We start from the raw sequence: 72,089 nt of genomic DNA, 5'->3' as shown, positions 1-72,089 counted from the left end.
CGGCGCCGCTGCTCAGGGTGGCAAAACTCCCAGCAATGCCGCTCTCAAAGCTCCTGATTACGGAAAGGGCGAAGTCACTCTCCACAACCCCGACACTACCACTCCTACCACTAACCTAATGGCTCCCAATGGCTCCTGAAAACCAGAGCAGATCACAAGCCCCAGCCTGAGAAAACCTCCAAGGCCTCATGAAGCCATCCCTCCATTCTTCAGCCATCATGGACACAAACTCCAGCGTGAACGACAATCTGACATGTACCCTGACTCAGGTGCTGGAGATCTCGAGTCAGACGCTGCACATTTGAAAATGCCAGGCACTGAACTGAACTGGCGCCTGTGCGTTCAGAATTCTGCCCTCACTCTCCTGCCCCAAAAGCCCTCTGAATTGTTCATTCAGGAGCCCCAACACAGGCTTCTGCCTGCCCTCCAGAAATAAGTATTGCCCTAGCGATCTGCACAGAATCCCCACATGTGGATCAAACTGAGGGACCTTGACGGCACCCCAATGTCCTAGGCCGCCGTGTACACTAATGCTCTATCTGACACAGCCTGAGCCCCGACCTCCCTTCAGCCTCACAGATAGCGGACCCCATATCCTGCAGGTGGGACGTGCCAAGGCGTGAGACTCTCATCTCTACCCAACCTGGGTATTCAGGCATCTGTGCCCAGACCATAGCTCAAATCCCGGCCTATGGGGGAACCTCAAGCATCAAAGAGCACTCCTCCTTCCCCACAATGGGAAAAGCTTGCTGTGGGGATGGGGGTCTAACCCTCAGAGTGGGAGTCAGCCGCATGACCCATGGGACCATGCTCAATCAGGAGGGCTGCCCTGGCCACAAACAGGCATTGTGACCCTCAGGCTGAGTCCGCTTTCAGAACAGCCCTCTCACTATCTGGACCAGGAGCCCACACAGAGGGCCTAACATAACCCTAGGCCCAAATCTTCACCCTCGTTAGGGTTCTTCATGGGCCCGGACCCAGATACTGAATCTGGAATCCATGCTATGGCAGGACTGCTGACGGTAAACAGCACTCTTCCCTTACCCAGAAATACACCAAACCCTTGGGAGCCGGGCAGAATCCTCACAGAGCTAGAATGTCCCATGGCTCCATGAGGCTACCACTCCATCTGAGGCCAAACGAGACACACAACCCAGACAGAAAAGCCTGTGCTCCCGCCTCCCCGTCTAACTAATTTCAGATCCCATGGCACTGCCTCAAGGTCGACAGATCTGGCCTACAACACATCGCCCAGAACCCTATACCGAGTGTGTGTTTGCAGACATTTGTCCCAAAAGACCTGGACGACAGGCCCTCCAGGATGGGGCCAATGGAGTCAAAGCACAGCCCACCTGAATGAAACTCTGCCTGTCACATTTGCACAAACCCTCCAGATTGAGAGACATCTGAAATACCCCTGAGCCCACCCAAATTCATTGGCCGCCTTGGAGAAAAGGTGCATTCGGACACGTGCAAGACACATAACTCCAGGCAGACACCCAGGTCAAAGGCCCTGAGTCAGAAGATGGAACCTGACATACCCCTAGGACCTCAGCAGAACCCTAGCTTAGGATTGAAACCATCTACCTCCAGAGAAAAACTGGAATACCTACATATCAAGTCCAACACTTGATCCTTGAGCCTCAAAACAGAACACCCCCTGTCCCCAGAAGGCAATCTGGCTCTTGGGAACTGCATCCAACCCTCAGGGGAGGAGAATCCTGCATGGAGTCTGAGCCCCCGCAACATTCTAAGGTCTCCCTGTACACAAGCCGGCATTGTTTCCCATCAGAATGAGGTCACCTCAGCTCCCTGGGCATTTTGCCCCAACCGACCAGATCAAAATGGCCTTGTTCCTGGGCTGGAAGTGTAAGCAGAACTGGGCTTTCCAGGAAGACATGCGGTGACTTCAGCTACAATGTCTTTCCATACGGGGAACCCGGGTGCCATCCAGACTCCCACAGTCCCGCAGAAGGAAAGCTTTCTGTTCGGAGCATCTCACAAGCCCCAACTCGGGACGACCACCATGGCCTGATAAGGCCACCCCTCCATTAGTCAGTCATCATGGACACAAACTCCAGCATGAGAGACCATCTGACACGTACCATGACTCAGGGGCTGTGGCCTCGACTCATATGCTGCACATTGGAAATGCCATGTCCTCGACAGTGAACGGAACTGGCACTTGTGCATTCAGAATTCGTCCATAGCCTCCTGGCCAGCCAGCCCTCCAGATTTTTCATTCGGGAGTCACAATGCAGTCTTCTGTCTGCCCTCCAGAAGGCAGAGGGTCTCTAGGGTTCTGCCCAGGATCCCCACGTGAGGGTCAACCTGCACGGACCTCAACAGCACCCCAATGTCCTAGGCTGCCCTGTGCACTAATGCTCTGTCTCACACAGCCTGAGCCCCAAACTCCCATCAGCCTCCCAGGTAGCAGGCCCCTTATCCTGCAAGTGGGACGCGCCAAGGCAAGAGACTGTCAACTCTACCCAACCTTGGTACTCAGGCATCTGTGCTCAGACCATACCTCAAATTCCAGATAAGGGGGAATCTCAAGCATCAAAGAGCATTCCTCCTTCCCCACGACAGGAAAAAGTTGCTGTAGGAATGGGCGTCTAACCCTCAGAGTGGGAGCCAACTGCATGGCCTATGAGACCATGCCCACAAAGGAGGGCTGCCCTGGCCACAAACAGGCATTATGACCCTTAGCCTAAGCCCTCTTTCAAAACACCCCCTCGCTAGCTGGACCAGGAGCCCGCATAGCGGGCGCGACATGCCCCTAGGCCCAAAACCTCACCCTCAGTAGGATTCTCCAGGCGCCCGGACCCAGAATCCAACTCTGGTATCTCTGTTATGTTGGGACCCCTGAGATGGAAAGCAGCACTCTTACTTTCCCCCGAAAGACATCAATCCCTTGAGAGCCGGGCAGAAAGAATCCTCACAGAGGCAGAATATCCCATGGCCCCATGAAGCTACACTACATTCCATAGCCAGCTGCAACACACAACCTGGATAGAAAAGCCTGTACTCCTGCCTCATCTTCCCACTCATTTCAGATAATGTGACACTCCCCTCACCGTCCACAGATCGGGCCTGCCATTATGTCGCCCCACTCCCTAACACGAGTATGTGTTTGCAGACTTCTGTCCCCAAAGCCCTGGCCAACATGCCCTCCACAATGGGGAGTCTGGAGCCACAGCGCAGGACTCTGCCTGCCTTCCCAAAGGATACTCTGGCTGTCACATTTGCACAAACCCTCCAGATTGGGAGATATCTGCAAGGCCCCTGAGCCCACCCAATTCCTATGGCGGCTCTGGACATTGAAGTACAGTCTGACACATGCCAGACCCCTAACTCCATGCAGACACCCGGGTCAATGGCCCTGAGTCAGAAGAAGGAAACTGACATGCCCCCAGGATATCAACAGAACCCTAGCTGAGGTTTGTAGGCATCCGTCCACAGAGGAAGGTTCTACAATACCTACATATGATCCAATACTTGATCCCTGAGCCACAAAACAGAACACCTCCTGTCCCTAGAAGGCTACCTGACTCTTGGGAGCTGAGACCAACACTCAGGGGAGGAGAATCCTGCATGGCGTCTTAGCCCCCGCCACATTCTAAACTCTCCCTGGACACAAGCCAGCATTTTGACCCTAGAGCATGAAGCTCCCTGTCAAATCTGCCCCCTGGCCAATTGTCCCAGTGTCTCCAGATCCAAAATGCCTTGTTCCTGGGCTAAAATGATAAGTTGAGCTGGGATTTCCAGAATCTATTTGGTGAGCTCTGCTACCATGTCTTTCCATATGTGGGACTCTGCAGCCACCAAAACTTAGCACCCCTGTACCACAGAGGGAAAGCTTGCTGTTTTCGAGCAGCTCACAAGCCCCAGCCTGGGAAACCTCCATGGACTCATGAGGCCACCCCTCCATTAATCAGGCATCATGGACACACACTCCAGTCTGAGCGACCGTCTGACAAGTGCCCTGACTCAGGTCCTGGAGATCTCGAGTCAGATGCTGCACATTGGAAATGCAAGGTGCTCCGCACTGAACGGAACTGGCACTTGTGCATGCAGAATTCCGTCCTCAGCCTCCTGGCCCCGCAGCCATCCAGATTGTTGATTCGGGAGCCCCAACGCAGTCTTCTGCCTGCCTTCCAGAAAGAACAAGGGCCCTAGGACTCTGCCAGAATCCCCACGTGAGGATCAACCTGCACGGACCTCGACAGCCTCCCAATGTCCTAGGCCACCCTGTGCACTAATGCTCTGTCTGACACAGCTTGAGCACCGACCTCCCAACATCCCCCCAGGTAGAGGGCCCCATAACATGCAGGTGGGACGTACCAAGGCCAGAGACTGTCATCTCTACCCAACCTGGGTATTCAGGCATTTGTGTACAGACCATAATTGAAATCCCGGGCTATGGGGGAACTTCAAGCATCAATGAACAGTCCTCCTTCCCCACGAAGGGAAAAGCATGCTGTGGGGATGGGGTTCTAACCATCAATATGGGAGCCAGCTGCATGGCCCATGAGACCACGCCCAACCAGGAGGCCTGCCCTGGGCACAAACAGGCATTGTGTGCCTTAGCCTCAACCTGCTTTCAAAGCAGCCCCCTCGCTAGCTGGACCAGGATCCAGCATAACGGGCCTGACATGCCCCTAGGCCCAAATGTTCACCCTTGGTCAGGTTCTCTGGTAGCCTGGACCCAGAAACTGACTCTGGAATTCCTGCTATGGTGGGACACATGAGACGGAAAACCGCACTCTTCCCTTCCCCCCGAAAGACACCAAACCCTTGGATGCCAGGCAGAAACCTCACAGAGGCAGAATCTCTCATGGCCACAGGACGCCAACCCTCCATTCCGTGGCCAACAGAGACACACAACCCAGAGAGAAAAGCCTGCACTCCTGCCTCCACGTCGCTCTATTTCTGATCCCGTTGCACTGCCCTCACAGTCTGCAGATTCGGCCTGCCATGACCTCGCCCCTCACTCTAACCTGAGATTGTGTTTGCAGAATCTTGTCCTCAAAGCCCTGGCCGACAGGCTCTCCATGATGGGGCCTATGGAGCCTCTGTGCAGGATTCTGTTTGCCCTCCCTTAGGAAACTCTGTCACAGTTACACAAACCCTCCAGATTGGGAGACACCTGGAAGGTCCCTGAGAACACCCAATTTCATTGGCCACTCTAGACAGAAATGCACAGTCTGACACATGCCAGACACCTACCTCTAGTCAGACACCCAGGTCAATGGCCCTGAGTCAGAAGATTTAAACTGACATGCCCCTAGGATCTCAAGGGATACCTACCAGATTTGCAGACATCTGTCCCCAGAGGCAGGTTCTGGAATACCTACATATGCTTCAACGCTCTGTCCCTGAGCCACAAAGCAGAATGCCTCCTGTCCCCAGAAGGCAACCTGGCTCCTGGGAGCTGCGTCCTGCCCTCACAGGAGGAGAATCCGGCATGGCGCCTGAACACCCACCATATTCTAAGGTCTCCCTGGACACAAGCCAGGATTTTGACCCTATAGCATGAGGCTCCCTGTCAACTCAGCCCCCTGGACACTTGCCCCAGAGCCACCAGATTGAAAGTGTCTTGTTTCTGTGTTGAAAGGATAAACTGAGCTTGGCTTTCCAGAAATCTATGTGGTGAGCTGTGCTACCATGTCTTTCTATATGGGGGACCCTGGAGCCATTAAATCAGACTCCCCTGTCCCACAGAAGGAAATCTTGCTGTTCGGAGTAGCTCACAAGTCCCAGCCTGGGAAAACCTCCATGGCTTCATGTGGCCACTGCTCCATTCAACAGGCATCATGGACACAAACTCCAGCGTGAGTGACGATCTGACACTCACCCTGACTCAGGTGCTGGAGATCTCGAGTCAGAGGCTGTACATTGGAACTGCCATGTGCTCGGCACTGAACTGAACCGGCTCTTCTGCGTTCAGGCTTCTGTCCTCACCCGTCGGGCCTGAAAGCCCAACAGATTGGGAATTTTGGAGCCACAATGCATCCACTGCCTGCCCTTCAGAAAGAAGGAGGGCCCTACGGATCTGCTGAGAATCCCCATGTGAGTATCAACCTGCATGGCCCTAGTCGGAAGAACAATATCCAGGCCACATTGTGCACTAATGCTCTGTGTGACACAGCCTGAGCCCCGACCTGCAGTCAGGCCCCAGGTAGCAGGAGCCATCACCTGCAGGTGGGACTGGCCATGGCCCCAGGCTGTCATCTCTACTCATCCTGGGTGTTCAGGCATCTCTGCCTCGACCATAGCTCAAATCACGGCCTTTTGGGGAGCCTCAAGCACAAAAGAGGACTCCTCCTTCCCCATGGCCAGAAATGTTTGCTGTGAAAATGGGGGTCAAATCCTCAGAGTGGCAGCCAGCTTCATGGCCCTTGAGACCACGCCCACCCAGGAGGTCCAACCTGGGCCATAAAACAGGCATTGTGACCATCAGCCTGAGCCTGCTTTCAAAGAATCCTCGGTAGCTGAACCATGAGCCCGCATATCAGTCCTGCCATACCCCTAGTACCAAATCCTCACCCTCTGTCATATTCTCTAGGCACCTGGACCCAGAAGCCGACTCTGGAATCCCTGCTATGGCGGGAGCCCTGAGAAGGAAAACAGCTTTCTTCCCTTATGCAGAAAGACACCAAAACCTTGGGAGCCGTGAAAAATCCCCACTGAGGCAATATCTCCCATGGACCAATGGGGCCACCCATCCATTCCATGCAAACTGAGACACAACCCAGACAGAAAAGTCTGCCCTCCCACTTCCCGTCTACCTATTTCAGACCCCGAGGCACTGCCCTCATGATCTGCAGATCAGGCCTGCCATCATGTTGCACTTCACCCTGATCCGATTGTGTGATTGGAGACTTTTGTCCTCAAAGCCCTGGCCGACAGGCTGTCCAGGATGGGGCCACTGGAGTCACAGCTCAGGAAACTTTCTGCCCTCCCAAATGATATTCTGCCTGTCACATTTGCACAAAGTCTCCAGATTGGGAGACACCTGCAAGGCCCCTGAGCCCACCCAATTTCTATGGCCGCTCTGCACATAGAAGCACAGTCTTACACATGCCAGAAACCTAATTCCAGGCAGACACCCAGGTCAATGGTCCTGAGTCAGAAGAAGGAAACTGACATGCCCCTAGGACATCAACAGAACCGTAGCTGAGGTTTGCAGGCATCTGTCCCCAGAGGAAGTTTCTGGAATACCTATATATGGCCTAACACTGGATCCCAGAGCCACAAAACAGAACACCTTCTGTCCCCAGAAGGGTACCTGGCTCTTGGGAGCCACGACCAACCCTCAGGGGAGGAGAATCCTGCATGGATCCCGAGGTCCCACCACATTCTAAACTCTCCCTGGACACAAGCCAGGATTTTGACCCATCAGCATGAGGCTCTCTGTCAACTCAGTCCCCTGGTCGATTGCCCTAGAGTCTCCAGACCCAAATGCCTTGTTCCTGAGCTAAAATGATAAGCTGAGCTGGGATTTCCAGAATCTATTTGGTGAGCTCTGCTACCATGTCTTTCCATATGGGGGACTCTGCAGCTACCAAAATGGAGCCCACATTACCGCAGAAGGAGAGCTTGCTGTTCGGAGCAGCTTATAAGCCCCAGCCTGGGAAAACCTCCATGGCCTCATGAGGCCACCCCTCCATTATTCAGACATCATGGACACAAACTCCACTGTGAGCGACCATCCGACACTCGCCCTGACTCAGGTGCTTGAGATCTCGAGTCGGACACTGTACACTGGAGCTACCATATAATAGGCACTGTACTGAACTGGCATTTGCACGTTCAGTCTTCCATCCTCACCCTCCTGGCCCGAAAGCCCTCCAGATTGGGAATTCTGGAGCTACAACGCAGCCTTCTTCCTGCCCTCCTGAAAGAAATACAGCCCTATGAACTGCTGAGAATCCCCATGTGAGGATCAAACTGCACAGACCTCAACAGCACCCCAATACTCAGGAGAAACCACCGAACCCACGCATTCCTCTATCCATTGACCACGTTGCTATTTCCATCTGTGAATACAGTCATCTCAGCATCCGGGAAGGGAATGTCATTGAGATCTGGCCTTATTCCTGCAACTTGGGTTAGGACCTCCCTGCAGTCATATGGGTGGTCAGCCAGCTCCTCTGGCAGCAGCGTGACTGGATTTAGCACTGCCAGGGTCCAGAAGGTCACTCTGGATTCGTTGATGAAGAGGACCTGATACCCCGTCACTCAGGCATTTTTCATCCATCGGTCTGGTGGAGTCCGGAGAAGGCCTTCAATACCATGGGTGGTGGTCAAGATGAGATTTTGACCCAAATTCAATTTACTTGCATCCTGGACCAGGAGAGCTGTGGCAGCAATTATGCAGAGGCAAGAGGGGAATCCAGCCACCACTGGATCTAGTTTCTTCCTAAGAGAGGCTACTGGCCTTTGCCAAGGTCCCAGATTCTGAGTCAAAACTCCTTTGGTCAGGGGAGAAGTCAAGATGGCGGAGAAGTAGCAGGCTGAAACTACATCAGGTAGCAGGAGATCAGCTCGATAGCTTATCTAAACATTGCAAACACCTACAAATCCAACAGGAGATCGAAGAGAAGAAGAACAGCAACTCTAGAAACAGAAAATCAACCACTTTCTGAAACGTAGGACTGGCGGAGAAGTGAATCTAAAACGATGGGAAGATAGACCGCGGGGGGAGGGGATGGCTCCCGGCAAGCTGCGGAGGAACGGAGCACAAAATCAGGACTTTTAAAAGTCTGTTCCACTGAGGGACATTGCTCCAGAGGCTAACCCAGGGTGAAGCCCACGCGGGGTCAGCGTGGCCGCAGGTCCCACAGGGTCACAGAAGGATCGGGGGTGTCGGAGTGTCACAGAGCTCGCAGGTATTAGAACGGAGAAGCCGGCTGCAGAGACAGAGCCGAGGACTGAACTCTCAGCTCGGGGTTACCTTGAACTGGTCGCGGGCTGGGTGAGCTCGGAGCGTGGCTAGAGGCTGGGGATATGGGAGTGATTGGGTGCTGCTGTCCTCTGGGGGCGCACTGAGGAGTGGGGCCCCAGGCTCATGGCTCCTCCGGGCCGGAGACTAGGAGGCCGCCATTTTCATTCCCATCCTCCGGAACTCTACGGAAAGAGTTCAGGGAACAGAAGCTCCCAAAAGCGAACCTGAGCCGATTACTTAGTCCCGCCGCTGGTAAGGGCGGTGCAATCCCGCCTCCAGCAAAGACACTTAAGAGTCACTACAACAGGCCCCTCCCCCAGAAGATCAACAAAATATCCAGCCAGGACGAAGTTCATCTATCAAGGAAAGTAGGTTCAACTCCTAAGAAAGCAGTGCAATTCCAGAGGAGGAGAAAGCAAAGCATGGAACTCATGGCTTTCTCCCCATGATTCTTTAGTCTTGCGGCTACTTCAATTTTTTTTTCTTTTTTCTATTTTCAATTTTTTTTTTCTTTTTTCTTCTTCTGCTAAATTTTTTAAAATTTTACCCTTTTCTTTTTTAACGTTTTTTGACTAGTATATCTAAATATATATATTTTTTCTTTCTTTTTTATATTTTTCTTTCTTTGTTTTATTTTTTTAATTTTTTTCTTTTTTTTTTCTGAACCTATTTTTATCCCCTTTCTCCCCCCCACAATTTGAGGTCTCTTCTCATTTGGTTACAGCGCATTTTTCTGGGGTCTTTGCCACCCTTTTAGTAGTCTATTTGCTCCTTCATATCCTCTTATCTGGGCAAAAGGACAAGGTGGAAAAAATCACCACAAACAAAAGAACAAGAGACAGAACCGAAGGCTAGGGACCTAATCAACACAGACATTGGTAATATGTCAGATCAAGAGTTCAGAATGACGATTCTGAACATTCTAGCCGGGCTCGAAAAAGGCATGGAAGATATTAGAGAAACGCTCTCTGGAGATATTAAAGCCCTTTCTGGAGAAATTAAAGAACTAAAATCTAACCAAGTTGAAATCAAAAAAGCTATTAATGAGGTGCAATCAAAAATGGAGGCTCTCGCTGCTAGGATAAATGAGGCAGAAGAAGGAATTAGTGATATAGAAGACCAAATGACAGAGAATAAAGAAGCCGAACAAAAGAGGGACAAACAGCTACTGGACCATGAGGGGAGAATTCCAGAGATAAGTGACACCATAAGACGAAACAACATTAGAATAATTGGGATTCCAGAAGAAGAAGAAACAGAGAGGGGAGCAGAAGGTCTATTGGAGAGAATCATTGGAGAGAATTTCCCTAATATGGCAAAGGGAACAAGCATCAAAACCCAGGAGATGCAGAGAACCCCCCTCAAAGTCAACAAGAATAGGTCCACACCCCGTCACCTAATAGTAAAATTGACAAGTCTTAGTGACAAAGAGAAAATCCTGAAAGCAGCCCGAGAAAAGAAGTCTGTAACATACAATGGTAAAAATATTAGATAGGCAGCAGACTTATCCACAGAGACCTGGCAGGCCAGGAAGAGCTGGCATGATATATTCAGAGCACTCAACGAGAAAAACATGCAGCCAAGAATACTCTATCCAGCTAGGCTATCATTGAAAATAGAAGGAGAGATCAAAAGCTTCCAGGACAAACAGAAACTGAAAGAATTTGCAAACACCAAACCAGGTCTCCAGGAAATATTGAAAGGGGTCCTCTAAGCAAAGAGAGAGCCTAAAAGTAGTAGATCAGAAAGGTACAGAGACAATATACAGTAACAGTCACCTTACAGGCTAATAAGGGCACTAAATTCATATCTCTCAATAGTTACCCTGAATGTAAATGGCTAAATGCTCCAATCAAAAGACACAGGGTATCAGAATGGATAAAAAAACAAAACCCATCAGTATGTTGCCTACAAGAAACTCATTTTAGACGCGAAGACACCTCCAGATTTAAAGTGAGGGGGTGGAAAACAATTTACCATGCTAATGGGCATCAGAAGAAAGCTGGGGTGGCAATCCTTCTATCAGATCAATTAGATTTTAAGCCAAAGACTATAATAAGATATGAAGAAGGACACTATATCCTACTCAAAGGGTCTGTCCAACAAGAAGATCTAACAATTTTAAATATCTATGCCCCTAACGTGGGAGCAGCCAACTATATCAACCAATTAATAACAAAATCAAAGAAACACATCAATAATAATACAATAATAGTAGGGGACTTTAACACTCCCCTCACTGAAATGGACAGATCATCCAAGCAAAAGATCAACAAGGAAATAAAGGCCTTAAATGACACACTGGACCAGATGGACATCACAGATATATTCAGAACATTTCATCCCAAAGCAACAGAATACACATTCTTCTCTAGTGCACATGGAACCTTCTCCAGAATAGATCACATCCTGGGTCACAAATCATGTCTCAACCGGTATCAAAAGATTGGGATCATTCCCTGCATATTTTCAGACCACAATGCTCTGAAGCTAGAACTCAATCACAAGAGGAAAGCTGGAAAGAACCCAAATACATGGAGACTAAACAGCATCCTTCTAAAGAATGAATGGGTTAACCAGGAAATTAAAGAACTGAAAAAATTCATGGAAACAAATGATAATGAAAACACAACAGTTCAAAATCTATGGGACACAGCAAAGGCAGTCGTGAGAGGAAAATATATAGCGGTACAAGCCTTTCTCAAGAAACAAGAAAGGTCTCAAATACACAACCTAACCCTACACGTAAAGGAGCTGGAGAAAGAACAAGAAAGAAACCCTAAACCCAGCAGGAGAAGAGAAATCATAAAGATCAGAGCAGAAATCAATGAAATAGAAACCAAAAAAAACAATAGAAAAAATCAATGAAACTAGGAGCTGGTTCTTTGAAAGAATCAATAAGATTGATAAACCCCTGGCCAGACTCATCAAAAAGAAAAGAGAAAGGACCCAAATGAATAAAATCATGAAGGAAAGAGGAGAGATCACAACTAACACCAAAGAAATACAGACAATTATAAGAACATACTATGAGCAACTCTACGCCAACAAATTGGACAATCTGGAAGAAATGGATGCATTCCTAGAGACATATAAACTACCACAACTGAACCAGGAAGAAATAGAAAACCTGAACAGGCCCATAACCAGTAAGGAGATTGAAACAGTCATCCAAAATCTCCAAACAAACAAAAGCCCAGGGCCAGACGGCTTCCCAGGGGAGTTCTACCAAACATTTAAAGAAGAACTCATTCCTATTCTCCTGAAACTGTTCCAAAAAATAGAAATGGAAGGAAAACTTCCAAACTCATTTTAGGAGGCCAGCATCACCTTGATCCCAAAACCAGACAAGGATCCCACCAAAAAAGAGAACTACAGACCAATATCCTTGATGAACACAGACGCAAAAATTCTCGCCAAAATACTAGCCAATAGGATTCAACAGTACATTAAAAGGATTATTCACCACGATCAAGTGGGATTTATTCCAGGGCTGCAGGGTTGGTTCAACATCCGCAAATCAATCAATGTGATAGAACACATTAATAAAAGAAAGAACAAGAACCATATGATACTCTCCATAGATGCTGAAAAAGCATTTGACAAAGTACAGCATCCCTTCCTGATCAAAACTCTTCAAAGTGTAGGGATAGAGGGCACATACCTCAATATTATCAAAGCCATCTATGAAAAGTCCACCGCAAATATCATTCTCAATGGAGAAAAACTGAAAGCTTTTCCACTAAGGTCAGGAACACGGCAGGGATGTCCATTATCACCACTGCTATTCAACATAGTACTAGAAGTCCTAGCCTCAGCAATCAGACAACAAAAAGAAATTAAAGGCATCCAAATTGGCAAAGAAGAAGTCAAACTATCACTCTTCGCAGATGATATGATACTATATGTGGAAAACCCAAAAGACTCCACTCCAAAACTGCTAGAATTTGTACAGGAATTCAGTAAAGTGTCAGGATATAAAATCAATGCCCAGAAATCAGTTGCATTTCTGTACACCAGCAACAAGACAGAAGAAAGAGAAATTAAGGAGTCAATCCCATTTACAAAGAGGCTAAGAATCTATACACAGAAAATTATAAAGTACTCATGAGAGAAATTGAGGAAGACAGAAAGAAATGGAAAAATGTTCCATGCTCCTGGATTGGAAGAATAAATATTGTGAAAATGTCCATGCTACCTAAAGCAATCTACACATTTAATGCAATCCCTATCAAAATACCATCCTTTTTTTTCAAAGAAATAGAACAAATAATCCTCAAATTTATATGGAACCAGAAAAGACCTCGAATAGCCAAAGGAATATTGAAGAACAAAGCCAAAGTTGGTGGCATCACAATTCCAGACTTCAAGCTCTATTACAAAGCTGTCATCATCAAGACAGCATGGTACTGGCACAAAAACAGACACATAGATCAGTGGAACAGACTAGAGAGCCCAGAAATCGACCCTCAACTCTATGGTCAACTCATCTTCGACAAAGCAGGAAAGAATGTCCAATGAAAAAAAGACAGCCTCTTCAATAAATGGTGCTGGGAAAATTGGACAGCCACATGCAGAAAAATGAAATTGGACCACTTCCTTACACCACACACGAAAATAGACTCCAAATGGATGAAGGACCTCAATGTGAGAAAGGAATCCATCCAAATCCTTGAGGAGAATGCAGGCAGCAACCTCTTCGACCTCAGCCACAGCTACATCTTCCTAGGAACATCGGCAAAGGCAAGGGAAGCAAGGGCAAAAATGAACTATTGGGATTTCATCAAGATCAAAGCTTTTGCACAGCAAAGGAAACAGTTAACAAAACCAAAAGACAACTGACAGAATGGGAGAAGATATTTGCAAACGACATATCAGATAAAGGGCTAGTATCCAAAATCTATAAGGAACTTAGCAAACTCAACACCCAAAGAACAAACAATCCAATCAAGAAATGGGCAGAGGACATGAACAGACATTTCTGCAAAGAAGACATCCAGATGGCCAACAGACACATGAAAAAGTGCTCCACGTCACTCGGCATCAGGGAAATACAAATCAAAACCACAATGAGGTATCACCTCACACCAGTCAGAATGGCTAAAATTAACAAGTCAGGAAATGACAGATGCTGGCGAGGATGTGGAGAAAGGGGAACCCTCCTCCACTGTTGGTGGGAATGCAAGCTGGTCCAACCACTCTGGAAAACAGCATGGAGGTTCCTCAAAATGTTGAAAATAGAACTACTCTATGACCCAGCAATTGCACTACTGGGTATTTACCCTAAAGATACAAACATAGTGATCCGAAGGGGCACGTGTACCCGAATGTTTATAGCAGCAATGTCTACAATAGCCAAACTATGGAAAGAACCTAGATGTCCATCAACAGATGAATGGATCAAGAAGATGTGGTATATATACACAATGGAATACTATGCAGCCATCAAAAGAAATGAAATCTTGCCATTTGCGACGACGTGGATGGAACTAGAGCGTATCATGCTTAGTGAAATAAGTCAATCCGAGAAAGACAACTATCATATGATCTCCCTGATATGAGGACATGGAGAAGCAACATGGGGGGTTAGGGGGATAGGAGAAGAATAAATGAAACAAGATGGGATTGGGAGGGAGACAAACCATAAATGACTTTTAATCTCACAAAATAAACTGGGGGTTGCTGGGGGGAGGTGGGAATGGGAGAGGGGGAGGGGGCTATGGACATTGGGGAGGGGAGGCGAACCATAAGACACTATGGAGTCTGAAAAACAACCTGAGTGTTTTGAAGGGTCAGGGGTGGGAGGTTGGGGGAACAGGTGGTGGGTAATGGGGAGGTCACGTTTTGCATGGAGCACTGGGTGTTGTGCAAAAACAATGAATACTGTTATGCTGAAAAAAATAAATAAAAGGGGAAAAAAAAACTCCTTTAGTCACCCCTGTATTTTTTATCCACATACAAGTGGAAGGGCTTGGCAACATCTGGGATGGCCAATTCTGGGGCATGCAATAATGCTGTTTGTAATTCCCAAAATGCTCATTCTGCCTCAGCTGTCCACTCTATCATAGTGAGCCCCCCTTTTTGCCAGTTCATAGGGAGGTTGGGCAATCTCGGCAAACTGCAGTATCCACAGCCTACAGAAGCCCACCATCCAAGAATCTCCCTGACTTGTCCGGATGGGGTGGGGCAGGGGTATTGGGTGATCACCTGTTTCCAAGACTCAGTGAACGCAATCCCTCGTGGAGATCAAATATTAGATATGTGGCATGGCTCAGACAGTGCTGTGCTTTCTTTTCTGACACCTGATACCCTTTGTCCTGCAGAGTCTGGAAGAGAGCTCTCGTCCCCGCAAACATGACTCATTGTCCTTAGTGGCTACTAGAAAGTCATCAACATACTGTAGCAGAGTGTCTACTGGGTTGGAATTTCTGTACTCATGCAAATCCTCCTGTAGTGCCTCGTCAAAAAATAATGGTGGGTGAATTATTGAATCCTTGGGAAATCTTGTACAGATGACCTGGACTTGGAATACTTCCTTTGGTTCAGAGCACTCAAAAGCAAAAAGGGTTTGAGATTCTCTTGCTAAAGATATGCAGAAAAATGCATTCTTGAGATCTAAGATGGTATACACAGTTCTTTTGGGGCCCAGGAGGGAGAGTAGGGTATAGGGGTTAGGAACTGTCGGGCAGATACCTTCAACCTGTTTATTAACTTCCCACAATCTTGAACGGGTCAGTAATCCCCAGTATTGGTCTTTTTGACGGGCAGCAAAGGTGTGTTCCATGGAGATTTGCAAGGAACTAGGATTACGTCTCCTCGGAGGTGGTTAATGTGCTTTCTGATCCCTTCCTCAGCTTCCCGGGGAAGGGGGTGCTGCTGAACATGAACAGCAGTAGCCATCGCCTTTAATTGTACTACCAATGCAGGTTGTCCCCTGGCCAAGCTAGGGGGCTTCCCATCTGCCCAGACCTCAGGAAATTCGATCTGTAGGATTTGGAGAAGGCTCCCCGCCTTTGTCCCCTCCGGTTTTGAGACTGGCTTGTAAAGGAGGTATTCATCACTGCTGCCATAACCACCTGTGCAGTGTGCTGTCTCAAGGTTACAGTCATGTTTACTTCCGAGAACTGAATGTCAGCTCGTAACTTGTGGAGGAGATCTCTTCCCATCAAGTTATATGGGGCATTTGGGAGGAGCAAAAATCGATGTTTCCCTACTCCTGAGGCCAAATTTAAAGTCCCTTCTGTTGTCCATTTATGCCTTGCTGTGCCATTTGCTCCTTGTTTCCAAACTTCCTCTCCAGGTAATTTTCCCATAGGTTTAAGTAATGATGAAAATTGAGCTCCCGTGTCCACCAAAAAAATCAATTGATTTACCCTCCACTTCAATTTTTACTCTGGTGTCCAGCATTGCCATCTTCCTTTTGGGGCACTCCCTGGCCAGTGTCCTTTTTCCTTACAGTAAGCACACTGATCTGAATCTATGTCTTCCCACCGGCCTTCCCTTGCTTATGTTTTTCCTTCCATTTACTTTCCTCTACCTATCTCATGTAATGCCAAAATCTTAACCAGCTTTTTGTCTGTTTTTCATCCTCCTGTGCATCGCTGTTCTTAAACACTTTTTTCTGCTATTCCCAAGAGCTCAATCAGATTCTTCCCTTCAAATCCTTCAGTATCCTGAAGTTTCCACCTTATATCCATGGCTGACTGACTGACAATAACAAGATTCACTGTCCCCTGGTTTTCAGGTGCCTCAGGGTAGTTCGGGTTATACATTTTATAGGCTTCAATGAACCTTTCTAGGAAAGCTCCTGGAGATTCAATCTTACCTTGATTCAACGTACTAATTCTGGTTTAGTACGAGTGCAACTTTTACTTCTGGAAATTCACTTCCAGGATTTCAACATACCAAAGAACTGTATTTGTTCTGAAAGTCTCCTATTTGAATTTCCTTAAGGCAGAATTCATCATACAGGAGACTTAAAACAATTACAAATGACAAAAAAAAATTCAGAATAGATATGGTTAAATATCAAATGATGACACTTATCAAAACATTAAAACTTTAGCAAATGTATAGAACCTCTGGAGTAGTTACAGCATTTACCCAAATGTAACCCAAGGTTTATTATTGATTTAACAGTACTTCCTGAGTAACTTACCATATCTGGGAAAAGACTTAGGAGTCAAAGAGATCTCATTTACATTTCTGGGTGGGCAAAGAAACCCATTTACATTTTCTTAGAAACATCTCAATCTCTAGTGAAGACTAAATATTAACCAATTGTGAACTGTTGCAATAGCAGTTAAGCACAAAACATGCTTACCAACAGATTTCAAACGCACAAGCCTAGTTCCAGAAACCAGCTCCCGAGCACGTCATCCAATTTGTCATCCAAGTAAAATTTCAAATCTTCAGGTTACCAAAGGCTCTGAAAGCTAATTTAACAATTACCCATTAAAACTCTGAGACAAACAATTAACCAGCAGTTCAGTCATCTCTTTGCTAACAGATTTCATGTTCCACCTGGGCCCATTCCACTTCAGATGCCATGCTTTCCCGTCAGCAAGGGGGAGTGGCTAGGCAGTCCACGTCAGGCCAGAGAGGCAAGGAATTCCCTGAAACAAAGGGAGTTTCGGCAGCTGCTTAGGAATATTCCTTAAAGTCTCTGTCCTGAGTTAGACTAACCCCAGTTGGCTCTAGTGATAGCTCTTAAAACACGAAATGAGTGAGGGAGAAGCCCCACATCTATTATGAGGAATGGAGGGATGAAAATCAGAGTCCTCTTACTCTTTGCTTGCCCCATTCCTTAAAACATAACAAACAACACAGCAGACAACAAAAAGACAAGACAAAGACAACCACAGGTCCATCGGTCCTGCCACTAGTGTTGATTTCCTAGGGGGACTCAAACCATCTGATCGCCTAGGGGGACTCGAACCCCCGATGACCACCTTGGGGGACTCGAACCCCTGATGACTGCCTAGGGGGACTTGAAACCGCTGGTGACTGTCCAGGGGGAATCGAACCCCCTGACCATCCAGTGGGACTCGAACCCCCTGACCATCTAGGGGGACTCGAACCCCCCGACCTCCCAGGGGGACTCGAATCCCCTGTCGATCTGCCAGCAGAGGGATGGGGCATCCCCACATCCACTCCAGCCCTGGGGAGCATGGCTGCGTCCAGCTTCTCCCCAGTGGACCATACCCTGGAGCTCCAACCAGAGAGACAGATAAAATCCTAACACCTCCAGAGGCTTTTCCCATAAATTCCGATGCTGGCTCAGTTCTCGTTGTTTGAACCCCAACGAGCCCCCAGTGTTAGAGTCTGTGATCAAAGGAACGAGACGGACACAAAGCAAAAATCAAACAAAGATTTATTTCATGCCAAGCATCGGGAATCTCTTACGCAGAGGCGATGACGACGAGGATGCTGCTCCCGATGACAAAGAGCTGAGGATGAAGAGGACGATGAGGATGACAACACTGATGACACAGACTCTACTCCCCATGAGGCCACTCCGACAAAGCCACTCCCCAGAGGAGGCCGCTCCCAATGATGAAGAAGCGAGGATGACAAGGATGACAACCCTGACGACACAGACTCTGCTCCCCATGATGCCACTCCAACAAGGCCACTCACTGCACGAGGCCACTTCTGACGATGTAGGGGCCGCTCTGTATGAGGCCGCTCAAGGACGAGGCCGCATGCCAAGGAGGCCGCTCCCTGGAATGACGCCACTCTGGTGAGGCTGCTCTGGACCAGGCCACTCCAACAAGGTCGCGGCTTGGAGCGGCAAGGCTGCTGGAGGCAGCGAGGCTGGTTGCAGTGGGGCTGCGGCTCAGGGCAGCAAGGGCCCTGGCGGCGGGGCTGCAGCTTGGTGCGGGAGGACCCCGGCAGCGGGGCTGAAGCTGGGGGTGGCGAGGCCACTGGTGGCAGGGCTGCGGCTTGGGGTGGCGACGCTCCCGATGAACCCGATGCTATCACTCCTATGACTACCCTAATGGCTCCCAAAGGCTACCCTAACGGCTACTCTAACGGCTCCCAAAGGCTACTTTTTTTTTTAAGATTTTATTTATTTATTTGACAGACAAAGATCACAAGTAGGCAGAGAAGCAGGCAGAGAGAGAGAGGGGGGAAGTTGGCTCCCTGCCAAGCAGAGAGCCCAATGCGGGGCTTGATCTCAGGACTCTGAGATCATGATCTGAGCTGAAGGCAGAGGCTTTAACCACTGAGCCACGCAGGCGCCCCCCAAAGGCTACTTTAATAGCTACTCTAACGGCTATTCTAACTGCTATTCTAACTGCCATTCTAACTCCTCTTACTTCTCCAATAGCTATTCTAACTCCTCCTACTTCTCCCCCACCCAGCCTCACAGACTAACCTTTATAGAGGTGATTGAGCCTGGACCACACACAGATGGCCAATGAGATTTCAACTCAGCACAGTTAATATATGCGCACCCTACTGATTGGATATGGCTATCTGGCCTGGCCCGCCCCTGTATCTGGTGTTTACAGTTCCTCTGGCTAATCAGGCCCCTACACTTGGGAACCAGGAGAATCCTCAAAGAGGCCAAATCTCCAATGGCCCCCTGAGACTACCAGTACATTCCGTGGCTAACCAAGACACACAAACCAGACAGAAAAACCTGTGCTCCTGCCTCCCTGTCTCCCTAATATCAGAGCCCGGGGCATTTCCCTCACGGTGTGCAGGTCGGGCCTACAATCACCTCGCCCCTAAACCTATCCCGTGTTTGTGTTTATCGACTTTTTTCCCCAAAGCCCTGGCTGACAGGCCTTCCAGGATGGGGCCTCTGGAGTCACAGTGAGGACTCTTACTGGCCATACAGAGGAAACTCTGCTTGTCACATTTTCACAAACCCTCCAGATTGGGAGACACCTGAATACCCCCTGAGTACACTCCAAATTCGTTGGCCGCCTTGGAAAAAAGGCACATTCAGACACATGCCAGACACGTACTTCCAGGCAGACACCCATGTCAATGGCCCTGAGTGGAATATGGAACCTGACATACCCCTAGGACCTCAATGGAACCGAACTTAGGTTTGCAGATATCTGTCTCCAGAGGCAAACTCTGGAATACCTACATATGGTCCAACACTTGATCCCTGAGCCACAAAACAATATCTCCTTTCCCCAGAAGGCATCCGGCTGTTGGGAGCTGCATCCAACCCTCAGGGTAGGAGAATCCTGCATGGAACCTGAGCCCCCGCCACATTCTAAGGTCTCCCTGGACACAAGCCAGCATTGTGACTCATTAGAATGAGGCTCGCTATCACCTCAGCCCCCTGGGCACTTTGCCACAGAGCCACCAGATCAAAATGGCCTTGTTCCTGGCCTGGAAGGGTAAGGTGGAACTGGACTTTCCACGCATCAAGGCAGTGCCTACTGCCACGATGTCTTTCCATAAGGAGTTCCCTGGTGCCATCCTCACAGACTCTCCCTGTCCTAAAGAAGGAAAGCTTGCGGTTCAGAGCAGCTCACAAGCCCAGGACTGGGATTACTTCCATGACCACATGAGGCCACCCCTCCATTCGTCAGCCATCATGGACACAAACTCCCACGTGAGCAAACATCTGACACTTGCCCTGACTCAGGTGCTGGAGATCTCAAGTCAGATGCTGCACATTTTTATGATATGTGCTTGGTACTGAACTGAACAGGCGCTTGTTCTTTCAGAATTCTGTCTTCATCCTCGTGGCCCACAAGCCCACTAGATTGTTCATTCTGGAACCACAACGCTGTGTTCTGCCTGCCCTCCAGAAAGAAGTGCCCTAGGGGTCTGCCCACAATGCCCACATGAGGATCAACCTGCACGAAACTTGACGGCACCCTAATGTCCTAGGCCGCCCTGTGCAATAATGCTCTGTATTACACAGACTGAGAACTGACTTCCCATCATCCACGCATGTAGCAGGCCCCATATCCTGCATGTGGGAATTGCCAAAGCCAGAGACTGTAATCTCTACCCAACCTGGGTATTCAGGTTTCTGTTTCCAGACCAAAGCTCAAATCCTGGCCTATGGGGGAACCTCAAGCACCAAAGAGCACTCCTCCTTCCTCATGACAGGAAAAGCTTGCTGTGGGGATGGGGGTCTAATCCTCAGAGTGGGAGCCAGCTGCATGGCCCATGAGACCACACCCAACCCGGAGGGCTGCCATGGCCACAAACAGGCATTGTGACCCTCAGCCTGAGTCTGCTTTCAAACCAGTCCCCTTGCTAGCTGGACCAGGAGCCTGCATATCGGGCCTGACATGCACTAGGCACAAATCCTCACCCTCAGTCAGGCTCTCCAGGCGCCCGTACCCAGAAGCCAACTCTGGAATCCCTGCTATGGCGGTACCCATGAGATGGAAAACAGCAACCTTCCCTTCCCCACTAAAGACACCAAACCCTTGGGAGCCTGGCAGAATCCATGCAGAGGCAGAATCCCCCATGGCCCGGTGAGGCTACCACTTCATTGTGTGGCCAACTGAATACACAACTCAGACAGAAAATCCTGCACTCCCGCCTCCCCATCGCCCTCATTTCAGATCCTGCAGCACTGCCCTCACTGTCCCTAGATCAGGACTGCCATCACCTCACCCAGAAACTGATCCCAAGTTTGTGTTTGCAGACTTTTGTCCCCGAAGCCCTGGCCGACAGGCCCTCCAGGATGGGGCCTCTGGAGGCACAGCATAGGACTCTGAATGCCCACCTGAAAGAAACTGCCTGTCACTTTTGTACAAAACCTCCAGATTGGGAGACAACTTCAATGCCCCTGAGCCCACCCCAAATTCGTTGGCAACCATGGAAAAAAGGCGCATTCAGACACATGCCAGACACCTACCACATGGCAGATACCCAGGTCCATGGCCCTGAGTCAGAAGATGGAACCTGACATACCTCTAGGACCTCAACGGAACCCTTGCACTCATCTGCCTCCAGAAGCAAACTCTGGAATACCTATATGTGGTCCAACACTTGATCGCTTAGCCACAAAACAGAACACCTGTCCCCAGAACACAACCAGGCTCTTGGGTGCTCTGTCCAAACCTCAAGGGCAGAGATTGTTAGGGTCTGTGATCAAAGAAACGAGACTGACACAAAGCGAAAATCAAGCAAAGCTTTATTTCACACCATGCATCAGAAACCAAACTGACCGGTAGGTGCCCGAGCCCCATGCATTAGAAACCAAACTGACCGGTAGGTGCCCGAGCCTCATGCATTAGAAACCAAACTGACCAATAGGTGCTCAGGCCCCAGGCATTAGAAACCAAACTGACTGATAGGTGCCCAGGCCCCATACATTAGAAAGGAAACTGACCGGTAGGTGCCCGGGACCCATACATTAGAAACCAAACTGCCCAGTAGGTGCCCGGGCCCCATGCATTAGAAACCAAACTGACCAGTAGATGCCCGAACCCTATGCATTAGAAAACAAACTGACCAATACATGCCCAGGCCCCATGCATTAGAAACCAAACTGACCAGTAGGTGCCTGGGCCCCATGCATTAGAAACCAAACTGACCAATAGGTGCCCGAGCCTTGCTGGGGGCCACCGCCTCCCTGGCCTGGGGTCCTTCCTGGAGGCTCCCTGCCCTACCCTCACTGTGCCACAGGCTGCTCCCAGTGAGGCCGCTCCCTGGACAAGGCCGCAGCCAACGAGGCTCCCAGCAATTCCAAGCATCGGAAATCAAATCAACTAGTCGGGGCCATCTCTTACAAAGAGGCGACGACGACCAGGACAGCGACCCCGATTACTTCCCTTACCCAATGACTCCCACTACCCAACAACTCCCACTACCCGATGACTCCCGCTTCCCGATGATGACACTCTGGCAGCATTACTTCCTGGCGAGGCCACTGGCAGTGACGCTCCTGATGCTTGGGCAGTGGTGCTCCCATTGAGGCCACTTCTGATGATGAGGTTGCACTGCCGGCTCCTGAGAGGCTAGTCCCGGTGGCGGCACTGCTCAAGGTGGTGGGGCCAATCGCGAAGGCGCTGCTGCTGCTGCTGCTGCTGCTACTGCTGCTGCTGGTGCTGCTGCTGCTGCTCAGGGCGGCAGGGCCGCTCGCGGTGGCGCTGCTGCTGCTGCTGCTGCTGCTGCTGCTGCTGCTGCTTCTGCCGATGCTCCGGGCAGCGGGGCCGCTTGCGGTGGCGCTGCTGCTGCTGCTGCTGTTGCTGCTGTTCGGGGTGGTGGGGTTGCTCGCTGCGGCGCTGCTGCTGCTGCTGCTCGAGGCAGCAAGGCTGATGAGGCTGCTCCCAATGGCTCCCCTACCGGCTACTCTGACTCCTGCTGATATATATATATATATATAGATATAGATAGATAGATAGATATAGATATAGATATATATATCTGATATATATCTATATCTATATCTATATCTATATCTATATCTATATCTATATCTATATCTATATCTATATATCTGCAGCCTCACAGGCCAGTTTTTATAGAGGTGGTTGAGCCCTGCCCACACACAGGTGGCCAATGGGATTGCAATACACAGAGAAAACTGCACAGTCATGCTAGGTCTGCCACACACAGAAAAAAAAACTGCTAGGTAACACAGAGGTGGCCAATTGAATTTCAATTTACCCTAGTAGATATTGGTGCTCCCCACTGATTGGATGTCTTCACCTGGCCTGACCCGCCCTTGTATCTAGGCTTTGCAAGTAAGTTCCTCTGGGAGGGGTGGGGTCAATCTAAGTTCACTACATAAACACAGAATGACTCCCTCTGGCCAACCAGGCCCTTACAAGATTCCACAGGGCACCTGAGCCCATGCCACATTCTACGGTCTCCCTGGACACAAGCCAGCATTGTGACCCATCAGAATGAGGCTCCCTGTCACCTCAGCCCCTTGGGCACTTTGCCCCAGAGAAACAAGAACCAAACGGCCTTGTACCTGGGCTGGAAGGTTAAGTGGAGCTGGGCTTTCTAGGCATCCATGTGGTGACTTCTGCTACAATGTCTTTCCATATGGGGTACCCAGCTGCCATCCAATCGGACTCCCCCTGTCCCTCAGAAGGAAAGCTTGCTGTTCAGAGCAGCTCCCAAGCCCCAGCCTGGGAAGACCTATATTGCCTCACGAGGCAACGCTTCCATTCGTTGGTCATCATGGACACAAACTCGAGTGTGAACGACCATCTGATACATGCCCTGACTCAGGTTCTGGAGATCTCAATCAGACGCTGCGCAGTGGAAATGCCATGTGCTCTGCACTGAACTGAACCAGCGCTGGTGCATTCAGAATTCCGTCCTCAGCCTCCTGGACCGCAAGAACACCAGATTGTTCATTTTGGAGCCACAACACAGTCTTCTGCCTGCCCTCCATTAAGATTAAGTGCCCTAGGTGTCTGCAGAGAATATCCATGTGAGGCTCAACCTGCACGGACATCGATGGCACCCCAACGTCCTAGGCTGCCCAGTGCACTAATGCTCTGTCCGAAATGGCCTGAGCCCCGACCTCCCATCAGCCCTCCAGGTAGGTGGCCCTATATCCTTCTGGTGGGATCTGCCATTGCCAGAGACTGTAATTTCAACAAAACCTTGGTAGTCAGGCATCTCTGCACAGACCATAGCTCAAATCCCTGCCTATGGGGATCCTCAGGCATAAAAGAGCACTCCTCCTTCCCCATGATGGGAAAAGCTTGCTGTGGGGAAGGGGATCTAACCCTCAAAGAGGAAGCCAGCTGCATGGCCCATGAGACCGTGTCCACCCAGGAGGGCTGCCCTGGACACAAGCAGGCATGGTGACCCTCAGCCTCTGCCCGCTTTCAAATCAGCTCCCTCGCTACCTGGACCATGGGCTCTTATATTGGGACTGACATGCCCCTAGGCACAAATCCTCACACCAAGTCGTGTTCTCCTGGCGCCCAGACACAGGACCCGACTCTGGAATCCCTGCTATAGCAGGAACACTGAGACAGAAAACAGCACTCTTCTCTTCTTCCCAAAAGACACCAACCCTTGGGAGTCAGGCAGAATCCTAACAGAGGCAGAATCTCCCATTGCCCTGTGAGGCCACCACTTCATTCTGTGGCCAACTGAGACACACAACCCAGACAGAAAAGCCTGCACTCCAGCCTCCCCATCATCCTCATTTCAGATCCTGCGGCACTGCCCTCACTGTCCCTAGATCAGGCCTGCCATCACCTCACCTAGAAACCTATCCCAAGTTTGTGTTTGCAGACTTTTGTCCCTGAAGCCCTGGCTGACAGGCACTCCAGGATGGGGCCTCTGGAGGCACAGCATAGGACTCTGAATGCCCACCTGAGAGAAACTGCCCGTCACTTTTGCACAAAACCTCCAGATTGGGAGACACCTACAATGCCGCTGAGCCCACCCCAAATTCGTTGGCCACCTTGGAAAAAAGGCGCATTCGGACACAGGCCAGAAACCTACCTCCAGGCAGAGACCCAGGCAAATGGACTTGAGTCAGAAGATAGGACCCCGGAGATGGAAAAAGCACTCTTCCCTTCCCCCTGAAAGACACCAAACCCTTGGAAGCTGGGCCCCATGGGGCTACCACTACATTCCGTGGCCTACCGAGACACACAACTGAGACAGAAAAGCCTGCACTCCCGCCTCCCCGTCACCCTCATTTCAGATCCCACAGCAGATGCCTTCACAGTCTCCAGATCAGGACTGCTGTCACCACACCCCTAACCCTATCCAGAGTTTGTGTTTGCCGACTTTTGTCCCCAAGGCCTGGCAGAGAGGCCCTCCATGATGGGGCCTCTGAGTCACAGCACCGGTCTCTTCCTGCCCATCTGAAGGAACTTTTGCCCGTCACATTAGCACAAACACTCCAGATTGGCAGACACATGCAATGCTTCTGAGCCCACCCAAAATTCATTGGCCACCTTGGAAAAAAGGCTCATCCCGACACATGCCAGAAACCTACCTCCAGGCAGACACCCATGTCAATGGCCCTGAGTCAGAAGATCAAACATGACATACCCCTAAGACCTCAACGGAACCCTAGATTAGCCTTGCAGGCATCTGCCTCCAGAGGCAAACTCTGGAATACCTACATATGGTCCAACACTTGATCCCGGAGCCACAAAACCAACACCTCCTGCCTCCAGAAGGCAACCTGGCTCTCGGGAGCTGTGTCCAACCCTCAGGGGAGGACATGGCTCCAGAGTCCCTGCCACATTTAAGGTCTCCCTGGACACAAGTCAGCCTTGTGGCCCATCAGAATGAGGTTTCCTGTCACCTTAGTCCCCTGGGCACTTTGCCCCAGAGCCACCAGATCCAAAGGGCCTTGACCTGGGCTGGAAGGCTAAGAGAAGCTGGGCTTTCCAGGCATCCATGCGGTGACTTCTGCTATGACATCTGTCCATACGGGGGACCCTGGTGCCATGCAAACAGACTCCCCCTCCCTCACAGAAATAAAGCTTGCTGTTCAGAGCAGTTCACAGGCCCCAGCCTGGGAAGACCTCCATGGCCTGATGAGGCCACCGTTCCACTCATCGGCCATCATGGACACAAATTCCAGCGTGAGTCACGTGCCCTTTTTCAGGTGCTGAAGATCTCGTGTCAGATGCTGCACAGTGGAAATACCATGTGCTCGGCACTGACCTGAACCGGCACTTGTGTGTTCAGAATTTCGTCCTCACCCTCTTGCCCCTCCAGCCTACCAGATAGTTCATTCAGGCGCCACAATGCAATCATCTGCCTGTCCTGCTGAAAGAAGGGCCCTTGTGGTTGGCCCAGAATCCCCACGTGACGATCAAACTGCACGGACCTCGATGGCACCCCAACGTTATAGGCCTCCCTGTGCACTATTGCTTTGTCTGAAACAGCCCGAGCCCTGACCTCTCATAAGCCCCCCAGATTGCGGGCCCCATATCCTGCAATTGGGACATACCAAGGCCAGAGACGGTCATCTCTAGCCAACCCTGAGCATTCAGGCATCTGATTCCAGGCCATAACTCAAATCCCGGCCGATGGGGGAACATCAAGCATGAAAGAGCATTTCTCCTTCCCCAAGACGGGAAAAGCTTGCTGTGGGGATGGGGGTCTAACCCTCAGAGTGGGATCCACTTGCATGGCCCATGAGACCACGCCCACCCAGGTGGGCTGCCCTGGCCACAAACAGGCATTGTGAGCCTGAGCCTGAGCCCGCATTCAAACCAGCCCCCTCACTCGCTGGACCAGGATCCCAAATATCAGGTGTGACATGCCACTTGGCCCAAATCCTCACCCTCCGTTGGGTTCCCCACGCGGCTGGACCTAGAAGCTGATTGTGATCCCTTCTATGGCGGGATCCGTGAGACAGAAAACAGCACTGTCCCCTTTCCCCCAAAAGACATCAAACCCTTGGGAGCCGGGCAGAATCCACACAGAGTCAGAATCCTCCATGGCCCCATGAGGCTACCGCTACATTCCGTGGACAACCGAGACACACAACCCAGATAGAAAAGTACGCTCCCACCTCCCCATTGAACTAATTTCAAATCCTGTAGCACTGCCTTTATGGTATGCAGATCGGGCTTGCCATCACCTGGCCCAGAACCCTATCCCGAGTTTGTGTTGCAGACTTTTGTCCCCCGACGCCCTGGCTGACAGGACCTCCAGAATGGAGCCTCTGGTTTCACAGCACAGGATTTTCCCGGCCCACAGGAAGGAAACTCTGCAGACATTTGCACAAACCCTCCAGATTGGGAGACACTTGCAATGCCCCTGATCCCACCCCAAATTCGTTGGATGCCTTGGAAAAAAGGTGAATCAGGATACATGCCAGAAAACTACCTCCAGGCAGACACCCAGTTCAATGGCCCTGAGTGAATCATGGAACCCGACATACCCTAGGACCTCAACAGATACCTAGCTTAGCCTTGCAGGCATCTGCCTCCAGAGGCAACTTCTGGAATACCTACATATGGTCCAACCCTTGATCCCTGAACCACAAAACAGAACACCTACTGTCCCCAGAAGGCAACCTGCCTCTTTGGGAGCTGTGTCCAACCCTCAGGGGAAGAAAATCCTGCATGGCGCCTGAGCCCCCGCCACATTCTAATATCTCCCTAGACACAAGTCAGCATTGTGACCCATCAGAATGAGGCTCTCTGTCACCTCAGCACCTTAAGCACTTTGCCCCAGAGCCTCCAGATCCAAACAGCCTTGTACCTGGGCTGGAAGGCTGGGCTTTCCAGGCTTCCATGTGGTGACTTCTGCTACCACATCTTTCCTATGGGGGACCCTGGTGCCATCCAAACGGACTCCTGCTGTGCCACAGATGGAAAGCTTGCTGTTCAGAGCAGCTCAAAAGCACCAGCCTGTGAAGACCTCCATGGCCTCATGAGCCACCCTTCCACTCGACGGCCATCCTGGACACAAACTCCAGTGTGAACAACCATCTGACACGTGCACTGACTCAGGTGGTGGAGATCTCGAGACAGATGCTGCTCGTTAGAAATGCCATGTGCTCGGCAGTGAACGGAACCTGCACTAGTGCGTTCAAAATTCTGTCCTCATCCTCCTGGCCCGCCAGCCCTCCAGATTGTTCATTTGGGAGCCACAATGCATACTTCTGCCTGCCCTCTAGAAAGAAGAAGAGCCCTAGAGATCTGCCCAGATTCCCCATGTGAGAATCAACCTGCACGGTCCTCGATTGCACCCCAATGTCCTAGCCCTCCCTGTGCATTAATGCTCTGTCTGACACAGACTGAGCCCAGACCTCCAAGCAGCCCCCTAGGTAGCAGACCCCATATCCTGCACGTGGGTCATGCCATGCCCAGAGACTCTCATCTCTACCCAACCCGAGTATTCAAGCATCTGTGTCCAGACCATTGCTCAAATCCTGGCCTATGGGGGAACCTCAAGCATAAAAGCGCACTTCTCCTTCCCTACAATGGAAAAGATTGCTGTGGGGATGGGGGTCTAAACCTCAGCTTGGGATCCAGCTGCATGGCCCATGAGACAATGCCCATTCTGGAGGGCCGCCCTAGACACAAACACACATTGTGACTCCCAGTCAGACCCCGATTGCAAACCAGCCCCCTCTCTAGCTGGAAGAGGTACACGCATATTGGCCCTGATATGCCACTAGGCCCCAATCCTCATCTTCGGTAGGTTCTCCAGGCGCATGTATCCATAAGCCGACACTGGAATCCTAGCTATGGTGGGAACCCTGAGTCGAAAACAGCACTCTTCCCTTCCCCCCAAAAGACACCAAACCCTTGGGAATCAGGCAGAATCCTCAGAGAGGCAGCATCTCCCATGACCCCATGAGGCTACCACTACATTCTGTGGCCAACTGAGACACACAACGCCGACAGAAAAGCCTGCGCTCCCACTTCCCTGTCTCCCTAATTTCAGATCCGGCGGCACTGACCTCACGGTCTGCAGATCGGGACTGCCATCACCTCGCCTAGAACCCTATCCCGAGTTTGTGTTTGCAGAATTTTGTCCCCAAAACCCTGACTGACAGGCCATCCAGGATGGGGCCTCTGGAACTACATCACAGGATTCTGCCTGCCCTCCCAAAGGAAATTCTGCCCATCACAGTTGCACAAACCTTCCAGATTGGGAGACACCTGCAAGGACCCTGAGCCCACCCAATTTCGTTGGCCACTCTGGAAAGAATTCAGCAGTCTGATACATGCCAGACACATACCTCCAGGTAGACACCCAGTTCAATGACCCTGAGTCAGAATATGGAAACTGACGTGACCCTAGGACCTCAACAGAAACCTAGCTGAGGTTTGCAGGCTTCTGTCCCCAGAGGAATGTTTCAGAGTGTTAGGGTTCATGATCAAAGGAACAATACTACACAATGCGAAAATCAAGCAAAGCTTTATTTCATGCCAAGCATCGAAAATCAAACCGACAGGTCGGGGTCGTTTCTTACATAGAGCGATGATGAGGATGCCACTCTTGATGACAAAGAGGCGAGGATGCCGATGATGAAAGCCCTGACGACACAGACTCTGCTCCCATGACGTCAATCTGACAAGGCCGCTTCCCAGAAGAGGCCACTGAGGACGATGGTGCTCTGGACGAGTCTGTTCCAGATCAGGCCACTCCCCAGATGAGGCCGCTCTGTATGAGGCTACATGCTGGATGAATTCCGTACCCAATAATGAAGAGGCCGCTCCAGACCAGACCTGTCTCCAACAAGGCCACATGCTGACGAGGCCGCTCCCTGGAATGAAGCCACTCTGGCGAGGCTACAGCTCCTGGCAATGAGGCTGGTTGTGGCGGGGCGACGTTGAGGAGGGTCGCGGGCAGCGCTGCTGCTTGGGAAGTCGAGGTCATACGTGGCAGCTCTGCTGCTCGGGGCAGTGAATCTCCCAGCAATGCCGCTCCCGAAACTCCCAATGATCGTGAACTTCTGATGCTCCTGATGATCCCGATGCTATCACTCCTACGGCTACCCTAACAGTTCCCAATGGTTACTCTAACGGCTACTCTAACTTCTCCTACTATTCTAACGGCTAATCTAAATATTCCGACTTCTCTACTGGCTATTCTAACTCCTCCTAATTCTCTAGCGGCTCTTCTAACTCCTCCTACCTCTCCCCCTACCCCAGCCTCACAGACTAACCTTTATAGAATTGGTTGAGTCCGGCCCACACACAGGTGGGAAATGAGATTTCAACTCAGCACAGTTAATATATGCGCACCCCAGTGATTGGATATGGCTATCTGGCCTGGCCCGCCCCTATATCCAGGGTTTACATGTAAGTTCCTCTGGCTAATAAGACCCTACATTCTGTCATTTTCTTTGGAAATTAGTCAAATCCTTGACTTTTCAGCCAGTTCTATGTTCTCCTGTTGTAAGGGGGTTATATTGAGCATGTAAGACTAACATTTTTATCGCTCCAATTTTCTTTGGTACAAATGACATTAGGGAGTTTATAATACAGGGATAAAAAGCAAACGTAGTGTACAGTCGGCTGATGAGTTAGCCATTCAACACTTTGTATAAGGTTTTCATTTTTTTCTTTTTTTTTTAAGATTTTATTTATTTGACAGACAGAGATCACAAGCAGGCAGAGAGGCAGACAGAGAGAGAGGAGGAAGCAGGCTCCCCGCCAAGCAGAGAGCCTGATGCGGGGCCCGAACCCAGGATCCTGGGATCATGACCTGAGCTGAAGGCCAAGGCTTTAACCCACTGAGCCACTCAGGCACCCCGTTTCCATTTTTTTCTAATTCCATTCATCTAAATTCCCACCTATACTTTACATAAACACGTAACAATAGGAGCAACAATAAACTCAGTTTATTAGTCTTAGCTTTAGTCCATGGTCAGCGGGGTTTGTCAACTGCAGCTTCCATCTCTGGGGGGCGTCCTCTCCTTGGCTCATTTGACGTGACCCACATGAACCCAGGCCCTAATGTCCTTTACTTTTACAGTAAATGGTCCCTTCCAGCGAGGCTCCAAGTTTCCCCCTTGATAGCGACGTATCCAAACCAAATCCCCAGGTTGGTAAGGATGTGGTTCCACCTCTGTCTCCGTCCCAGTGTGGGCAGTCCGGATCCCTGAGTGGGCTTTTTTTAGGACAGACTGTAATGCCTGCAGTGACTGGAGTACAGACTCATCAATCATTTCTGCTAGAGCAAACTCTTGTAGTCAAGGACAGAGAAGGGGGGGTCCCCCAAAAATTATTTCAAGTGGGGTCACCTTGCTTAAATAGGGTGTACATCATGCCATGAGGGGGAAGAAAGGAAGGAGATCTACGCATCCACTGCAAGTCTCCAGAATTAGTTTTTTTCAAGGTCTCTTTAAGATTCTGGTTCATTCTCTCTACTTGCCCGGGACTCTGGGGCCGGTAGGCACAGATGGGAGGATGGGACTCAGGCTCTGTCAGAGAGAGAATAAGTGCACAGGGGGACCTAGGATATTGGGGTTACGTCAAATTCCGTGCAGGTTGATCCTCACGTGGGGATTCTGGGAAGACCCCTAGGGCCCTTCTTCTTTCTAGAGGGAAGGCAGAGGACTGCATTGTGACTCCAGATTTAACAATATGGGGGACTTGCGGCTCAGGAAGGTGAGGACAGAATTCTGAATGCCCAAGCGCTGTTCAGTTTAAAGCCGAACCCATGGCATTTCCAATGAGCAGCTTCTGACACAAGATCTCCAGCACCTGAGTCAGGGCACATGTCAGATGGTCACTCACACTGGAGTTTGTGTCTATGATGGCCCACGAACATAGGGCTGGCTTCATGAGGCCATGGAGTTTTTCCCAGGCTGGTGCTTTTGAGCTGCTCCAAACAGCAAGCTTTCCTTCTGGGAGACAGGGGGAGTCCATTTTGGTATCTCCAGGGTCCCCCATAGGGAAAGATGTCGTAGAGGAAGTCACCACCATCATCCCTGGAAAGCTCAGCTTGGCTTAGTCTTCCAGCCCAGAAACAAGGCCCTTTTGATCTGGTTGCTCTGGGGCAAAGTCCCCTGGGTGCTGCATTGCCAGGGAGCCTCATTATGATGTGTCACACTGTTGGCTTGTGTCCAGGGAGTCCTTAGAATGTGGCTGGGGCTCAGGCCCCTTGCAGGATTCCCCCTCCCCTGAGGGTTGGACACAGTTCCCAAGAGCCAGGTTGCCTTCTGGGGCAGGAGATGTTCTGTTTTTTGTCTCTGCGATCAAGTGTTGGATCATATGTAGGTATTCCAGAGCTTGCCTCTGGAGGCAGATACCTGCAAATCTAAGCAAGGGATTCGTTGAAGTCCTGGGATAAGTTAGGTTTCATCTTCTGACTCAGGGATATTGACCTGGGTGTCTCCCTGGAGGTTGGTGTCTGGCAGGTGTCAGACTGCGCGTTTCTGTCCAGAGCGGCCAACGAAATTGGGTGGGCTCAGGGGCCTTTCAGTTGTCTGCCATTCTGGAGGTTTTGTGCAATTGTGATGGGCAGAGTTTCATTCGTGAGGGCAGGCAGAGTCCTGCACCGTGGCTTCAGAGGCCCCACCCTGGAGGGCCTGTCAGCCAGGGCTTTGGGGACAAAAGTCTGCAAACACAAACTTGGCTTTGGGGGAGGGGCGAGGTGCTGGCATGCCGGCTCTGCAGAACATGAGGGCAGTGTCTCAGGATCTGAAATTAGGGCAACAGGGAGGCATGAGCACAGGCTTCTCTGTGTCGGTTGTGTGTCTCAGTAGGCCAAAGAATGGAGGGATGGCCTCATGAGACCATAGGAGATTCTGCCTCTGCGGGGATTCTGCCTGGCTCCCAAGGTTTGGTGTCTTTCGTGGGGAAGTGAAGAGTGCTGTTTTCTATCTCAGGAGTACAGACATAGCAGGGAATCCAGAGTCCTCTTCTTGGTCCGGGTGCCTGGAAACCCGAATGAGGGTAAAGATTTAGGACTAGGGGCATGTCAGGCCCGCTAGGCATGCTCTTGTTAAAACTAGCAAGGGGGCTTGTTTGAAATCGACTCAGGATTATGGTCACAAAACCTTTTTGTGACCAGGGAAGCCCTGATGGGTGAGCATGGTCTCATGTGTCAGGCAGCTGGTTCCCACTCTGAGGGTTTGACCCGCCCCCAGGTAGCTTTTCCTGCCTTAGGGAATCAGGAGTTTTCTTTTGTGCTTGAGGTTACCCGTAGGCTGTGATTTGAGCTAAGGTCTGGGAACAGATGCCTGAACTCCCAGGTAGGGTACAGATGACAGCCTCATGCCATGGCCACACCCCTTGCACGATATGGGATCTGCTACCTGTGGGGCTGACTGGACATCGTGGCTCAGGCAGAGTCAGACAGAGCATCAGTGCACAGCGAAGCTGAGGATATTGCTGTGCTGTCGAGGATCGTGCAGTTTGATCCTCACGTGGGGATTCTGGTCAGACCCAATGGGCCCTTCTTCATTTTGGAAGGCAGGTCGAAGTCTGTGTTATGGCTCCAGAATTCCCAATCTGGCAGGCATGCAGGGAAGTAGGTTGATGACGGAATTCTCAATGCACCAGTGCCAATTCAGTTCAGTGCTGAGCACCTGGCAGTTCCAATTGCAGCGTCTGAATCGAGATCTCCAGCACCTGAGTCAGGGCAAGTATCAGACGGTCGTTCATGCTGGTGTTTGTGTCCAGGATGACCGACGAATGGAGGGGTGGCCTCAAGAGGCAATGGGAGATTCTACCTCTGTGCGGAATTTGCATGGCTCCGAGTTTTGGTGTCTTTCTGGATGAAGGTAAGAGAGCTGTTTTCCATCTCAGGGTTGCCACCATAGCAGAGATTCCAGAGTCGGCCTCTGAGTTCGGGCTCCTGGAGAACCTGACTGAGGGTGAGGATTTGGGCCTAGTATCATGGCAGGCCTATATCGGGCTCCTGGTCCAGCTAGCGAGGGGACTTGTTGGAAATCAGGCTCAGGCTGATGGACACAATGCCTGTTTTTGCCCATGGCAGACCTGGAGGGTGGGCGTGGTCTCATAGACCATGCAGCTGGCTCTCATTCTGACGGTATGACATCTATCCCCACAGCAAGCTTTTCCGGCCCTGAGAAAGGAGGAGTTCTCTTTTGTGCTTGAGGATTCCCCCACAGGCCAGGATTTGAGTTATAGTCTGGGCACTGATCCCTGAACACCCAGGTTAGGTAGACATGACAGTCTAGGGCCATGGCCGGTCCCATATGCAGGAGATCGCACCCACTACCTGGGTCAGGGAGGAGGTCGGGGCTCAGGCTGTGTCAGAGAGAGCATTAGTGCACAGTGCATCCTGGATATTGGGGTTCCATCAATGGCCGTGCAGTTTGATCCTCACATGGGGATTCTGGGCAGACTCATAGGGCCCTTCTTCTTTCTGGAGGGCAGGCAGAAGCCTGTTTTGTGGCTCTAGAATTCCAAATATGGATTGCTTGTGGGCCATATGCATGAAGACAGATGTCTGAAAGCACAAGCACCGGCTCTGTTCTGTGCCGAGCACATGGCAATTCCAATGTGCAGCATCTGACTTGAGATCTCCAGCACCTTAGTTAGGGCGAGTTTCAGATGGTCACTCACGCTGCAGTTTGTGTCTATGATGCTAGATGAATGGAACGATGACCTCATGAGGCCATGAAGGTTTTCCCAGACTGGGGTTTGTGAGCTGCTCCGAACAGCAAGCTTTCCTTCTGCGGGATAGGGGGAGTTCGTTTGGATGGCTCCATGGTCCCCCATATGGAAAGACATGGTAGCAGAGCTCACCGCATAGATGTCTGGAAAACCCAGCTCAACTTATCCTTTCAGCCCTGGAACAAGGCAATTTTGATCTTGTGGCCTGGGACAAGTGCCCTGGGGATGATTTGATAGGGAGACTCATGTTGATGGGTCACCATGCTGGCTTGAGTCCCGGGAGACCTTAGAATGTGGTGGGAGCTCAGGCACCATGTAGGATTCTCCTCCACTGATGATTGGACACAGCCTCCAAGAGCCAGCTTGCCTTCTGTGGATAGGAGGTGCTCTGATTTTTGGATCAGGGACCTAGCATTGGAACATATGTAGGTACTAATGTAGGGGCCTGGTTAGCCAGAGGAACTTACTTGTAAACCCCGGATATAGGGGCGGGGCAGGACAGATTGCCATATCCAAGCAGTGGGGTGTGCATATATTAACTGTGCTGAGTTGAAATCTCATTGGCCACCTGTGTGTGGGCTGGGCTCAACCACATCCATAAAGGTTACTCTGTGAGGCTGGTGGGGAGGCAGGAGCAGTAGGAGGAGTTAGAATAGCCATTAGACAAGTAGAAGGAGTTAGAATAACTGTTAGAGAAGTAGGAGGAGTTGGAATAGCTGTTAGAGAAGTAGGAGGAGTTAGAATAGCCATTAGAGTAGTAGGAGGAGTTAGAGTAGCCGTTGGAAGCCATTAGGGTAGTCGTAGGAGTGATAGCGTCAGAGTCCTCAGGAGCGTCAGAGCTTCAGGATCATTGGGAGCATCAGAAGAGGCACTGCTGGGAGCGGCACCACCCCAAGCAGCAGTACCACAATAAGTGGCCTAGCCTCCACGAGCAGCAGCACCACCCAAGACCGACCTCGTCACGGCCCCCCCGTGACTGGCCTCACTGCCACAAGCTGCAGCCTCGCCATTGCAGCGTCATTACGGGGAGCGGCCTGGTCGGCATGTTGCCTCGCCGGAGTGTGGCCTGGTCCAGAGCAGCCTCTTCATCATCGGTTGTGGCCTTCATTAAGCGTGTGGCCCCGTCCACAGCGGCCTCATCTGGGGAGCGGAAATGTTGGAGTGGCTTCACAGAGATCAGAGTCTATTCATCAGTGTTGTCATCCTCGTCATCCTCACATCTTTGTCATCAGGAGCGGCGTATTCGTCGCCGTCGCCTCTAGGTAAGAAATGGCCCTGACCAGTAGGTTTCAGTATCGATGCTTAGTGTGAAATAAAGCTTTGCTTGGTTTTCGCTTTGTGTCAGTCTCATTTCTTTGTCACGGACCCTAACATTGGGGGCTCTCCAGGGATCAAAAAACAAGAAATGAACCAGCATCTGAATTAATGGGAAAAGCCTCCGGAGGTGTTGGAATCTTGTCGTCTGTCTGGTTGGAGATACACGGTATGGCCCACCCGGGACAACTGGACGCAGCCATGTACCCCAGAGCCGGAGTGGATGCTGGGATGACCCATCACTCTGCTGGTAGATCGACATGAGTTTCGAGTCCCTCTAGATGGTCAGGGGGTTCAAGTCCCCCTAGGCCGTAACTAGGGCATTTGTGTCCCCCAAGGCAGTCAGGGGATTCACGTCCCCCAAGGTGGTCATCGGGGGTTCCAGCCCCTGAGGGGTTCATCGGGGGTCTGAGGCCCCCAGGAGGTAATGAGGTTTGAGTCCCCAAGAAAATCCCCAATAGTGGCAGGACCGCTAGGCCTGCAGTTGTCTTTGTCTTGTCTTTTTGTTGTCTGCTGTGCTGTTTGTTGTGCTTGGGGAAATGAGACGGGCAGAGAGTAAGGGGACTCTGACTTTCATCTCTCTATTCCTCATAATAGATGTGGGGCTTCTTCCTCACTCATTTCCTGTGTTAAAGGCTATAACTGGAATCAACTGGGCTTAGTCTAAACTGGGACAGAGACTTTAAGGAATAATTCCAAGTAGCTGTCGAAATTCCCTTTGTTTCAGGGAATACCTTGCCTTCTCTGGCCCTATGTGGACTGCCTAGCCCCTCCCCCTGGCTGGCGGGAAAGCATGGCATCTGAAGTGGAATGGGCCCAGGTGCAAGATGAAATCTCTTAGCAAAGAGATGACTGAACTGATGGTTAATTGTCTGTCTCAGGGTTTTAATGGGTAATTGTTAAAGTAGCTTTTGGAGTCTTTGGTAAACTGAAGCTTTGAAGTTTTGCTTGGATGACAAATGGATAAAGTGCTAGGGCGCTAGTTACTGGAACTAGTTTTATGCTTTTGAAATCTGTTGGTAAACATGTTTTGTGCTTAAACTCTATTGCAACAGTTCACAATTGGTTAATATTTAGTCTTCACTAGAGATTGAGATGTTTCTAAGAAAATGTGGGTTTCTTTGCCCACCCAGAATTGTAACTGAGATCTTTTTGACTCATAAGGCTTTTCCTTTATATGCTAAGCTACTCAGGAAGTACTGCTAAATCAATGATAAACCTTGTGTTACATTTGGGTCAATGCTGTAACTACTCCAGATGTTCTATACATTTTCTAAAGTTTTGATGTTTTGCTAAGGATCAACATTTGTTATTTAACCATACCTATTCTGAGTTTTTTGTCATTTGTAATTGTTTTAATTCTCTTGTAAGATGAATTCTGCCTTAAGGAAATTCATATAGGAGACTTTCATAACAAATACGGTTCTTTTATATGTTGAAATCCTGGAACTGCATTTCAAGAAGTAAAAGTTGCAATCGCACTAAACCAGAATTACTACGGTGACTCAAGGTAAGAATGAGTCTCCAGGAGCTTTCTTAGAAAGGCTTATTGAAACCTATAAAATGTATAGTCTGATCAACCCTGAGGCACCCGAAAATCAGGGGGCAGTGAATCTTGCTTTTCCCAGTCAGTCAGCCCTGGATATAAGGAGGAAACTTCAGGAAATTGAAGGATTTGAAGGGAAGAATCTGATTGAGTTATTGAGAATAGCAGAAAAAGTGTTTAAGAACAGGGATGCACAGACAAAGAGCTGGTTCATGTTTTCTCATTACATCAGATAGGTAGGGGATAGTAAATGGAAGGAAAAGCCTAAGCACAGAGAAGGCAGGTGGGAAGACTTAGATTCAGATCAGTGTGCTTATTGTAAGGATAAAGGACACTGGGCCAGGGAGTGCCCCAAAAGGAAGACAGCAATGGTGGCCACCAGACTAAAAATTGAAGTGGAGGTTAAAATAATTGATTTTCTTGGTGGACACGGGAATTCAATTTTCATCATTACTTAAACCTATGGGAAAAATATCTGGAGAGGAAGTCTGGGTACAAGGAGAAAATGGCACAGAGAGACATAAATGGGCAAAAAAAGACTTTAAATTTGGCCTTGGGAGTAGTGCAACATCGATTTTTTGTCCTCCCTAATGCCCCATATAATTGATGGAAAGAGATCTCCTCCACAAGTTATGAGCTGGCATTAAGTTCTTGGAAGTAGACATGACTGTAACCTTGAGACAACCCACTGTACAGGTGCTTATGGCAGCAGTAGATGAATACTTCCTTTATGAGCCAGTCCCAAAACCAGAGGAGACAAAGGTGGGAGCCTTCGCAAATCCTACAGGTCGAGTTTCCCGATGTCTGGGCAGGAAGGAAACACCCTGCCTTGGCCAGGGGACAAACTCCAGTGGTGTTACAATTAAAGGTGATGGCTACGGCTGTTCACATTTGGCAGCACCCCCTTTCTGGGAAGCAAAGGATGGGATCAGAAAGCACAATAACCACATCCGAGGAGACACAATCCTAGTTCCTTGCAAATATCCATGGAACACACCATTGCTGCCCATCAAAAAGGCTGAGACTGGGGAGTACTGACACATTCAGGAATTGTGGGAAGTTAATAAATGGGTTGAAGATATCCACCTGTCTGTTCCTAACCCCTATACCCTACACTCCCTCCTGTGCCCCAAAAGAACTGTGTATACCATCTTAGATCTCAAGGATGCATTTTTCTTCATATATTTAGCAATTGAATCTCAACCCCTTTTTACTTTTGAGTGGTCTGACCCACAGAAATTGTTTCAAGGCCAACTCACCTGGACAAGACTTCCCCAAGGAAGAATTGAGGGGAGGTCCTAACCTAAGTTGCAGGTATAAGGCCAGATCTCAGAGACATTCCCATCTGATGCCGAGATGACTCTGCTCACAGATGGGAGTAGCTACATGGTCAATCGAAAGAGGTATGTGGGAGCTGCTGTACTTTTTCCTGAGCAGAAACTCTGGACAGCAGCCTGCTACATGGAACTTTAGCACAAAAAGCAGAACTGATTGCACTCACTAATGCACTGTACATCGCCAAAGTTAAAACTGCCAACATCTATACAGACAGCAGGTATGCCTTAGTTACTCTCCATATACATGGGGAGATTTATAATGAAAGGGGCCTATTAACAGCAGAAGGAAAAGGAATTAAAAGCTGGGGAGGAATATTGGCTCTCCTCCAGGCTATTTGGGACACAAAAGAGGTGGCCATTATGCATTTCCCAGGACACCAAAAGGGGACTGATCTGATTTCAAAAGGAAACCAATTAGCAGATCAAGCCGCAAAGCAAGCAGCCCAAGAAAGAGTGCAAGAACTGGTTACACTGGGGCATCTGGGTGGCTCAGTGGGTTAAACCTCTGACTTCGGCTCAGGTCATGATCTCAGGGTCCTGGGATTGAGCACCGCATGGGGCTCCCTGCTTGGCAGGGAGCCTGCTCCCCCCCCCCCCGCCTGCCTCTCTGCCTAGTTGTCTAATAAATAAATAAATAAATTTTGTCAAATTTATTTTCTGTCAAATAAATAAATAAAATATTTAAAAAAAATAAAGAAAGAAGAACTGGTTACACTCCCAATTCAGCCCGACCAGAAAAACTGAACTATTCAGAAGAAGATTTAAATTACTTCCAGAAGTGGGTTAAATTGGACTATGAAGGGGACAGGGATAAGACTGAAACAGGAAAAATAATTCTTCCTCGAAGACTAGGCAAAATGTTAATAGACCAGATACATCAGGGTACTCATTTGGGGATACGCAAACTCAAAGTGCTTATAGGAAAGCAGTTCCAGGTTTCTAAATTAGGGCATATGGTTCAGGATGTAGTTGATAGGTGTGCTCAATGCCAGGCAGTTAATGTGGGAAGAACTCAGATGGGAAGAGGGAAAAGAGAAAAAGGTAAGGAACCAGAAATTTATTGGGAAATAGATTTTACAGAAATGAAACCTGGAAAATATGGGCACAAGTACATGTTAGTTTTTGTAGATACATTTTCAGGTTGGGTAGAGGCTTTTCCCGCCAAACATGAGATGGCAGGAGTGGTAGCCAAAAAGATACTAGAAGAAATAATTCCTAGGTTTGGGCTGCCTCTCGCATTCGGGTCAGACAATGTCCCTGCATTTGTGAGTTCCATCTCACAGGCATTGGCCAAGGCCATGGACACTAACTGGAAACTACATTGTGCCTACCGGGCCCAGAGTTCTGGGCAAGTAGAGAGAATGAACCGGACTCTTAAAGAGACCTTGACAAAACTCATTCTGGAGACTGGCAGTGGATGCGTGGATCTCCTTCCTTTCTCCCTCCTCATGGCACGATGTACACCCTATTTAAGCAAGGTGACCCCACTTGAAATGACTTTTGGGAGACCCCCCTTCTCTGTCCTTGACTACAAGAGTTTGCTCTAGCAGAAATGACTGAGGAGTCTGTACTCCATTCACTGCAGGCATTACAGTCTATCTTTAAAAAAGCCCACTCAGGGATCCAGACTGCACACACGGGGACAGAGACAGAGGTGGAACCACATCCTTACCAACCTAGGGGATTTGTTTTGGATAAGTCATTATCAAGGGGGAAACTTGGAGTCTCACTGGAAGGGACCATTTACTGTAAAAGTAGAGGACATGAGGGTCTGTATTCATGTGGGTCACGTCAAACGAGCCAAGGAGAGTATGCCCCCCAAATGTGGAAGCTGCATTCAACAGACCCCGATGACCATCGACTAAAGCTAAGACTAAAAATCTGTGAGGTTATTGTTGCTCCTATTCTTACCCGTTTTTGCAAAATATAAGTGGGAAATTAGATGAATGGAAATAGGAAAAAAATGGAAAAGGTTATACAAAGAGTTGAATGGCTAACTCATCAGCCGACTGTGCACTACTGTTGCTTTTTGCCCCCTGTATTATAAACTCCCTAATATCAATTGTACCAAAGAAAATTGGAGCGATAAAAATGTTAGTCTTACATGCTCAATATAACCCCCTTACAACAGGAGAACATAGAACTGGCTGAAAATTCAAGGATTTGACTAATTTCAAAGAAAAGGGGAGAATGTATGGACCTGGTTAGTCAGAGGAACTTACTTGTAAACCCTGGACATAGGGGCGGGCCAGGCCAGATTGCCATATCCAATCAGTGTGGTGCACATATATTGACTGTGGTGAGTTGAAATCTCATTGGCCCTTTTGTGTGGGCTGCAATGAACCACCTCTATAAAGGTTAGTCTGTTGGGGGTGGGAATTAGGAGGAGTTAGAATAGTCCTTAGAGAAGTAGGTGGAGTTTGAATAGCCATTAGAGAATTAAGAGGAGTTAGAATAGCCGTTAGAGTCGTACGAAGAGTTATAGTAGTCATTAGAGTAGCCATTGGGAGCTGTTAGTTTAGTTTTAGGAGTGATAGTGTCAGGGTCATCAGGAGCGTCAGAGCTTCACGATCATCGGGAATATCCGGAGTGGCATTGCTGGTGCTTCACTGCCCAAGCAGCAGTGCCGCCACGAGCAGCCTCGCCTCACCAAGCTGCAGCACTGTCCATGACACACCTCAGCATGGCCCTGCCACGACCGGCCTCGCTGCCCCGAGCTGCAGCCTCAACAGAGCAGCGTCATTCTGGGGAGTGGCCTCATCAGCATGCGACCTTGACAGAGAGCAGCCTGGTCTGGTGTGGCCTCTTCATCATTGTGTGGGGAGTTCATCCAGCATTTGAGTCTCAGTTGGCCACAGAATGTAGCGGTATCCTCATGGGGCCATGGGAGATTCTGCCTCTGTGAGGATTCTGCCCACCTCCCAAGGGTTTGTTCTGCCTCTTGAGGATTCTGCCCTGGCTCCTAAGGGTTTGTTCTCTTTCGGGGAGAAGAAAAGAGTGCTGTTTTTGTCTCAGGGTTCCAACCATAGCTGGGATTCCAGAGTTGGCTTCTGGGTCCATGCGCCTGGAGAACCCGAGCGAAGATGAGGATTGGGGCCTAGGGGCATGTCAGGCCTGATATGCTTTCACCTGTTCCAGTTAGAGAGGGGGCTGGTTTGAAAGTGGGCTCAGACTGGGAGTCACAATGTCCGTTTGTGGCCCAGGCGGCCCTTCTGGGTGGGCATTGTCTCATGGGCCATGCAGCTGGCTCCCACACTGAGGGTTAGACCCCCATCCCCACAGCAAGCCTTTCCGTCGTGGGGAAGGAGGTGTGCTCTTTTATGCTTGAGGTTCCCCCATAGTCCAGGATTTGATCTATGGTCTGGGCACAGACTCCTGAATACTCAGGTTAGGTTGAGATTAATTGTCTGGCCATGGCAGGTCACACCTGCAGGATATGGGGCCCACTACCTGGCATGCTGATGAGAGGTCAGGGCTCAGGCTGTGTCAGACAGAGCATTAGTGCACAAGGCGGCCTAGGATATTGGGGTGCCATCAAGGTCTGTGCAGGTTGATCCTCATGTGGGGATTCTGAGCAGACACCTAGGGCACTTCTTCTTTCTGGAGGGCAGGCAAAAGCCTGCATTGGGGCTCCCAAATGAACAGTTGGGAGGGCTTGCATCCCAGGAGGGTGAGGATGGAAGTCTGATCGCAGAAGCGCCAGTTCAGTTCAGTGGCGAGCACACGGCATTTCCATTGTTCAGTGTCTGATTGAGTTCTCCAGTCAGGGCATGTGTCAGATGGTCGCTCACGCTGGAGTTTCTGTCCATGATGGTCGACGAATGCAGGGGTGGCCTCATGTGGCCATGTAGGTCATTGCAGCCTGGGGCCTGTGAGCTGTTCCAAACAGCAAGATTTCCTTCTGCGGGACAGGGGGTGTCAATTTTGATGGCACCAGAGTCACCCTTTAGGGAAGGCTTCGTAGCAGAAGTCACTGCATGAATGCCTGGAAAGCCCAGCTCCGCTTAGCCTTCCAGCACAGGAACAAAGCTGTTTCGATCTGGTGGCTCTGGGTCAAAGTTCCCAGTGTCTGAGATGACACAGAGCCTCTTTCTGATGGGTCACAATGCTGGCTTTTGTCCAGGAAGCCTTAGAATGTGGCGGGCGCTCAGATGCCTTGCAGGATTCTACTCCCCTGAGGGTTAGATGCAGCTCCCAAGAACCATGTTGTCTTCTGGGGACAGGATGTGTTCTGGTGTGTGTCCCAGGGATCAAGTGTTGGATAATTGGTAGGTATTGCAGAGTTTGCCTCTGGAGACAGATGCAAACAAACTTCAGCTAGGGTTCCTTTGAGGTGCTAGAGGTATTTCAGATTCCATTTTCTGACACAGGGTCATTGACCTGGGTGTCTGCATGGAGGTAGGTTTCAGGCCTTTGTGCGAATGTGCCTTTTTTCCAAGGCAGCCCACAAATTTGCGATTGGCTCACAGGCTTTGCAGGTGTCTCCCAATCTGGAGGGTTTATGCAAATGTGATGGGCAGAGTTTACTTCGAGTGGGCAAGCAGAGTCCTGCGCTGTGGTTCCAGAGACCCTATCCTGGAAGGCCTGCCAGTCAGGGCTTTGGGGACAAAATCTGCAAACACAAACTCAGGATTGGGTTAAGGGCGAGGTAATGGCAGACCGATCTGTGACCATGAGGGCAGTACTGCATGATCTAAAATTAGTTCAACGGGGAGTGGGGAGCATAGGCTTTTCTGTCTGGGTTGTGTGTCTCAGTTGGCCATGGAGACACATGTAGTGGTAGCCTCATGGGGCGATGGGAGATTATGCCTCTGTGAGATTCTGCACGGCTTCCAAGAGTTTGATGTCTTTCTGGTGGAAGGGAAGAGTGCTGTTTTCCATCTCAGGGGTCCCGCCATAGCAGAGATTCCAGAATTGGCTTCTGGGTACGGGGTCCTAAAGAACCCGACCAAGGATGATGATTTGGGACTAGGGGCATGTAGAGCCCTATATGCGGGCTCCTGGTCCAGCTGCCGAAGAGGCTGGTTTGAAAGCAGGCTCATGCTGAGGGTCATAATGTCTGTTTGTGGCCAGGGCACTCCTCCTGTGTTTGCATTGTTTCATCGGCCATGCAGTTGGATCACACTCTGAGGGTTAGACACCCATACCCATAGCAAGCTTTTCCGTGGTGGGGATGGAGAATTGCTCTTTGATGCTTGAAGTTCCCCCATAGGCCAGGGTTTGAGCAATGGTCTGGGCACAGATGCCTGAATACCCAGGTTTGGTAGAGATGACTGTCTCGGTTCGAGGTGGTGACAGGCCCAATCTGCGGTCCGTGAGGGCAGTGTTGTGGGATCTGAAATTAGGGCTATAGGAGGCAGAAGCACAGGCTTTTCTGTGTGCGTTGTGTGTCTCAGTTGGCCATGGAGTGTAGCGGAGCCTAATGGAGCCATCAGAGATTCTGCATCTGTGAGGATTCTGCCCAGCTCCCAAGTGTTTGGTGTCTTTTGTGGGGAAGGGAAGATTTCTGATATCCGTCTGAGGGGTCCTGCCATAGCAGGGATTCCAGAGTCGGCTTCTTGATCCGAGCACCTGGAGAACTCGACCGAGGGTGAGGATTTGGGCTTAGGGGCATGACAGGCCTGATATTCGAGCTCCAGGTCCAGCTAGCAAGGGGGCTGGTTTGAAAGCGTGCTCAGACTGAGAGTCACAATGCATGTTTATGGCCAGGGAATGCCTCCTGGGTGGGCATGGTCTCATGGGCCTTGCAGCTTGCTCCCATTCTGACTTTTAGACCCCCATCCCCACAGCAAGCTTTTCCCATCGTGGGGAAGGAGGGGAGCTCTTTGATGCTGGTGGTCCCCCCATAGGCCAGGATTTGAGCTATGGTCTGGGCACAGACGCCTGAATACCCAGGTTGGATAGAGATGACAGTCTCTGGCCGTGGCAGGTCCCATTGGAAGAATATGGGTCCCTCTACGTGGAGGGCTGAGGGAGGTCGGGCCTCAGGGTTTGTCAGACAAAGCATTAGTGCAAAGTGTGGCCTAGGACATTGGGGTGCCATCGAGGTCCAAGCAGGTTGATCCTCACGTTGGGATTCTGTGCTGACTGGTAGGCCCCTTCTTTTTTCTGGACGGCAGGCATAAGACTGTGTTGTGGCTCACGAATGAACAATCTGGATGGCTGGTGGGCCAAGAGAGTGAGGATGGAATTCTGAATGCACAAGTGCCGGTTCCGTTCATTGCTGAGCACATGGCATTTCCAATGTACAGTGTCTGACTTGAGATTTCCAGCACCTGAGTCAGGGTATGTGTCAGATGGTAGCTCTCGCTGGAGTGTGTGTCCATGATGGCCGACGATTGGAGGGGTGGTCTCCTGAGGCCATGGATGCCTTCCTAGGCTGGGGCTTGTGAGCTGCCCCAAACAGCAGGCTTTCCTTCCGCGGGACAGGAGGAGCCCATTTGGATGGCACCAGGGTCTCCCATATGGACAGACTTTGCGGCAGAAGTCACCACATGGACGCCTGGAAAGCAAGCTCTGCTTAGCCTTCCAAACCAGTAACAAGGCCCTTCGGATCTGGTCCCTCTGGGGCAAATTGCCCAGGGGGCTGAGGTAACAGGGAACCTCATTCTGATGGGTGACAATGCTAGCTTGTGTCCAGGTAGACTTGAAATGTGGCGGGGGCTCTTGTGCCATGCAGTATTCTCCTCCCCTGAGTGTTGGACGCAGATCCCAAGAGCCAGGGTTCCATCGGGTACAAGAGGTATTCTGTTATATGGCTCAGGATCAAGTGTTTGACCATATGTAGGTAAGCCAGAGTTTGCTTCTGGAGGCAGATACCTGCAAGGCTAATCTAGGTTTCCTTTGAGGTCCTAGGTGTATGTCAGGTTCCATCTTCTGACTCAGGGCCATTGACCTGGGTGTTTGTCTGGAGGTAGGTGTCTGGCATGTGTCCGGATGTGCCTTTTTTACAAGGCGGCTAACGAATTTGGGGTGGGCTCCGGGGCATTGAAGGTGTCTCCCAATCTGGAGTCTTTGTGCAAATGTGACGGGCAGACTTTCCTTTGGGTGAGCAGAAAGACACCTGCACTGTGGCTCCAGAGGCCCCATCCTGCAGGGCCTGTCCACCAGACCTTGGGGACAAAAGTCTGCAAACACAAACTCTGGATAGGGTTAGAGGTGCCGTGACGGCAGTCCCGATCTGCAGACCGAGAATGCATTCCCATGGGATCTGAAACGAGGGCGACGGGGAAGCGGGAGCACAGTCTTTTCTGTCTTGGTTGTGTGTCTCGGTTGGCCATGGAATGTAGTGGTAGCCTCATGGGGCCATGGGGGTTTCTGCCTCTGTGAGGAATTTGCCTGGCCCCCAAGTGTTTGGTGTATTTCGGGGAGAAGGGAAGAGTGCTGTTTTCCATCTCAGTGGTCCTGCTATAGCAGGGATTCCAGAGTCGGCTTCTGGGTCAGAGAACCTGGATAACGCTACCTAGGGTGAGGATTTGGGCCTAGGGACATGTCAGGGCCAATATGCGGGCTCCTGGTCCTGTTAGCAAAGGAGCTGGTTTGAAAGCGGGCAGAGGCTGAGCGTGAAAATGCGAGTTGTTTCCAGGGCAGCCCTCCTGAATGGGCGTGGTCTCAGGGGCCATGCAGCTGGCTCCCACTCTGAGGGTTAAAGCCCCATCCCAATAGCAAGCTTTTCCCGTCGTGGGGAAGGAGGAGTGCACTCTTATGCTTGAGGTTCCCACATAGGCGGGGATTTGAGCTATCATCTGGGCAGATACACCTGAGTACCCAAGTTGGGTAGAAATGAAAGTCTCTGGCCATGGAAGGTCCCACTGGAAGGATATAGGGCCAGCTACCTGGAGGACCGATGGGAGGTCGGGGCTAAGGCTGTGTCGGACAGAGCATTAGTGCACAAGCCAGCCTAGGACATTGGGGTGCTGTCAAGGTCCGTGCAGGTTGATCCTCATGTGGGCATTCTGGGCAGAATCCTAGGGCACTCTTACTGGAGGGCAGGCAGAAGACTGCATTGTGGCTCAAAAATGAACAGTCTGGAGGTCTTGCGGGTCAGGAGGCTGAGGACTGAATTCTGAATGCACCAGCGCCAGTTCAGTTCAGTACTGAGCACATGGCATTTCCACTGCGCAGCGTCTGACACGAGATCTCCTGCAGGTGAGTCAGGGCACATGTCAGATGGTCGATCACGCTGGAGTTTGTGTCCATGATAGCTGACGAGTGTAGTGTTGGCCTTATCAGGCCAGGGAGGTCTTCCCAGGCTGTGGCTTGTGAGCTGCTCCAAATAGCAAGCTTTCCTTCTGTGGTACAGGGGTAGTCCGATTTAATGGCAGCTGGGTCCCCCATATGGAAAGACGTTGTAGCAGAAGTCACCGCATTAATGCCTGGTTAGTCCAGTTCCGCTTAGCCTTCCAGCCCCAAAACAATGCTGTTTTGATCTGGTGGCTGTGGGGCAACGTGCCCAGATGGCTGAGGTGAGAGGGAGCCTCATTCTGATGGGTCACACTGCTGGCTTGTGTCCAGGGAGATCTTAGAATGTGGCGGGGGCTCAAGTGCCATGCAGGATTCTCTCCTCCCCTGAGGGTTGGATGCAGCTCCCAAGAGCCAGGGTGCCTTCTGGGGACAGGAGGTGTTCTGTTTTGTTTCTCAGGGATCAAGTGTTGGAACAAATGTAGTATTCCAGAGTTTGCCTCTGGAGACAGGTGCCTACAAATGTCAGCTAGGGTTCCGTTGAAGTTCTGGCAGTATGTCAGGTTCCATCTTCTGTCAGGGCCATTGACCTGCCTGGCGGTAGGTGTCTGGCATGTGTCCAAATGTGCCTTTTTTCCATGCGGCCAATGAATTTGGGTTGGGCTCAGCAGCATTGCAGGTGTCTCCCAATCTAGAGGGTTTGTGCCAATGTGACGGGCAAAGCTTCCTTCGGGTGTGCAGGCAGAGTACTGCACTGTGGCTCCAGAGGCCCCATCCTGGAGGGCCTGTCGGCCAGGGCTTTGAGGACAAAATTCTGCAAACAAAAACTTGGGATAGGGTTCTGGGCGAGGTGATGGCAAGCCCCATCTGGGTACCGTGAGGACAGTGGTGCAAGATCTGAAATGATGGTGACAGGAAGTCTGGAATGTAGGCCTTTTGGTCTGGTTTGTTTGTCTCTCTTGGCCATGGATTGTAGCGATATCCTCATGGGACCATGGGAGATTCTGCCTCTGTGAAGACTCTGCCCAGCTCCCAAGGGTTTGGTGTCTTTCGTGGGGAATGGTAAGAGTGCTGTTTTCCGTCTGTTCCGACTGTTAGGGTCGGTGATGAAAGGAACAGGACTGACAGAAAGCGAAAATCAAGCAAAGCTTTATTTCGTGACATGCATCAGAAACCATAATGACCAGTAGGTGCCCGAGCCCCATGAATTAGAAATCAATCTGACTGGTAGGTGCCTGAGCCCCATGCATTAGAAAGCAAACTGACTGTTAGGTGCCTGATCCTTGCTGGGGGCCACCACCTCCTTGCCCTGGGGTCCCACCTGGATGCTCCCTGCCTCACCCACACTGTACCACATGTCACTCCTGACGAGGCCGTGCATGATGAGGCCGCTGCCAACGAGGCCGCTCTCAGACCATCTAGTGACAGCACCACTGCTTGGGTGGCAAGGCTGCTCCCGGTGGGGCCACTGCTCATGGCAGTGAGGCTCCCAGCAATGCCGCTCCTGACGCTGCAGATGATGAAAAGGGGGCTGTCCCCCTCCACAACCCCATCACTACCACTCCTACCACAACCCTAACGGCTCCCAATGGCTCCCCTAATAGTTATTCTAATGGCTCCTGCTACTGGCTACTCTAACTCCTCCTGCTACTCTCCCCGCCACCCCGCAGCCTCACAGACCAGCCTTTATAGAGGTGGTTGAGCCCGGCCCTCAGACAGGTGGCCCATGGGATTGCAACTCACCTCAGTAAATACATGCATGCCCCGCTGATTGGCCATCTCCATCTAGCTGGCCTTGCCCGCCCCTACATTCCCCACTTTTCTTTGGAAATTAGTCAATTCCTTGACTTTTCAACCAGTTCTATGTTCTTCTATTGAAAGAGGCTTATACTGAGCATGTAATACTGGAGCCAAAAAGTCACAGTAGTGTATTCAACACTTTGTTAACCATTCAACACTTTGTATAACCTTTTCCATTTTTTCCTAATTCCGTTCATCTAATTTCCCACCTATACATTACATGAACAGGTAACAATAGGAGCAACAATAAACTCGCAGTTTTTGTAGTCTAAGCTTTAGTCCATGGTCAGCAGGGTCTGTTGGCTGCAGCTTCCATCTCTGGGGGGTGTCCTCATCCTTGGCTCGCTTGACATGACCCGCATCAAACCAGACCCTAATGCCTTCTTCTTTTACTGCCCTGGGAGTGGTTAAGATAACAGTAAATGGTCCCTTCCAGCGAGGCTACAAGTTTCCCACTTGATAGCAACGTATCCAAACCAAGTCATCGGGTTGGTAAGGATATGGTTCCACTTCCATCTCCATAACAGTGTGGGCAGTCTGGATCCCTGAGTGGGCTTTTTTAAAGACATAATGTAATGCCTGCAGTGACTGGAGTAAAGACAGATCGGTCATTTTTACAAGGGCAACCTATTGTAGTCAAGGACGGTGGGGGGATCTCCCAAACATTATTTCAAATGGGGTCACCTAGCTTAAATATGGTGTACATCTAGCTCCGAGGAGGGCGAAAGGAAGGAGATCCACGCATCCACCGCCAGTCTACAGAATTAGTTTTGTCAAGGTCTTTTTAAGAGTCTGGGTCATTCTCTCTACTTTCCCAGAACTCTGGGGCCAGTAGACACTATGTAGTTTCCAGTTAGTGTCCATGGCCTTGGCCAATGCCTGTGAGATGGAACTCACAAATGCAGGGACATTGTCTGACCCGAATGCGAGAGGCAGCCCACACCTAGGAATTATTTCTTCTAGTAGCTTTTTGGCTACCACTCCTGCCATCTCATGTTTGGCAGGAAAAGCCTCTACCCAACCTTAAAAGTTATCTACAAAAACCAACATGCACTTGTGCCCATATTTTCCAGGTTTCATTTCTGTAAAATCTATTTCCCAATAAATTCCTGGTTCCTTACCTCTTTCTCTTTTCCCTCTTCCCATTTTAGCTCTTCCCACATTAACTGCTTGGCATTGAGCACATCTATCAACTACATCCTGAACCATATGCCCAAATTTAGAAACCTGGAACTGCTTGCCTATAAGATCCTTGAGTTTGTGTATCCCCAAATGAGTACCCTGATGTAACTGGTCTATTAACATTTCCCCTAGTCTTCGATGAAGAATTATTTTTCCTGCTTCAGTCTTAGACCAGTCCCTTTCATAGTCCAATTTAACCCATTTCTATAAATACTTTAAATCTTCTTCTTAATAGTTCGGTTTTTCTGCTTGGGCTGGAGCCAGGAGTGTAACCAGTTCTTGATTGTTTCTCTGGCTGCTTGCTTTGCAACTTGATCTGCTAATTGGTTTCCTTTTGAAATCAGATCCGTCCCCTTTTGGTGTCCAGGGCAATGCATAATGGCCACCTCTTTTGGGTCCCAAATACCCTGGAGGAGAGCCAATATTTCTCCTCTCTTTTTAATTATTTTTCCTTCTGCTGTGGCTGTATCTTATAAATTAATATCGTGTATTTCCGCTTTTGTTCAGTTGAAAATATCCTCCAATTTCATTTGAGAACTCCTCTGAGTCATGGATTGATTACATACTAGTTGTTTCATTTTTAAGTATTTGTGGACTTGCTAAATATCTTTTTTTTTAATTTAATTCAATTCTGGTAATGAAAATGCTTGGCATGACTTCAGTTCTTTTACATTTATGAAGATTTAGTTTATACAGAATATTGTTTATCATGGTGAATATTCCACATGCAACTAAAAAGAATACATACAATTCTGTCAAACTACAGATGTCGTTTAGATGGCATTGAAGTCTTCTGTAACTTGAAATCTTTTCTGTTGATCTTGATCATGGCTTCTGGCTGTTCAATAATCATTCTTTAGTCATCCTCTTAGAAACAGGAACTTCAATTGTTGGGACTTGGTGGGGCAGATATATCGGGTGATCACCTGTTCCCTGGACTCAGACAGTGAACGCACTCCCTCATGAAGATTAAGGCCTAGATAAGTGACATTGCACTGACAGAGCTGTGCTTTCTTTGCTGACACCTGATAACCTTTTTTCTGCAGAGTCTGTAAGAGAGCTCTTGTCCCCCACAAGCATGACTCATAGTCCTCAGCGGCTATCAGCATGTCATCAACAAACTGTACCAGAGTGACTCCTGGGTTGAAGGTTCTGTACTCATGCAAATCCTCGTGTAGGGCCTCGTCAAAAATAGTGGGTAAATTCTTGAATCCTTAGGGAATTTTTGTCCAGGTGAGTTGGCCTTGAAACCCTTTCTGTGGGTCGGACTACTCAGGGAAAAAGGGGCTGAGATTCCCTTGTTAATGATATGCAGAAAAATGCATCCTTGAGATCTAAGACAGTATACACAGTTCTTTTGGGGCCCAGGAGGGAGAGTAGGGTATAGGGTTTAGGCACTGTCATCTGGATAACTTCAACCCATTTATTAAATTCCTGCAAGTCCTGATCAGGTCGGTCCTCCACAGTCTCGACCTTTTTGATGGGCAGCAAAGGTGTGTACCATGTAGATTTGCAAGGAACTAGAATCCCATCTCCAAGGATGAGTTTAATGTGTTTTCTGATCCTTTCCTTTGCTTTCCGAGGATGGGGGTACTGCCAAACGTGAACAGAGGTAGCCATAACCTTTAATTTTACCACCACTGGAGCTTTTTCCTTGGCCAAGCCACTGGGCTTCCCTTCAGCCCAGACCTCAGTAATCTCGACTTGTAGGATTTGGAGAAGGCTCTGCCACTTTGTCTCCTCTGGATCTGAGACAGCCTCATAAAGGACGTATTCATCTACTGCTGCCATAAACACCTGTACTGTGGGTTGTCTCAAGGTTACAGTCATGTCTCCTTCGGAGAACTGAATGCCAGCTCTTAACTTATGGAGGAGTTCTCTTCCCATCAAGTTATATGGGGCATTAGGGAGGACCAAAAATCGATATTTCACTACTCCCGAGGCCAAATTTAAAGTCCTTTCTGTTTTTCATTTATGTCTCACTGTGCCATTTGCTCCTTGTCCCCAGACTTCTTCTCCAGATAGTTTTCCCATGGGCTTAAGTAATGATGAAAATTGGGCTCCCGTGTCCACCAAAAAAATCAATTGATTTCCCCTCCACTTCAATTTTTACCTGAGGTTCGGAGAGGGGCTCCGAACCATGGCCCCTTCAGTCTCTGGTGGTGAGCATTGCTTTCTCCACTTTGGGGCTCTCCCTGGCCCAAAGTCCTTTTACCTTACAGTAAGCGCACTGATCTGAATCTAAGTCTTCCCACCTGCCTTCTCTGTGATTTCTCCTTTCCTTCCATTTACTATCCCCAACCTGTTTCCTCCCCGCCTCATGTAATGCCAAAACCTTAACCAGTTTTTTTGGTCTGTTTTTCATCCTCTTGTGCATCCTTGTTGTTAAACTTTTCTGCTATTCCCACTAACTCAGTCAGATTCTTCCCTTCAAGCCCTTCGATTTTCTGAAGTTTTCTCCCTATATCTGTGGATGACTGACTAACAAACCCAAGATTCATTGCCCTCTGATTTTCAGGTGCCTCAGGGTTGATTGGGCTATACATTTTATAGGCCTCAATTAGCCTTTCTAGGAAAGCTCCTGGAGACTCATTCTTACCTTGAATCACCATACTAATTTTAGAAAAATTTATGGGTCTCTTTGAAGCTGCACGGAGGCCTTCCAGTAGAGCCTGGCAGTAGAAACATAAGCTCTTCTTACCTTTGTCACCATTTGGATCCCAGTCAGGGGGTTCCCTTGGGCAGTAGTCTTCCTTTCGGCGGGGATCGAGGTCCCCACCAAGTCTCTGGCTTATCCCCTTATGGGTCTCTCGCATGATGTGATCCCTCTATTCTGCGTTAAAGAGAGCCTTAAGGAGCTGTTGAATATCTACCCAGGTAGATTGGTTGGTAAGAAAAACATTCTCCAAGAGACTAATTAAATCCTGAGGGTAGACAGAAAAGGATTTGTTTTGGGTCTTCCAGTGATAGATGTCAGAAGAGGAGAAAGGGATATAGCTTAGGTGGGGCCGCCCTCTCCCATCTGGTAGAGCAACTTCATGGAGAGGCAACACTGGCGCAGACAGTACTTGTGAGGTAAAGGAAGGATGAGGGAGATAGAGGAAAGGGAGAGGATTAGGGTGGTCTCTCTGCTTGGTGGTCCCATAAGTAGACCATGACCGTGTATGAGATGGACTTGTAAAGACATCTTAGAACTGAGAGTCAGATTTAGGGAACAGATGAAGGGGGGGAATTCCATATCCTCCACATCTGATAGATGTAGGACGGTCTTCTTCCCTAGCTCCCCCTCTTCTGTCTGTTCTGGTTTTGGTGCTCTGACCTGCCTTAGAGGGAGAGAGATGGTTTCACTAGCAGGGGAAAGGTGGGACTTGAGCCATGACAGTGGCTCTTCTATCAGATATCGCCAGGCCACAATGTACGGTATTTGGTCTCGATGTAGATCAAAGACCTCACTCAGGGTAGAATAGATCAGAGCCAAAGCAAATGTTCCTTCCGGCAGCCACCCTGTGGAGAAAGTGAACCACTATAATTGACAGTGTTTTTAGTTTTCCCGTGTAAACCTTGTCACCTGACTGTGTGGCTTTACTTTGGAAATCCTTGAAATGTTCTAGAACAAGACCTGGGTGTGTCACAGGTCCCTTACTCCCTGCTTGTCCCATTTCTTCAAATACAACAAACAACAAAACAGACAATAAAAAAAAAAACTATGCAGACACCACCACAGGCCCAGCAATCCCCATCCAGAGCCTGCTGCTCATGGAGACATTCATGGTGCCTCCGACCATCTAGGGGTACTTGAACTCCCGTACATCTAGGGGGACTCACACCTCCCAACCGTCTAGGGGGACTTGAACCTCCTGTATGTCTAGGGGGACACAAACACCCTGACTGTCTAGGGGGACTCGAACCCCCCAACTGCCTAGGGGGACTCAAAATCCCCATACGCCTATGGGACTCAAACCTCCCAACTGCCAAGGGGACTCGATCCCCCTGTACGCCTAGGGGGACTGGAACCCCCCAACCATCTAGGGGGACTCGAACCCCCTGAATGCCCAGGGGGACTTGAACCCCCTGTTGATCTACCAACAGAGGGATGGGGCATCCCTGCATCTACTCCAGCCCTGCGGAGCACGGCCGCGTCCAGCTTCCCCTCGGTGGGTTATACCCTGGAGCTCCGCAACCAGACAGACAGACAAGATCTCAATAGAGGCTTTTTCCAGAAATTCTGATGCTATATCGGTTCTCGTCATTTGATCCCGGACAAGCCCCCAATGTTAGGGTGCGTGATCAAGAAAACAAGACTGACACAAAGCGAAAATCAAGCAAAGCATTATTTCCCATCATGCATTAGAAATCAAACTGACCAGGGCGCCTGGGTGGCTCAGTGGTTTAAGCCACTGCCTTCGGCTCGGGTCATGATCTCGGGGTCCTGGGATCGAGTCCCGCATCGGGCTCTCTGCTCGGCGGGGAGCCTGCTTCCCTCTCACTCTCTCTGCCTGCCTCTCTGCCTACTTATGATCTCTCTCTGTCAAATAAATAAATAAAATCTTAAAAAAAAAAAGAAATCAAACTGACCAGTAGGTGCCTGAGCCCCATGCATTAGAAATCAAATTGACTGATAGATGCCTGAGCCTTGCTGGGGACCACCGCCTCCTTGCCCTGGGGTCCCTCCTGGAGGATTCCTGCCTCACCCTCACTATACCACAGGCCACTCCTGATGAGGCCACTCACGATTAGGCTACTCCCAACAAGGCCACTTCCCAGACAAGGCCATTCCAGAAGGGGCCACTCTCTGGGACGAGGCCGCTCCTGATGAGGCCGTTACCCAAATATCTAGTGACAGCATTGCTCCTTGGACAGCGAGGCCACAAGGGACGGCGTGGCTTCCCAGTGCGGCGAGGCCGCTGCAGATGAGGCTGCTCCTGACGAGGCCACTCCCTGACTGTCTTGTGACAGCGCCGCTGCTCAGGTGGCAAGGCTGCTGCAGATGAGGCCACTCCCCGGGACGAGGCCACTCCTGACAAGGCCGCTCCCTGACCGTCTAGTGACAGTGCTGTTGCTCGGGTGACAAAGCCGCTCGGGGCAGTGCTGCTGCTAGCTGCTCGGTGAGGCGAGGCCGCTGCAGATGAGGCCCCTCCCTGGAATGAGGCCGCTCCTGATGATGCCGCTCCCCAACTGTCCAGTGACAGCGCCGCTGCTCGGGCGGCAAGGATGCTTGCAGTGGCGCTGCTGCTCTGGGCAGTGAGGTTCCCAGCAATGCCCCCTCTATGCTCCCGAAGCTCCAATGACGAAAAGGAGGCTGTCACTCTCCACAACCCCAACACTACCACTCCTACAACTACCATAACGGCTCCCAATGGCTCCCCTAATGGCTACTCTAATGGCTACTGCTACCAGCTACTCTAACTCCTCTTGCTACCACCCGCTGTAGGCTAACAGACCAGCCTTTATAAAGGTGGTTGAGCCCAGCTCACACACAGGTGGCCAATGGGATTGCAACTCACCTCAGTAAATATATGCATGCCCCACTGATTGGCAATCTCCATCTACCTGGCCTGGCCCGCCCCTACAGTGAATGGCAGAGTTTCCTTCGGGTGGGCAGGCAGATCCCTGTGCTGTGTCAGCCAGGGCGTTGGGGACAAAAGTATGCAAACACAAACTCAGGATAGGGATAGGGGCGAAGTGATGGTAGGCCCGATCTATGGACCGTGAGGGCAGTTCCTTGGGATCTGATGAGGGGGATGGGGAGGTGGGAGTGCGGGCTTTTCTATCTGGTTTGTGTGGTTGTGGTCTCAGCTGGCCGCGGAATGTAGCGTAGCCTCATGGAGCCATGGGAGATTCTGCCTCTGTGAGGATTCTTTCTGCCCTGTTCCCAAGGGTTTGGTGTCTTTCAGGTGGAAGGGAAGAGTGCTGTTTTCTGTCTCTGGGGTCCAGCCATAGCAGGGATTCCAGAGTCGGCTTCTGCATCCAGGCGCCTGGAGAACCCGACAAAGGGTGAGGATTTGGGCCTTGGGGCATGTCAGGCCCGATATGCATGCTCCTGGTTCAATTAGCGAGTGGGCTGGTTTGATAGCAGGCTCAGTCTGAGGGTCACAGTGCCTGTTTGCGGCCAGGGAAGCCCTTCTGGGAGGGTGTGGTCTCAGGGTCCATGCAGCTGGCTCCCACTCTGAGGGTTAGAGCCCCATCCCCACATCAAGCTTTTCCCATCGTTGGTAAGGAGGAGTGTTCTTTGATGCTTGGGGTTCCCCCAAAGGTCGGGATTTGAGCTATGGTCTGGGCACAGACCACTGAATTACCAAGCTAGGTAGAGACGACAGTCTCTGGCCTTGGCACGTCCCACCTGCAGGATATGGAGCCTGCTACCTCTGGGGCTGATGGGAGGTCGGGGCTCAGGCTGTGTCAGACAGAGCATTAGGGAAAAGGGCGGCCTAGGACATTGTGGTGCCTTCGAGGTACCAGCAATGTTATCCTCAGGTGGGGATTCTGGGAAGACACCTAGGACACTTCTTCTTTCTGGAGGGTAGGCAGAAGACTGTGTTGTGGCTCCCAAATGAGCAATCTGGAAGGCTGGCAGTCCCTGGGGGTGAGGGCGGAATTTTGAACGCACAAGTGCCTGTTCTGTTCAGTGCTGAGTACATGGCATTTCCAATGTGCAGCGTCTGACACAAGATTTCCAGCACCTGAGTCAGGGCACATGTCAGATGGTTGCTCATGCTGGCGTTTCTGTCCATGATGGCCGACGAGTGGAGGGGTGACCTCATGAGACCATGGAGGTCTTCTCAGACTGGGGCTTGTGAGCTGCTCCAAACAGCAAGCTTTCCATCTGCGGGACAGCGAGAGTCCGTGTGGGTGGCATCAGGATCCCCCATATGGAAAGATGTCATAGCAAAAGTCACCGCATGGATGCCTGGAAAGCCAGCTCTGCTTAGCCTTCCTGCCCAGAAACAAGGCCGTTTTGATCTGGTGGATCTTGGGCAAAGTGCCCAGGGGGCTGAGGTGACAGGTGAGCCTCATTCTGATGGGCCACAATAATGGCTTGTGTCCAGGGAGACCTTAGAATGTGGCGGGGGCTCAGGTGCCATGCTGGATTCTCCTCCCCTGACGGTTGGACGCAGCTCCCAAGAGCCAGGTTGCATTCTGGGGACTGGAGGTGTTCTGCTTTGTGGCTCAGGGATCAAGTGTTGGAAAATATGTATGTATTCCAAAGTTTGCCTCTGGAGGCAGATGCCTGCAATCCTAAGTTCGGGTTCCGTTGAGGTCCTAGGGGTATATCAGGTTCCATCTTCTGATTCAGGGTCATTGACCTGGGTGTCTGCCTGGAGGTAGGTGTCTGGTATGTGTCTGGATGCGCCTTTTCTCCAAGGCGGCCAATGAATTAGTGGTGGGCTCAGGGCCATTGGAGGTGTCCCCCAATCTGGAGTGTTTGTGCAAATGTGATGGGCAGAGTGATGTGGCTATAAAGGGCCCACCTCATGGGCCTGTCGGCCATGGCTTCGGGAAGAAAAAGTCTGCACACTCCAACCTGGGATAGGCTTAGGGGCAAAGTGATAGCAGGCCTGATCTGTGGGCCATGAAGTCAGTGCTGCGGGATCTGAAATGAGGGCGACGCGGAGGCAGGAATGCAGGCTTTTCTTTCTGGGTTGTTTGTCTCAGTTGACCACAGAATGTAGTGGTAGTCTCATGGGCACATGGGGGATTCTGCCTCTGTGAGGATTCTGCCCAGCTCCCAAAGCTTTGATGTCTTTCAGGGGGAAGGGCACAGTGTTGTTTTCCGTCTCACGGGTCCCTCCATAGGCGGGATTCGGAGTCAGATTCTGGGTCTGGTTGCCTGGAGAACCCGACCGAGGGTGAGGATTTGTGCCTAGGGTAATGTCACACCCGATAAGTGGGCTCCAAGTCTAGCTAACGAGGGGTGTGGTTTGAAAGAGAGCTCAGGATTAGGGTCCCAATGTCTGTTTGTGCCCAGTGCAGCCCTCCTGGGTGAGCGTGATCTGATGAGCCATGCAGCTGTCTCCCACTCAGAGGGTTAGTTACGCATCCTCACAGCAAGGTTTTCCCTACAAGGGGAAGGAAGAGTGCTCTTTGATGTTTGAGATTCCCCCATAGGCCGGAATTTGAGTATGGTCTGGGAACAGAACCCTGAATACACAGTTTGGGTAGAGATAACAGCCTCTGGCCTTGGCACATCAACCTGCAGGATACGGGCCCCACTCTGTGTGGGGCAGATGGGAGGTTGGGGCTCAGGCTGTGTCAGTCAGAGCATTAGTGCACAGGGCAGCCTAGGACATTGGGGTGCCTTCAAAGTTCTAGCACGTTGATCCTCACGTGTGGAATCTGGGCAGACCTCGAGGTCCCTTCTTCTGTCTGGAGGGCAGGGAGAAGACTGCATTGGGCTCCCGAAAGAACAATCTCAAAGGCTGGCGTGCCAAGAGGGTGAGGACGGAACTCTGACCACACAAGCGCAGGTTCAGTTCAGTGCTGAGCACATGGCATTTCCAATGTGCAGCATCTGACTCGAGATCTCTAGCACCTGAGTCAGGGCACGTGTCAGATGGTCGCTCACACTGGTGTTTGTGTCCATGATGGCTGACGAATTGAGGGGTGGCCTCAAGAGGCCATGGAGGTCTTCCCAGGATGCGGATTGTGAGCTGCTCCGAACAACAAGCTTTCCATCTGCGGGACAGGGGGAATCCGTTTTGATGGCAGCAAGGTCCCCCATATAAAGACGTGGTAGCAGAAGTCACTGCATGGATGCCTAGAAAGCCCAGTTCTGCTTAGACTTCCAGCCCAGGAACAAGGTCATTTTGATCTGTGTCTCTGGGGCAAAATGCCCCGGGGCTGAGTTGACAGGGAGCCTCATTCTGATGTGTCACAATAATGGCTTGTGTCCAGAAAGACCTTAGAAGTGGCAGGGGCTCAGGTGCCATGCAGGATTCTCCTCCCCTGAGGGTTGGATGCAGCTCTCAAGAGCCAGGTTGCCTTCTATGGACAAGAGATGTTCTGTCTTGTGGCTCAGGGATCAAATGCTGAACCAGATGTTGGTATTCTAGAGTTTGCCTCTGGAGACAGATGCCTGCAAACCTAAGCTAGAGTTCTGTTGAGGTCATAGAGGTAGGGCAGGTTCCATCTTCTGACTCAGGGTCATTGACCTGGGTGTCTGCCTGGAGGTAGGTGTCTGTCATGTTTCCGAATGCGCCTTTTTTCCAAGGTGGCCACTAATTTGCAGTGGCTCAGGGGCATTGCAGTAGTCTCCCAATCTGAGGGTTTATGCAAATGTGACGGACAGATTTTCCTTCGAGTGTGTAGGCAGATTCCTGTGCTATGGCTCCAGAGGCCCCATCTTGGAGGGTCTGTTGGCCAGGGCTTTGGGGACAAAAGTCTACAGACACAAACTCGTGATAGGGTTTGGGGCAAGGTGGTCGCAGGCCCGATCTGCAGACCATGAGGGCAGCACCACGTGATCTTAAATAAGGGCAACGGGGAGGAAGGAGCACAGGTTTCTCTGTCTGGGTTGTGTGTCTCGCTTGGCCACAGAATGTAGCGTTAGCCTCATGGGGCCATGGGTGATTCTGCCTCTGTGAGGATTCTGGCGGCTCCCTAGGGTTTGGTGTCTTTCAGGTGGAAAGGAAGAGTGCTTTTTTCTGCCTTAGCTGTCCAACCATAGCAGGGATTCCAGAGTCAGCTTCTGGGCTGGGCGTTTGGAGAACCTGACTGAGGATGAGGACTGGGGCCTAGGGGCATTCAGGCTTGATATAGGGGCTCCTGGTCCAGCTAGCCAGGGGGTGGTTGAAATCGGGCTCAGACTGAGACTCACAATGCTTGTTTGTAGCCAGGTTAGCCCTCCTGGGTGGGCGTGGTCTCATGGGCCATGCAGCTTGCTCCCACTCTGAGTGTTAGACCCCCATCCCCACAGCTAGCTTTTCCCTTCGTGAGTAAGGAGGAGTGATCTTTTATGTTGAGGTTCCCCCATAGGACTCGATTTGAGTTGTGGTCTGGGCACAGATGCCTGAATACATAGGTCTGGTAGAGTTGTGAGTCTCTGGCCATGTCAGGTCTCACATGCAGGATATGGGGCCCAATACCTATGGGGCTGATGGGAGATGGGGGCTCAGGCTGTGGTAGACAGAGCATTAGTGCACAGGGCGGCCTAGGATATTGAGATGTTTTCGAGGTCCATGCAGGTTGAGCCACATGTGGGGACTCTGGGCAGACCCCTAGGGCCCTTCTTCTTTCTGGAGGGCAAGCAGAAGACTGCCTTGGGGCTCCTGAATGAACAATCTGGAGGTTTTGCTGCTCAGGAAGGTGAGGACAGAATTCTGAACGCACAACTGCCAGTCTAGTTCAGTGCCGAGCACCTGGAATTTGCAATGTGCAGGGTCTGACTCGAGATCTACAAGCACCTGATTCAGGGCACGTGTCAGATGGTCGCTCATGCTGCAGTTTGTGTCCATGATGGACGACGAGTGGAGGGGTGGCCTCATGAGGCCATGAGGTCTTCCCAGGCTGGGACTTGTGAGCTTCTCTGAACAGCAAGCTTTCCTTCTGTGGGACAGGGGGAATCCATTTGTATGGAACCAGGGTCCACCCTATGGAAAGACATCATAGCAGAAGTCACCGCATGGATGGCTGGAAAGCCCAGCTCTGCTTACACTTCCAGCCCAGGAACAAGGCCGTTTTGATCTGTTGGCTTGGGGGCAAAGTGCCCATGGGGTTGAGGTAACAGGGAGCCTCATTCTGATGGGACACAAGGCTGGCTTGTGTCCAGGGAGACCTTAGAATGTGGTGGGGGGTCAGGTGCCACGCAGGATTCCCCTCCCCTGAGGGTTGGACACATTTCCAAAAAGCCAGGCTGCCTTCTGGGGACAGGAGGTGTTCTGTTTTGTGGATCAGGGATCAAATATTGGACCATATGTTCATAAGCCAGAGTTTGCCTCTGGAGGCAGATGCCTGCAAACCTAAGTTGGGGTTCCGTTGAGGTCCAAGGGGTATGTCTGGTTCCATCTTCTGACTAAGGGCCATTGACCTGGGTGTGTGCCTGGGGGTAGCTGTCTGGCATGTGTCCTAATGCGCATTTTTCCAAGGCGGCCAAGGAATTTGGGGTGAGCTCAGCGGCATTGCAGGTGTCTCCCAATCTGGAGGGTTTGTGCAAATGTGACTGGCAAAGTTTCCTTCAGGTGGGTAGACAGAGTCCTGCGCTGTGGCTCCTGAGGCCCCATCCTGGAGGGCCTGTCGGCCAGGGCTTTGGGGACAAAATTCTGCAAACACAAACTCGGTATAGGGTTCTGGGCGAGGTGATGACAGAACCGATCTGCGGAACATGAGGGCAGTGCCGCAAGATCTCAAATGAGAATGACGGGGAGGCGGGAGTGCAGACTTTTCTCTCTGGGTTGGGTGTCTCGGTTGACCATGGAGTGTAGCGGTAGCCTCAGGGACCATGGGTCCATTGGACATTTTGCCTCTGTGAGAATTCTGCCCGGCTCCCAAGGGTTTGGTGTCTTTTGGGGGAAGAGAAGTGTGTTGTTTTCCGTCTCAGGGGTCCTGTGATAGCAGGGATTCCAGAATCGACTTCTGGGTCTGGGCATCTGGACAACCCGACTGAGGGTGAGGATTTGGGCCTAGGGGCATGTCAGGCCAGATATGAGGGCTTCTGGTCCAGCTAGCGAGGGGGCTGGTTTACCAGCTAGCGAGGGGGATTATTTGAAAGAGAGCTCAGGCTGAGGGTCACAATGCCTGTTTGTGGCCAAGGCAGCCCTCCTGTGTGGGCGTGGTCTCATGGGCCATGCAGCTGCCTCCCACTCTGAGGGTTAGACTCCCATCCCTACAGCGAGCTTTTCCCATCGTGGGGAAGGAGGAGTGCTCTTTGATGCCAAGGTTCTCCCATAGGCCGGGATTTGAGCTATGGTCTGGACAGACGTCTGAATACCCAGGTTGCATAGAGATGACAGTCTCTGGCCTTGGCACATCCCACATGTACGATATGGGGCCAGCTACCTGGTTGTTGATGGAAGATCAGGGCTCAGGCTAAGTCTGACAGAGCATTAGTGCACAGGGTAGCCTAGGACATTCTGGTGCCATAGAGGTCCTTGCAGGTTGATCTTTACGTGGGGATTCAGAGCAGACCCCTAGAGCCCCTCTTCTTTCTAGAGGGCAGGCAGAGGATGGCTTTTTGGCCCCCGAATGAACAATCTGGAGGGCTGGCGGGCCAGGAGGGTGAGGACGGAATTCTGAATGCACAAGGCCATTTACATTCAGTGTCAAGTGCATGGTATTTCCATGTGCAGCGTCTGACTCGAGATCTACAGCACCTGAGTCAGGGCAAGTGTCAGATGGTCACTCACGCTGGAGTTTGCGTCCATGATGTCCGACGAATGGAGGGGTGGCCTCATGAGGCCATGGAGGTCTTCCCAGGCTGGGGCTTGTGAATAGCTCTGAACAGTAAGCTTTCCTTACTGGGATAGGGGGGGTCTGTTTTTTTTTTTTAAACTTTAAGTTTCTTTTTTTTTCCCATTTTATTTATTTTTTCAGCGTAACAGTATTCATTGTTTTTGCACAACACCCAGTGCTCCATGCAAAACGTGCCCTCCCCATTACCCACCACCTGGTCCCCCAACCTCCCACCCCTGACCCTTCAAAACCCTCAGGTTGTTTTCCAGAGTTCATAGTCGCTTACGGTTCGCCTCCCCTTCCAAATTTTTTTTTTTTAATAAACATATAATGTATTTTTATCCCCAGGGGTACAGGTCTGTGAATCGCCAGGTTTACACACTTCACAGCACTCACGATAGCACATACCCTCCCCAATGTCCATAGACCCTTCCCCCTCTCCCAATCCACCTCCCCCCAGCAACCCCCAGTTTGTTTTGTGAGATTAAGAGTCATTTATGGTTTGTCTCCCTCCCAATCCCATCTTGTTTCATTTATTCTTCTCCTATCCCCCTACCCCCCCCATGTTGCTTCTCCATGTCTTCATATCAGGGAGATCATATGATAGTTGTCTTTCTCCGATTGACTTATTTCACTAAGCATGATACGCTCTAGTTCCATCCACGTCGTCGCAAATGGCAAGATTTCATTTCTTTTGAGGGCTGCATAGTATTCCATTCTGTATATATACCACATCTTCTTTATCCATTCATCTGTTGATGGACATCTAGGTTCTTTCCATAGTTTGGCTATTGTAGACATTGCTGCTATAAACATTCGGGTACACGTGCCCCTTCGGATCACTACGTTTGTATCTTTAGGGTAAATACCCAGTAGTGCAATTGCTGGGTTATACGGTAGTTCTATTTTCAACATTTTGAGGAACCTCCATGCTGTTTTCCAGAGTGGTTGCACCAGCTTGCATTCCCACCAACAGTGGAAGAGGGTTCCCCTTTCTCCACATCCTCGCCAGCATCTGTCATTTTCTGACTTGTTAATTTTAGCCATTCTGACTGGTGTGAGGTGATATCTCATTGTGGTTTTGATTTGTATTTCCCTGATGCCGAGTGACGTGGAGCACTTTTTCATGTGTCTGTTGGCCATCTGGATGTCTTCTTTGCAGAAATGTCTGTTCATGTCCTCTGCCCATTTCTTGATTGGATTGTTTGTTCTTTGGGTGTTGAGTTTGCTAAGTTCCTTATAGATTTTGGATACTAGCCCTTTATCTGATATGTCGTTTGCAAATATCTTCTCCCATTCTGTCAGCTGTCTTTTGGTTTTGTTAACTGTTTCCTTTGCTGTGCAAAAGCTTTTGATCTTGATGAAATCCCAATAGTTCATTTTTGCCCTTGCTTCCCTTGCCTTTGCCGTTGTTCCTAGGAAGATGTTGCTCCGGCTGAGGTCGAAGAGGTTGCTGCCTGCATTCTCCTCAAGGATTTTGATGGATTCCTTTCTCACACTGAGGTCCTTCATCCATTTGGAGTCTATTTTCGTGTGTGGTGTAAGGAAGTGGTCCAATTTCATTTTTCTGCATGTGGCTGTCCAATTTTCCCAGCACCATTTATTGAAGAGGCTGTCTTTTTTCCATTGGACATTCTTTGCTGCTTTGTCAAAGATTAGTTGGCCATAGAGTTGAGGGTCGATTTCTGGGCTCACTATTCTGTTCCACTGATCTATGTGTCTGTTTTTGTGCCAGTACCATGCTGTCTTGATGATGACAGCTTTGTAATAGAGCTTGATGTCCGGAATTGTGATGCCACCAACTTTGCCTTTCTTTTTCAATATTCCTTTGGCTATTCAAGGTCTTTTCTGGTTCCATATAAATTTGAGGATTATTTGTTCCATTTCTTTGAAAAAAATGGATGGTATTTTGATAGGGATTGCATTAAATGTGTAGATTGCGATGAGGTCAAGATGGCGGAGAAGTAGCAGCCTGAGACTACATCAGGTAACAGGAGATCAGCTCGATAGCTTATCTAAACATTGCAAACACCTACAAATCCAACGGGAGAGTGAAGAGAAGAACAGCAACTCTAGAAAGAGAAAATGAACCACTTTCTGAAAGGTAGGTCTGGCGGAGAAGTGAATCTAAAACGACGGGAAGATAGACCGCGGGGGGAGGGGCCGGCTCCCGGCAAGCGGCGGAGGAACGGAGCACAAAATCAGGACTTTTAAAAGTCTGTTCCACTGAGGGACATTGCTCCAGGGGCTAAACCGGGGTGAAGCCCACACGGGGCCAGCGTGGCCCCAGGCCCCGCAAGGTCACAGATGGATCGGGGGTGTCAGAGTGTCGGAGAGCTTGCAGGTATTAGAACGGAGAAACCGGCTGCAAAGACAGAGCTGAGGACTGAACTCTCAGCTCGGGGTTACCTTGAACTGGTCGCGGGCTGTGTGAGTTCGGAGCGCGGCTAGAGGCTGGGGATACGGGAGTGATTGGGTGCTGTCCTCTGGGGGCGCACTGAGGAGTGGGGCCCCAGGCTCTCGGCTACTCCGGGCCGGAGACTGGGAGGCCGCCATTTTCATTCCCGTCCTCCGGAACTCTACAGAAAGCGTTCAGGGAACAGAAGCTCCCAAAAGCGAACCCGAGCGGATTACTTAGTCCGGCCGCCAGTAAGGGCGGTGCAATCCCGCCTCAGGCAAAGACACTTGAGAATCACTACAACAGGCCCCTCCCCCAGAAGATCAACAAAATATCCAGCCAGGACGAAGTTCATCTATCAAGGAGAAATCAGGTTCAATTCCTAAGACAGCAGAGCAATTCCAGAGGAGGAGAAAGCAAAGCACGGAACTCATGGCTTTCTCCCCATGATTCTTTAGTCTTGCGGCTACTTCAATTTTTTTTTCCTTTTTCAATTTTTTTTTTCTTTTTTCAATTTTTTTTCTTTTTTCTTTTTTCTTCTTCTGCTAAATTTTTTTAAAACTTTGCCCTTTTCTTTTTTAACGTTTTTTGACTAGTTCATCTAAATATATATATTTTTTCTTTCTTTTTTATATTTTTTTATTTGTTTTATTTTTTAAAATTTTTTCTTTTCTTTTTTTTTTTTCTCTTTTTTTTTTCAGAACCTGTTTTTTATCCCCTTTCTCCCCCCCACAATTTGGGGTCTCTTCTGATTTGGTTACAGCGCATTTTTCCGGGGTCTTTGCCACCCTATTAGTAGTTTATTTGCTCCTTCATATCCTCTTACCTGGACAAAATGACAAGGCGGAAAAAATCACCACAAACAAAAGAACAAGAGACAGTACCGAAGGCTAGGGACCTAATCAACACAGACATGGGAACTATGTCAGATCAAGAGTTCAGAATGACGATTCTGAACATTCTAGCCGGGCTCGAAAAAGGCATGGAAGATATTAGAGAAACCCTCTCTGGAGATATTAAAGCCCTTTCTGGAGAAATTAAAGAACTAATATCTAACCAAGTTGAAATCAAAAAAGCTATTAATGAGGCGCAATCAAAAATGGAGGCTCTCACTGCTAGGATCAATGAGGCAGAAGAAAGAATTAGTGATCTAGAAGACCAAATTACAGAGAGTAAGGAAGCCGAGCAAAAGAGGGACAAAGAGCTACTGGACCATGAGGGGAGAATTCGAGAGATAAGTGACACCATAAGACGAAACAACATTAGAATAATTGGGATTCCAGAAGAAGAAGAAACAGAGAGGGGAGCAGAAGGTCTATTGGAGAGAATCATTGGAGAGAATTTCCCTAATATGGCAAAGGGAACAAGCATCAAAATCCAGGAGATGCAGAGAAACCCCCTCAAAGTCAACAAGAATAGGTCCACACCCCGTCACCTCATAGTAAAATTGACAAGTCTTAGTGACAAAGAGAAAATCCTGAAAGCAGCCCGAGAAAAGAAGTCTGTAACATACAATGGTAAAAATATTAGATAGGCAGCAGACTTATCCACAGAGACCTGGCAGGCCAGGAAGAGCTGGCATGATATATTCAGAGCACTCAACGAGAAAAACATGCAGCCAAGAATACTCTATCCAGCTAGGCTATCATTGAAAATAGAAGGAGAGATCAAAAGCTTCCAGGACAAACAGAAACTGAAAGAATTTGCAAACACCAAACCAGGTCTCCAGGAAATATTGAAAGGGGTCCTCTAAGCAAAGAGAGAGCCTAAAAGTAGTAGATCAGAAAGGTACAGAGACAATATACAGGAACAGTCACCTTACAGGCTAATAATGGCACTAAATTCATATCTCTCAATAGTTACCCTGAATGTTAATGGGCTAAATGCCCCAATCAAAAGACACAGGGTATCAGAATGGATAAAAAAACAAAACCCATCAGTATGGTGCCTACAAGAAACTCATTTTAGACGCAAAGACACTTCCAGATTTAAAGTGAGGGGGTGGAAGACAATTTACCATGCTAATGGGCATCAGAAGAAAGCTGGGGTGGCAATCCTTATATCAGATCAATTAGATTTCAAGCCAAGGACTATATTAAGAGATGAGGAAGGACACTATATCCTACTCAAAGGGTCTGTCCAACAAGAAGATCTAACAATTTTAAATATCTATGCCCCTAACGTGGGAGCAGCCAACTATATCAACCAATTAATAACAAAATCAAAGAAACACATCAATAATAATACAATAATAGTAGGGGACTTGAACACTCCCCTCACTGAAATGGACAGATCATCCAAGCAAAAGATCAACAAGGAAATAAAGGCCTTCAATGACACACTGGACCAGATGGACATCACAGATATATTCAGAACATTTCATCCCAAAGCAACAGAATACACATTCTTCTCTAGAGCACATGGAACCTTCTCCAGAATAGATCACATCCTGGGTCACAAATCAAGTCTCAACCGGTATCAAAAGTTTAGGATTTTTCCCTGCATATTTTCAGACCACAATGCTCTGATGCTAGAACTCAATCACAAGACGAAAGCTGGAAAGAACCCAAATACATGGAGACTAAACAGCATCCTTCTAAAGAATGAATGGGCTAACCAGGAAATTAAAGAAGAATTGAAAAAATTCATGGAAACAAATGATAATGAAAACACAACAGTTCAAAATCTGTGGGACACAGCAAAGGCAGTCCTGAGAGGAAAATATATAGCGGTACAAGCCTTTCTCAAGAAACAAGAAAGGTCTCAAGTACACAACCTAACCCTACGCGTAAAGGAGCTGGAGAAAGAACAAGAAAGAAACCCTAAACCCAGCAGGAGAAGAGAAATCATAAAGATCAGAGCAGAAATCAATGAAATAGAAACCAAAAAAACAATAGAAAAAATCAATGAAACTAGGAGCTGGTTCTTTGAAAGAATCAATAGGACTGATAAACCCCTGGCCAGACTCATCAAAAAGAAAAGAGAAAGGACCCAAATCAATAAAATCATGAATGAAAGAGGAGAGATCACAACTAACACCAAAGAAATAGAGACAATTATAAGAACATACTATGAGCAACTCTACGCCAACAAATTGGACAATCTGGAAGAAATGGATGCATTCCTAGAGACATATAAACTACCACAACTGAACCAGGAAGAAATAGAAAACCTGAACAGGCCCATAACCAGTAAGGAGATTGAAACAGTCATCAAAAATCTCCAAACAAACAAAAGCCCAGGGCCAGATGGCTTCCCAGGGGAATTCTACCAAACATTTAAAGAAGAACTCATTCCTATTCTCCTGAAACTGTTCCAAAAAATAGAAATGGAAGGAAAACTTCCAAACTCATTCTATGAGGCCAGCATCACCTTGATCCCAAAACCAGACAAGGATCCCACCAAAAAAGAGAACTACAGACCAATATCCTTGATGAACACAGACGCAAAAATTCTCACCAAAATACTAGCCAATAGGATTCAACAGTACATTAAAAGGATTATTCACCACGATCAAGTGGGATTTATTCCAGGCCTGCAGGGTTGGTTCAACATCCGCAAATCAATCAATGTGATAGAACACATTAATAAAAGAAAGAACAAGAACCATATGATTCTCTCAATAGATGCTGAAAAAGCATTTGACAAAGTACAGCATCCCTTCCTGATCAAAACTCTTCAAAGTGTAGGGATAGAGGGCACATACCTCAATATTATCAAAGCCATCTATGAAAAACCCACCGCAAATATCATTCTCAATGGAGAAAAACTGAAAGCTTTTCCATTAAGGTCAGGAACACGGCAGGGATGTCCATTATCACCACTGCTATTCAACATAGTATTAGAAGTCCTAGCCTCAGCAATCAGACAACAAAAAGAAATTAAAGGCATCCAAATTGGTAAAGAAGAAGTCAAACTATCACTCTTCGCAGATGATATGATATTATATGTGGAAAACCCAAAAGACTCCACTCCAAAACTGCTAGAACTTGTCCAGGAATTCAGTAAAGTGTCAGGATATAAAATCAATGCACAGAAATCAGTTGCATTTCTGTACACCAACAACAAGACTGAAGAAAGAGAAATTAAGGAGTCAATCCCATTCACAATTGTACCCAAAACTATAAGATACCTAGGAATAAACCTAACCAAAGAGACTAAGAATCTATACACAGAAAATTATAAAGTACTCATGAAAGAAATTGAGGAAGACACAAAAAAATGGAAAAATGTTCCATGCTCCTGGATTGGAAGAATAAATATTGTGAAAATGTCTATGCTACCTAAAGCAATCTACACATTTAATGCAATCCCTATCAAAATACCATCCATTTTTTTCAAAGAAATGGAACAAATAATCCTCAAATTTATATGGAACCAGAAAAGACCTCGAATAGCCAAAGGAATATTGAAGAACAAAGCCAAAGTTGGTGGCATCACAATTCCGGACTTCAAGCTCTATTACAAAGCTGTCATCATCAAGACAGCATGGTACTGGCACTAAAACAGACACATAGATCAGTGGAACAGAATAGAGAGCCCAGAAATCGACCCTCAACTCTATGGTCAACTCATCTTCGACAAAGCAGGAAAGAATGTCCAATGGAACAAAGACTGCCTCTTCAATAAATGGTGCTGGGAAAATTGGACACCCACATGCAGGAAAATGAAATTGGACCACTTCCTTACACCACACACGAAAATAGACTCCAAATGGATGAAGGACCTCAGTGTGAGAAAGGAATCCATCCAAATCCTTGAGGAGAATGCAGGCAGCAACCTCTTCGACCTCAGCCGCAGCAACATCTTCCTAGGAACAACGGCAAAGGCAAGGGAAGCAAGGGCAAAAATGAACTATTGGGATTTCATCAAGATCAAAAGCTTTTGCACAGCAAAGGAAACAGTTAACAAAACCAAAAGACAGCTGACAGAATGGGAGAAGATATTTGCAAACGCCATATCAGATAAAGGGCTAGTATCCAAAATCTATAAGGAACTTAGCAAACTCAACACCCAAAGAACAAACAATCCAATCAAGAAATGGGCAGAGGACATGAACAGACAGTATCCAAAATCTATAAGGAACTTAGCAAACTCAACACCCAAAGAACAAACAATCCAATCAAGAAATGGGCAGAGGACATGAACAGACATTTCTGCAAAGAAGACATCCAGATGGCCAACAGACACATGAAAAAGTGCTCCACGTCACTCGGCATCAGGGAAATACAAATCAAAACCACAATGAGATATCACCTCACACCAGTCAGAATGGCTAAAATTAACAAGTCAGGAAATGACAGATGCTGGCGAGGATGTGGAGAAAGGGGAACCCTCCTCCACTGTTGGTGGGAATGCAAGCTGGTGCAACCACTCTGGAAAACAGCATGGAGGTTCCTCAAAATGTTGAAAATAGAACTACCCTATGACCCAGCAATTGCACTACTGGGTATTTACCCTAAAGATACAAACATAGTGATCCGAAGGGGCACGTGTACCCGAATGTTTATAGCAGCAATGTCTACAATAGCCAGACTATGGAAAGAACCTAGATGTCCATCAACAGATGAATGGATCAAGAAGATGTGGTATATATACACAATGGAATACTATGCAGCCATCAAAAGAAATGAAATCTTGCCATTTGCGACGACGTGGATGGAACTAGAGCGTATCATGCTTAGTGAAATAAGTCAATCGGAGAAAGACAACTATCATATGATCTCCCTGATATGAGGACATGGAGAAGCAACATGGGGGGGGTAGGGGGATAGGAGACGAATAAATGAAACAAGATGGGATTGGGAGGGAGACAAACCATAAATGACTCTTAATCTCACAAAACAAACTGGGGGTTGCTGGGGGGAGGTGGGATTGGGAAAGGGGGAGCGGGCTATGGACATTGGGGAGGGGAGGCGAACCATAAGAGACTATGGACTCTGAAAAACAACCAGAGGGTTTTGAAGGGTCAGGGGTGGGAGGTTGGGGGAACAGGTGGTGGATAATGGGGAGGGCACGTTTTGCATGGAGCACTGGGTGTTGTGCAAAAAGAATGAATACTGTTACGCTGAAAAAATAAATAAAATGGAAAAAAAATGTGTAGATTGCTTTAGGTAGCATGGACATTTTCACAATATTTATTCTTCCAATCCAGGAGCATGGAACATTTTTCCATTTCTTTGTGTCTTCCTCAATTTCTTTCATGAGTACTTTATAATTTTCTGCGTATAGATTCTTAGCCTCTTTGGTTAGGTTTATTCCTAGGTATCTTATAGTTTTGGGTACAATTGTGAATGGGATTGACTCCTTAATTTCTCTTTCTTCTGTCTTGTTGTTGGTTTACAGAAATGCAACTGATTTCTGTGCATTGATTTTATATCCTGACACTTTACTGAATTCCTGTACAAGTTCTAGCAGTTTTGGAGTGGAGTCTTTTGGTTCTCCACATATAATATCATATCATCTGCGAAGAGTGATAGTTTGACTTCTTCTTTACCAATTTGGATGCCTTTAATTTCTTTTTGTTGTCTGATTGCTGAGGCTAGGACTTCTAGTACTATGTTGAATAGCAGTGGTGATAATGGACATCCCTGCCGTGTTCCTGACCTTAAAGGAAAAGCTTTCAGTTTCTCTCCATTGAGAATGATATTTGCGGTGGGTTTTTCATAGATGGCTTTGATAATATTGAGGTATGTGCCCTCTATCCCTACACTTTGAAGAGTTTTGATCAGGAAGGGATGCTGTACTTTGTCAAATGCTTTTTCAGGAACTATTGCGAGTATCATATGGTTCTTGTTCTTTCTTTTATTAATGTGTTGTATCACAATGATTGATTTGCGGATGTTGAACCAACCTTGCAGCCCTGGAATAAAACCCAGTTGATCACTGTGAATAATCCTTTTAATATACTGTTGAATCCTATTGACTAGTATTTTTGGCGAGAATTTTTGCGTCTGTGTTCATCAAGGATATTGGTCTGTAGTTTTCTTTTTTGGTGGGATCC

The sequence above is a fragment of the Meles meles genome, unplaced genomic scaffold (assembly GCF_922984935.1).
Source record: "Meles meles unplaced genomic scaffold, mMelMel3.1 paternal haplotype, whole genome shotgun sequence".
Classification (NCBI taxonomy): domain Eukaryota; kingdom Metazoa; phylum Chordata; class Mammalia; order Carnivora; family Mustelidae; genus Meles; species Meles meles.
Note: the sequence above shows the minus strand (reverse complement) of the source record.